Here is a 60,948-nt window from a genome sequence, read left to right on the forward strand (position 1 = left end):
TGATACACCTCTGCATATTTTAATGGTCTGACTAGTTGCTAAACTGATCTCTTGAACAAATGCCTCGTTGAAAATAACAAATGTTTTGGTTTTTGCTTGTTATATAAATAAACTACGTTTAATGAACTTTGTTGTTATTTATTATTAGCGGAGTTTACCGAAAGTTACGTGCGGACCGCAACAGCCACTTGTTTATGTTGTTAATGCAGAAACCGTCTATATATAACTTTGTCTGAATGTTTTGATATTTGATTTTATTCTTATTTTTGTTTTCTATTCCTTTCTGTTTCTGTTATTTTTTAACTGTTTTACTGTACAGCACTTTGGATCAACTATAGTTAAATCTGTGCTGTAAAAATAAACTTTGACTTGACTTGATTAGATACAGTGGTGTGAAAAAGTGTTGGCCCTTTCCTAATTATTATTATTATTTGCATTTATTTGTCATTTTTGGACTTTAATGTTTCAGATCATTTGTTTGAAACAATTATATTGTGGGGTTTTATTGTGATTGCATTTTTTTTATTTTGTAAAGGTTTTTACACTCAAAAAAAATTTTTGCACACTGTCTATACTCAAATGAATTTAATACAACACAATTTATGTATTTTTTTGTCTCAACCTAATTTTATCATGTTCAATCCACTTCAGTTTAAAAAAAATTACATTAACTTAATAATTTTATGTTGGGACCACATGAATGATTTTTGTTGATATTACTAACTGGGCTATGTTGAAGTACTTGAATTTATTATATTATGTAATTCCAGTGCCCCAACTCCCCTTTGCACTAAAAGTGAAGTTGTGCATTACTTCAAGGAATGAAAATAAGTTATTTTGTAACTTTATTGTGTCATCCTTGACAAATGTGTTTATTTTTTCCAATAAAATCAATTAATAAAATGTACAGTGCATGGGTTGAGAGAGAAAGTTGATAATCAAAGTCAAACAGATGAACCCAAATTATCCCGGGTTGGATTTGTCAGGTTTTGTCAATTTTACGAGGTGGTTTCTTGGATAGGTCTTAAATATAATCCCTGACTAAAATGCATGTTTCAGATGTCCTGTGTGTAAAAACATACTAAAATGTCCTACAACTGGATTAATCTAAACCATGTCTGGAAAACAGCCCATACAAGTCTAAGGCCCAGCTGCACAGACAAGGCTTAGCTGAAGCCAGGACTAGGTCTTAGTTAAATAAATTAAAATTTTTTATAAACATGCCTTTAAAAATATGTGACTGGTGTGTATCTTGAGACAAAACAATTGTGCTTGCATATTTTATGATTTGTACATGCGAGTTATTTAGATATCAAACACATGTTTTAGTCTCGGACTAGCCTTGAGCCTTATCTGTGAAACTGAGGGTAAGTTTGTTGAACTACTGTAGCATTAGATGACTTATTAGCTCCCCCTTGTGTCTGTTTATAAATTGAATTTAAATAATGGGTGCTTTCCGATTTCCAATATTTTAGTAAGGTTAATTTTGTGTTAAGAAATCTTTGTACACAAATTCAGTGCATTGTGTATATTTTTGCTTCTTAAAAATAGGCATAATTTATATAAAACAAAGTAAAAATATGTGTCTCTCACTGTGATGCCTGCAGTTGCAAATTGAGCATAGCTGCAGTGTTAAAATATTCAAGTCATTGCAAACAATTTGGCAGAGAGTGTGTAAACAGGGGAAGCCAAAAGAGGCTGCTGTTTCCTTTGAGGAAGAGAAAAAGATCAAAATAAGGAAGCATGTGATTTAGACAGAAGCTTTAGGCTTAGTTGTACATAAAGGTTACTGTGCTATAGCCCCTAAAGCACTTTAAAATCAATAGTGCACATATATGGTATATAAAAAATGTTATATGTGTCTTCTAACTCCAGATTGTACAATCAGCATTTTGTCTCTGATAAGCCCTCATTTAAACTAATAACTGTGATCATTTAGCACATTAGATATGCTGTGTTCACTGCCAAGACGGACACAAATATGTCTTTTGTACCTATAGGAAATATTTATTAAATTTGTCACATTTTGTATATCGATGTGAATTTTTGTTTAAATCTGTTTTATATGCTACTCATGCTGTATCTTATCACCTCCAAATCTGATGGGAGGGGGTTTAACGGTCTGGATGATTTGCTTTAAAAAATTACCTTTGTGTAATGCACACAATTAAAACAAACAGTCAACCAATAATTAAACATAAATCCAAAACATGGGGTCAATAAAGTCAAAATTTAATAAGTCAAATATCAGATAAGGACAAGGCAAGACGAAGCAATGAAATGACAAATTTTAAAATGGCTTCATCACGTTTAAAGGAACACAGCTGTTGTTCACTTGAAGCCAAAACAATCACTGTCAGTCTCCATCACTGGCTTACAGCACTGTCATCTAAAGCCTCACTGCAACAACCGTACTGCACCTGAGCCAATGGCAATGCTGCAGTCTGAACACACCCCACTATGGTCACAGCTGGCATACAAAGGCAAGGTCAGTAGCGGCTGATGAACCGTGATTGAGCGCTTCGCAGTACAATTGCATCAGTCAGTCATGGGGACATCAGCACTGGGTTATTAGGGTCGTATATCCGTATATATCATATATGCTGATGGGGTGCTTTCAGTTATGCTTACTGGTGCAATAATGCAGAGGTGCAAAAAATAGCTGCCGGGCAATTCCACACATATCAATATCTGCATGTTATAATTTGTCAAAATTAAAAAGTTCATTTTTATCTTTTTTTAACACTAAATCTAATAACACACATATTTACTTTTTTTAAATGAGTATTGGTCAATCTCAGGTAACTATTTTATTTTTAACATGGTTTCTTAATGGAGGATGGAGGCATTTTGGTAACAGGACTGAAAGTAACAGGACTAAGGTTTTAGCATAGATATAGCAAATAAATGAAATATAGCTGCATTAAATATAAGCTAATAGACACTGAGAAAATTCTAGTTATTTTCAAAATGTTTTATTTTAAAATAAACTGATCACAACAAATTAATAAAATAGGTAGGAACTGATCATTAAAATTGACATATATATTAATATGATAAAATATACAGAAAGAAAATGAGAAAATAAACTTTTGATCATCACATGGCCTTCAGAAGTCTCACCTTGAGATTGTATTGAAAATGAAATGTCAAATTTTCAATTGCATTTTATTTTTCAATTCGGCAGGAAAGATGCACATTGAAAATAATTAATTTCATGTTTTCATTTTTATTTTAGCATTTAATTTAAAAAATTTGGACACATTTTGCAATTTTTATTTTATTTTATCATTTCATTAATTAATTTAAAATTTGCTGAAATTAACTTACAAAGGGGACATGCATGTGCATTTTATCTAAAATATTATGCCTTTAAAAATTTAAATTTATAGCACATCAGGGTTTAGCCGATTTAGTATAAGAACATTTTAAATAGTAAAGGCGAGTTCATATGGCCTCCTTAATATAAACAAACCTCTATACATGTAGAAAATCAAAGCATGGTTAATTTTCTCAGCAGGTGAAATCATACACTGGGTCTGTTGCTCTGTCAGTTCAGAGAGTACACTGTCGATCCATTCATGCAGACTAATGTTATTTCGAGCATTATGGAAATAAAAGCACGCAGGTCGTCCGGTTGAGTTTGTGTATGTGATGGAGAAAGTGAGCGAGTATGTGCAGTAAAGACTGACAGGTGGCAAACACACTCGCCCCACTTCCACAACTTAATTATAGCAGACAGGTCAGCTCATAGCCCATGGGCTCCAAGATATTGCAGATCTTTGACTGCATATTTTTAATATTTAAAAAGTTGCATTGTGCTTACGTTGTTGTAATTCATTTGTGGTGTAGTGATATAACTGTAAAGCAGTCAACCGAATTGAAACTACTTTATAGGTGTGCATTGACTGAAAAATAATGCATACCCATACATCAAAGGTCTTCAACCTTTTTCAGGCCACCTTGGGACCCAAAGACGTGAAATGTGAACTGCCCCTTAGCAATCACAGTTAGCAACATAAACATATGTGAAAAACATTCTGTTGTTGTTCACAATCAATCAAGGACTGTTTTTCTAGTGAAAGGATTTTTGTGATTTTACTTCATAATTGTTGAGTTGATGTATTTTTTTACTTTAATATCTGTATTGTGTGGTAACCTGTTTTTTAAAGCTATAAGTAACATCGGTTTTTATTTATGTGTCGTCACCCGCGTCGACGTGAAAACACACGTGCAGACCGCTGGTAGGCAGTATCCACATGTGTAACTACACTAGCAGCAAACTGTTGTGTATTATTTGAGAAGACCAGCAATGATGGAAGTAAATAAACCGCGACTTTGAGTTAAATCAGTTCTCAACTTGGCCCATCTTTGTTTTCACAATAGACTGTAAAAAAAAGATGGACGACACCCGTTCGCTCTGTTCCATTGGTGAAAAGCTGCCAGTGTCCTGATATGGCGCTGACATGTTGGGTCTAGAGTCTGCGCAGTAGCGATTTCGGGACCAGTCCTGCGCAGTAGTCGCATTCACATGGTGCTTACATATACAGTATTGTGCTCATAAGTTGACATACCCCTTGCAAAATCTGCAGAAAACTACATGCATAACACAGATGTCAAGAATGCCTGGCTGTCTTTTTCCCCTGCTTTGCTCTCCAGCAATCTTTATCATTAGACAGGCCAGCTCTACTTCAGATACTGAGAAAATGATACCTATTCAGATCATTTGGCAGCATGGAAACTGCCGAATGTATCTCGTTGGGTCTTGAATACTATAATAGAAAGGTTATAGGATTCAGTTTGCCACTTGCAGACTTCATTTCAACACTTTACGCCTATGGCAGTACACATGGAACATATGCTTTTTTAACACAAAAGTAAACAAATGCCTATTTTAGGCCACGGTACAGATGTGGCCGAGGCTTCGCCTTCCATGGCTCTGCTCCAAGGACTGTTGTGAGGGTTTGCCTGAGTTTGCTTATTATTAATGGCCCTGTTATAGCCAACCTAAGTATGCTTCTCAGATTGGTGCCTCTCCTGGACAGTCCACACTGAAAGCTTCCCATTTGGTCTCAAGTTCAGGGTGGGAATCGGGTCATACTTCAAGCATTTTTGCCTCTGTTACGATTCAACCGGATTTGCATTTGTGTCCATCTAGACCCTCTTGATTGTTGTCCACCGCTCAGGCCAATAACCTTACGTCATCTAAACTTTTGGCCTGCTTTGGTGGCAGTAACAGAGGTCAATAGCATCAATGACATGATGCAGCGTTGAGTTCCCTCGAAAGGGAGTTGCCGAGTTAATGTACAGTATGGCCCTTTTCACACAGACATTCCAGAAAAAACATGGAAAATGCATCCTGAATTTGTCCGGGATTGTTTGATTTTTTGTTCATTCACACTGCCAAATGATTTGCCTGCATCTGCAAGGTCCCGGAAAGACACGTGGCCTGTTTAAAGTCCTGCACATCTTCTACGCAGCGTGTGAAGTATTATTTATTATTTCTCTCTCTAGAAATCACTCACTTGCATTTTTGTTTATGATAAGACTGTAAAGGAGCGCGTGACGCGCCATTCTATGCTGGTGAATGATCTCAGCTTCTGAGTGGATATTTGACGGGCTCCCTGATCTCTGCTTTAATACAGTTTTCAGACATTTTTATCATGATTGTTTATATGCATTTAAAACCCCCGTTTTGAGGAGCTGAAAGATATATCTTGTTAGGATGAGCACGGGCATTTTTGTTTATTATAAGCTCAAATGAGCCTGTGACGCGATATTCTTCTATGCTGCTGAATGATCTCCACTTCAGCGCAGTAAGTGATGAGCTAACTTACCTGATATCTGCGTCAGTCCAGTTTGCTGACATTTCTTGCGTGAATGTCGTATTGCAAGTAAATCCCTCATTTTAAAGAGTTGAACCAATTTCATATTGCCATGACACGTGCGTCCTCACTACGGCACACACATCATTGTTAATGCGTCTCATTTACCATTTCCTGATTACTCCTTCAAACTAGTTTGTGACATTTCTCGTCATGAATGTTGATATGCATGTGTCACAGGTGACGGTTTGTAAGGGCGGAACCAAAAGCGTGGAAGACGATGGCCCGGACGCTTTATTCTGAACACCGGAATTCCGGGGTTTCCCCGAAGACGAAATCAAGCCTGATTTCGCCCAGGTGGGGATAATTTACACAGCGGTTGCTGATAGGCTGATGAGGAGAAGAGGTAGAGAATAAAAAGACCTTTGAAGACATCAAACGGGGTGCTTGTGGTGTACTTTGTATACGCTGTGTTGCTGCTTTGCAGACGGACTATGCTGGCTTGATCGTTCCCCTGGGGAAGAGAGAAAGGCACAGTCAGCTAGCGAAGGAATACTGGGAGACTTCATTTGTGAGAGAGCGGACACAGAGCATTCAACAGTGCAGATATTAGAGATCATTGACAACGAAGAGTGAGTCACAGCTGTAATACTTATCTGTATATTACTTGGAAGAGGAGTTGCGGGTGTGTGTTTTCCTTGTGTTTGAGGTCCCTGGCCCCACTGGAGAGGGGAGCGTGGGCGAGCCGCGGGGTGGCCGGAAACACGGACGAAGCAATTGGTAGGAAGCACCGTTCTCCAATCGAGCAGTGGCCCTGTGGAAAAAGGAAGCGCAGGTGAGCCAGAGGAGTGATAAACAACACGCCGGGCCTGTGAATAACGCACATCTCACTCTCATCGGTGGTCTAGCTATCGCCCAACTATCCTCTCGAGGGAGTCGTAGCCAGGTGGCGAGGGTGATCTAAAAACCACGTGAAGTTGTATAAGAGTGCTGTGGGTGAGTTTCACTGATTGATGGTGTTTACGTTTTACTTGCTGTGTGTATGCTGTGCTTGTAGCGCCCAAACTGCCCTAGCCTCGGACGAGTCGCGAGACGACGACATCTGTTGTGGCCTGGGTCCTACGGAGAGTGAGAAGATTAAGCCCTGTGCCCCGGGCGTGTCAACGAGAGCGTCGCTCCTCCAAAGAGCAGACAGTGGTGAAACCCAGTGAGTATCGTAGGAAGTGTACCGTGCGGATTGAGGGTCATAGCTGTGTGTGCACTGACCTTTCCAACAGAAGCTCGTGGTGTGCGGGGCCCCGACGAAAGTTCGCCCCAACTCGTGACCCCGGCCGTGGAAGTAGGAGGGGGAGTTCGGGAAGCGTTCGGCTCCGTGCCACTGAGCCACTAGTCCCTACAACGCCCGGACAGCTTGAGTGGATGGGCGAAGGATCACGGTGCACTGACGCTGTAGCGAAAGTCCACTGTCTGCGAGCGAACGAAGACCCTTAGTACTGTGAGTAACATACTTTGTGAAGTGAAGTTAATCTGTGCTTATAGCAAATACTTACCTGTGTTCTAACGAAGACTCTGTGTGAACGAAGATCCCCAGTGCTGTGAGTAGTATATCCTGTGAAGTGAAATTAACCTGTGCTTATAGCAAACGCTTATCTGTGTGCTAACGAAGGCTCTGTGTGAACGAAGATCCCCAGTGCTGTGAGTAATACATCTTGTGAAGTGAAATTAATCTGTGCTTGTAGCAAACGCTTGCCTGTGTGCTAACGAAGGCTCTGTGTGAACGAAGATCCCCAGTGCTGTGAGTAATATATCCTGTGAAGTGAAATTAACCTGTGCTTATAGCAAATGCTTACCTGTGTTCTAACGAAGGCTCTGTGTGAACGAAGATCCCCAGTGCTGTGAGTAATATATCCTGTGAAGTGAAATTAACCTGTGCTTATAGCAAACGCTTACCTGTGTGCTAACGAAGGCTCTGTGTGAACGAAGATCCCCAGTGCTGTGAGTAATATATCCTGTGAAGTGAAATTAACCTGTGCTTATAGCAAATGCTTACCTGTGTTCTAACGAAGGCTCTGTGTGAACGAAGATCCCCAGTGCTGTGAGTAATATATCCTGTGAAGTGAAGTTAACCTGTGCTTATAGCAAATACTTACCTGTGTTCCAACGAAGGCTCTGTGTGAACGAAGACCCTCAGTACTGTGGATAGCATACTCTGTGAAGTGAAGTTAACCTGTGCTCATAGCAAAAACTACCTGTGTTTCAACGAAGGCTCGGTGGGAACGAAGGTCTCCAGTACTGTGAGTGACATATTCCGTGGAGTGAAAACAATCTGTACTTAAAGTGATTGCTTACCATTTTTCGAAGACCCTCTGTGAGCGAAGAACCCCGGGGTTGATCCAAGGAGCCACGCAACTAAGACCCGAGGGAAAGAAAGAGAAAGAAGGGTGAGGAGAGTAACGACCTAGAACAACGTACTACTGCATAACTGTTATTTGATTCTGCCTCCAGGAAGAAGCGGAGCGCGCCACGGATTCTCGGACCAGAACCCCAAAGGAGCCCCTGTCCCCAGTCTTTGTCCCAAGTGGCCCTGGAGGCGAGAAGAAGACTCATTAGTTTTAAATTGCCCTTTTCCCATTCCCCCTTTTCTTTTAAATATTTAATAAAGTTTATTTTAACTGTAGTTACTCGTCTGTCTGGTCATTGGGGTGGTCTTGGGAAACTCCTCGAGGTGGAAGAGTTGAGAGGGGCGTGACCTTTAGTTATTCGGGTACGCCCCCGGCCGTGACACATGTAAATCTGTCGTTTTAAAGAGCTGAACGCCCACGTCCTCCTCACTACGACACACACCCATTACGGCAGTGTTTCGGCATCTTGTTTACTGTGTATCTTACTAGGTCCCTTTTCCGGCAACGATCCCAGAAGATATACGGGGCGTTTGCGTTCACACAGAAGCTTGTCTGGCCTTTTTACGGGTATTTTCTGGGACCAAATGTCTATGGGGTTTCAGTAACTTTGATCACTGAGAAGTGAACTAGACGCTGCACTGCCATACCATACCATACATAATGCACGCCTGTGCCAACTATTTTCAAAAGTAATAGAAAGTAGTTAAAGAAGAAATGCTAAATGTTACGGAAATTATGACATCATCACATCATATTTGCCCTCACTTATATGGAAAAATATAACCATACTAAGTATACTAATAAGTATACTAAACCTTTTAATAAAAATCATAAAATGGAAAAGTACTTGGCGCTAGCATTACACAATAGAATTTATGATTATAGTTATGTAAAACACCAGGTCAATGGAAAGTTCCCATCATGAGAGAAAAACAAGTGTTTTTGTATCGTTGCCAACATGTGCAGGTGCACAAGGCCGTGTGTGTGTGTGCGTGTGTGTGTTTATTTCTTTGTGTACTTTTAATCAAATGAAGTCATTTAATTAGGTGTATAATAAAGACAGTCTAACCATAGCAGTATGTGTGTTTATCTTGATTACGCAGTGTGGGACATCTGCAAATTCTCTTTGGCCTGTCTGTGGTGTGGAGATTAAAAGCACAATGCAATGCATGCAGCGGCCGCGCCGCCTCGCTGGGGATGGCCTAATGAATTGCACCCCATTGAGCACCATCCTATTACTGAGGGTCCCTTTTCAAGGCAGAGCTGTGATGCAACAGAGAGCTTTGAGGCTAATGGGCGTCTTTAAGAAGCCATCGCCGCTTTGCGTTACAGCACAGTCACTGTGCTGCCAAATATCTGCTCTGAATGTTTACACCAGCCCACTCATCTGTCTGTCCATATTATCCTGGACACAAGTACATCTGAGCATCCAGCCAGATAGCCCACAGCCTGCCTCCAGTCACCATCATCATTTCCTACTGACAGAGCGGATATGTGCTTGTATGTATGTGTGCGTGTGTGCTTGCGTGCGTGTGTGTAAAGGTTTGACTAATATAATTTATTTAATTCCTTTATTCATGTATTTCCTGTTAAGACAGTAAATGAGGTATGGATGTATCAAAGGCCTGGTTGTAATTAATTTCATAATTGCCAATAGATTTTAGTTTATGTCACAGCCTGGTTAATCTCAGTTTGAGACAGCACACCTACAGACAACACTCAACTGTTAACCACTTTGTCAATGTGGCAAACTCTAATTTAATTGACAACATCCGGGAGTTGTTTTTCACTAGTCACCCAGGAAACTAAATCATATTGATTCAATGACTAGTCATACTTTTTGAGAAGGAACAGATCACTGTATTGTTTAAACGTTTTTAAAGTTAGTGCCTTTAAATTAAAACTTTTTTAGGGACTTCACTGTGGATATACCTCACTTCTTTCTTTTTACATTTGGATGAGCAATACTTCTGATCCCAGAGTCTAACAATTTTCTTGTCTGTTCTCCTGCAAGTTTTCCCAATTCGCACCCCCCCAGACTACATTTCCCATCATCCTCCTCACTCCCTCACCTGTATCGTGTTAATCATCATCCACCTGCCAACTATTACTTATCATCTCCAGCCAATCGCTGCATCCAAAAACCTTAAATTGTTGCATTTCAAGGCAGGAAGGCATCGGCCCTGTCCCAAATGGCACACCTCATGTGGACTTTCAGTTTCGTGGCCTTAAATTGTGCGCGCTCACTTAGTCTACAAGTCCTTAGGGTGTCCCATCTGTCATTTTTAAGCTTCGAAGTGTGCTCATCAGCGCCCCCTTTGAACCCTTGATGCGGTCTTCGGCGAAACCCACACTACAGCAGGCTTTGCGCACTCTACCAACCCAGAAGTCCTTGCGAAAAAGAAATCAGACCAATCAGATAACGGAAGGGAGGAGTTTACACTGATGGGCAATTACTCCTCCTATTTCTGGCGTGACGCTCGAGTATGTCCCAAAATACAACTTCGGTGCACCCTCTTGGACTCATGTCAATGGTCCCTAGGGTCTGCAATACATGATGTCATTAAAGTGTGGACTCTGAGGAGGTACACAAGTCCGGAGTGTGCCATTTGGGACAGGGCCATCAAGGCATGTCCGAATCCAATGTTACGTGTACTTCCTGACTCCTGAGATCTTGTCCCACAATTCTATGCGTGTGCACGCATAGGGAATGTGATTGGTCGAGCCTGGTCGAGTTCGATAAAATAAAATCGGCTGGAGCACAAATTTAGTCTAAATAAATGTTTATTTTCACTTTTTACACCTTTTAATTGCATTTCTAGCGAGAATTTTTTTTTATTTAAACATGCTGACTTTGAAGTGTGTCGGAAAGCATTTCTCTTAGCTGCCTTCATGCCTCCAAAGTCATTGCCTCATGAGCTGCCTAAGTTTTCGGACGCAGCCTATATAGACTCTTTTATCATTCATTGTCTAATCTCGTCATTTTATAGTATATGGTACTGTAAGTGTGATCAATAACTGCTGCCTCAGCGTCCTATTTTTCTTATTTATATTAAAGTTTATTTGTGTTAATTAATGCTCCTTGTAGGGATTAGTGATGCAAAGTCCGATTCATTTCCGCAAACCATCTCTTTTTGGACAGTTCGGCTCATTAAACGAGTTAAAAAAGCAGATTCATCGGTTCCTGACATCATCAAGAAATGACATCATTACGCATTTATTTTCTAACTACTTGTATCAATAAAACATTCAAATAAAGTTGTTTGTGTCATACATTGAAACAATCAAATAAAATGTTATTTTTCTGAAGGCATAGCTGATTTATTGCCTTTCATTCACAAGTTAATAATGTTTGTGGTCACAGTTTCAATCACAGATCGTAAATGCCAGATACGACTGACCAGTTTTGACTAGCCTACAACTTGTATAAGATTCCTAAAAGTTTGAAACTAATGCTCCGTTCCAGGCAATTGAAGTGGAATGTAAACAGAAAACATGGACGACCGCCACGCTAAGCTTCATGCTAACAGATAATAACGACAATTTCACGCCATAATATAAAAAAAGTAAAAAAAAAAAGTTGTGTTCAAATTACAGTGTCTAAAAAAACCCAACAAGCAGAGAAGTAGTTTAGTCTATTCGTTGAAGCTTTACCTCTTATGACGCAAGACTCCATGGGTGCCACCATTATCCTCCGACTTTTGTTTTGCGAAGTCGGGGTAGGTCGAACTTCCCTGAGTTCACCAGTAGGAGGTTCCACTTCGACAGGCATTCCAGTGCACTTTTTCTAGTTGGAGGTAGGATAAGTCCCACTGGTTTGTATGGGCTCTGGAACGCAGCACTAAAACACACATTACAGACACTGATGCACAATTGCAGATGTGTTCTACATATCCTAAGTATAAAGAAAAGAATGAATAAACTTGTCTTTTAAACTCATTTGTTTCCTTGAACAACATAAATATGATTTGCATGCACACTAAATCATACTAAAACTAAAGCTTTATAATAAAACAAGCATATCAAGAAACGAATAAAACAAGAAACTTCACGCATCAGGCTCATTCATATCCTCTGTGATACACACGCAGTGTCAGCAACTCATTCATCTCGGCAATCCTCGACTCTGCAATCTTTAACAACCTTCAACAGTTGGTTGAACCAGCTCATTCGGTTCTTTTTAAGTCCGACATGCTATTTTGGCTGTGTGTCCTGCGTCATCAACCTGGAACCTATGCCTGGAAATAAAGTTCCATTGAGTTTGATTTGTGAACTGGCTCAACCATCCTGAGAACCGGCTGAAAAGAACGATTCGTTCAAGAACCTAACATTGCTAGTAGGGATGGGCAATACCACTTTCTTGCAAGCGATACGATGCCAATACTTTTTATACACTTTAAACAATAATGATACCAATACTGAAAAATATATATATTAACCTACCCAACACAGAAAACTTTTTCAAAAATCCATTATTCTGTATGATTTATATACTACTTCCCTCATGGAGCCCATAAAAAGTTGTTATTTGATGGCATTACAATATTTATTTGTGGAGACATTTGGTTCCTAACATGAATACTAGGACACATGCACACACATTTTTATATTTATTCTATTCATCTAATGCTAACACCAAATAGAGGGAGTACAGTTATTAAGTTTACTATGTACTCTTTGTACCTGGATAGGGTTTTCCTTCCTGAAAACTCTCCTGTAACCGACAGAGGGACATTTGGCAGTTTGTTTTTGTTCAGCCTCTTTGGTTGTGTTGTTTGTAAATGTTTAAAAAGATTGCTTGCATTGCATTTTTTTAAGAAGAGGGCCACACCACGTTGCTTTTCAGCCATGGTGCTGGAAGTGTTTTCAGTGTGCATGCGCAAATGCGCGTGTTGAATGGCACGTCACTCGCGCTGCGCAGTCGCAGACTGATCGATGTGTGTGTTGTCAAACATGAGAACACTTACTTACATTATGAAATTATAAAAATAATTTAGGTATTGATCCTTCTTAAACATCGATACCAAATTATTAGCTTCTAGGCATTGATTTAACTGCAGCATCGATGTGCACATCCCAAGTCACTTCCAGTCACACACCGTGATGCTTGTTATGGTTTTACATACACTCTTAGAAAGGATGTGTTAATTTTTTACACATATTTTTGTGTTAAACTTAAAACACATGTTAATTTTAACACATATGTGTCATTTTAAAAGTAACACAAAATGTGTTGTTTCAATAATAACACAAATATAGGTGGATTCTGGGACAACGCATTTAGTGTGTTGTCCCAGAATCAACACTAAAGTGTTGTTTTTAACACATCTGTTCTAAGAGATTTCCCTGTGCTGATCTATAATTGTGTTATAATCCATTTCAGACAAGCTCCCCCCAAAATAAAAATAAACAAACAAATAACTGAAAATATAATTTAATCATGTTTCATGTTTTTGTGGATTACACGTCGGTCTTCTGCAGTGGGTGTTTTACTCAGGTGGTTGAAGTGGTTAGATTTTTTTGGGAAAGGTGAGGCAGTCTTCTGGGCAAAGTCTTAATTCATAGCTTATTTCATACAGTAAATTATTTTTAAACTTAAAGTTCACCTTTGCATGCCTGCCAGATTTGAAGAGTTCTAGTACAAAAAGAATGAAGGCCATATCTGTTTGAACCACAAACCGAAGGTTTGGACCATCTGGTCCTAGAAGGCATATTTATTTATTGATGTTAGTCTTTGAAAATTTCATGTTGTATATTGCAAGCAACATACTGTATATATACCTTTTATTTTATTTCAGCATAAATGTTTTACCATTGACCTTTTTTTGGTCGATTAAATGATTATTATGAACTTTTCCACACTGTAAGAATATTACTTTCAAAAACGTGATCAAAAAAGCTCATAGTACCTCAGAGGAACATATTGTACTTGTACCAAAGAGTTCAGTCTAGTATCTTAAAGGTGCAAATATAGGTACCAAATGTATACATATCTGTACCTAAATGGTACGTATTTTAAATGATACTGCTGGGGGCCTTTTTACCGTTTTTTTTTATGACAATGCAGTACTCTTGACATTTTAATCAAAAATTATACAAAAAGATTTAAGTTGGAGGAAATGCAAAGGACAGAAATGGGCAGCTAAACAGATGGCAGAAGAGACATGATGTTTAGTGTAATCATGTATGAGGGAGATGTGTGTGTGCGTGAGAGAGAGAAAGAGAGAGAGAGAGAGAGAGAGAGAGAGAGAGAGAGAGAGAGAGAGAGAGAGAGAGAGAGAGAGAGAGAGAGAGTGATGGAGGGAGGGAGGGTGAGAGGGTAAGGGATCATATTTAATTGATTCAAAAATCATATTTCTTTAAATCTTCAGGCTTTGACTGTTTTTTCTGATCTTTATGTCAATCATAGCTGACTAATTTGAGCACAAAGCGGGGGTTTAATCAGCTGAACGTAATAATTGGACATATTTCTGACAGATAGGGCTGCCCTGTGTGTGTGTGTGTGTGTGTGTGTGTGTGTGTGTGTGTGTGTGTGTGTTGGTTTTTGTGGTATACAAGGACTTTTGACCTGAATACGCACCAGCACTATGAGGACATTTTTGGTTTATAAGGACAGGGACCATGTCCTTATAATTCCAGCCATGTAGATGTCATTATCTAAGTCCCAGAAGCACTCTCCTGCTTTTTCGCGCCATGTCCTTATAGACCACAAAACCCTGTAATTTTACCATACACTGTGTATCCTCTGACCCTGATGGTGCGCCCCTGTAGTCTGGTCACAGTACTGCATCTACGTCATTCAAAATTAGCATAGAACACACAAGTGTAGATTTTGAGGCCTCTGATTGGCTGGTAACAAGATTTCTCGTCGGTGATTGGCCATCAGCGGTGGAATCGAGCGCGAACAAGATGGCGCCGGTGGGAGGGACTTCATCAAGAAGGCAAAGTTGCAGGACGGATATTTAATTGATACAGCAGCTGCATTATCAAACGACTAAAGTAAGTGATGTGATTAAATAATGAAATACTTAGTTTTTAAGTGCTTATAAAGGGGTCTAACTCCATCCATAGCTAAAATGTTATACCTTATATTTTGTATCTACTATACTTTTTTTTTACGATTATTATCTTTATTAAGCACATGTCCATCACCCATAGGAATAACGTTACATTGCTACCTTGAAATTAAACTTATTTTCTAAACATTATAAAATAAAGTATAATGTAACATAACTAAAAGTGTTTTTAAGTTGTTCGAGGAATTTTTAAAGAAACTTTAAAGTATATTTACAGATTGTTAACACACTATAGCTAACTTGCTAATGTAAAGTACACAGATAACTAATTAAGTATCAGAGATCGTTATTTAAACGTATACATTTATTGTGTGTTTCTATTCAGCTCTCTATATTTTTTTAATAAGTCAATATCTGATATTTTAATATTTTAATATCGCATAATATCTGACTTGTCATTGTTAATGTCTTGTTTGGAAACTCAGCACCTGGATACGAAGTCATATGTTTTTGAGAGGTGAGTTATAAAGTTGTTTAATCATGTGTTTAGCTTGTTTGTGCCATTTAAATTAAACGGGCTTTTTGAACAGTCATAAAGCGGTTAGCGCGATGCTAACACGCTAACGGATCAATATAAGTTATCAATCTGTCAGTCTTTGGTTTTAAACAGTTTTCTTTTTAATATAATCGTACGAAAAACAGCTATATGTCCTGATACTGCGTTGCTATGACTACAGCCTGTGGGGGAGGGCAGCGTTCTGAACTGTAATAATAAATTACTGTTCTGCTTGGTTTTAAGAGATTAATAAACACAGATGAATATATGCTCTTATTGATCCTGAATGTAATGATAAATCTCATGTGGAGTTTTATTTCTAATGAAAACTAACAAACAATATGATTATGTGATATTTTAAACATATTGTAAATTATGTTTAGCATTATGACAGTGTTTTCTTTTGTGGAGCAGTGAGCCTGATGAAAACATGATGAGGAGAAGAAGAAAAACCAATCCAATAGAAGAGGCTATACAGTTCTCCCTGAACAATAAAGATAAAAATGGATTCGAGATCAGATTTATTAATGACTTTAAAGGTGAGTGAAATGTTTTGGGTGAAATTGTTTAATAAAGCTGTCTCGGGTACATTACTTGTATAATTTTGTCCTTGTCCTCTTTAGGGAGAGGTGTATTCAGTTGTACTGAGTTTGAGAAGGGAGATTTTCTGATGGAATACAGAGGAGATCTCATTAGCAAAGAAGAATGTGAGCGGAGGCAAAAAATATATCATAATGCCCTCAAAGTATTCATGTTTGAATTTCGCTTCAATGGAAAATTTCTTTGGTATGTAGTACAAATATTTTATCTTTATATATGCTATAATACAGTAAAATGTGGCTATTTTAGTTGAGTGTTTTATTGTGCTAATGATTTAAGACCGGTGTTTACCGTTTAATGCCTGGTGAACTAAGGGGCTAATCACACCAAAAGCGCTTTAAACGCTTGGAAACGCAAGGCGCGTTCTTAAAAAAAAAGAGCAGTGCGACGTGGCTTTTTATATTGCTAAGCAACCAGGGAGTCAGCTGTCTTGTCAATCAAATATTAAAGCATGAGCGCTCTTTTGCTGTTTACTGTCATATTAGCAGAAACTTTAAAAAGAGAGTGCATGCTTTGACCTTGTTTGAGGGTGAGAGGTGCACAAACACGCAGGAGAGAGTGAGCGAGTGGAGTCTGGTTCTTCAAAGCAACTGTAAACTTCACTCACCACAACGTAAGGCCCGCCTCTCCCCTCATTCGATTGGACAATGGAATGACGTCGGGCGCTTCTCCGCTCTCACACTCCTTCAAAAGCGTGCTGCGGCTGGCGGCAAAAACCGCAAGGCGTTCGGCGCCCATAAACAACGCGCAAACGCTCCCTGTCCATAGAATATCATTCATAAAAGGCGCCTGCAACTGCCATAAACGCTTTTGGTGTGATCATCCCCTAATAGGGGTGGTTTCCTGTACAAGGTTTAGTCCAGAACTAGACTAAAATGTTAGAGCTGTTTAAACCGAATATGTAAATAACTAATATTATTTACAGAAACAGTGACCTTAACAGAGAAGTCTTGAGCACTAAAACTAGATATGAGGGTTTTGCTGTGTAGATGCAGCAAGTCTAGAAACAACAAAAAAATACGAAGCTAATACAATTCAAATGATGAAGAAATGTAATTTAAATGTAACAGTAAGTGCAGATCAAGGACAGTTGATGCAGCAGATACTGTAGATCACCCTTGTTTTCTTAGGATTTACAATAATTCCGGTTATCTGAAATAATTTTAATGAGATAACTATTTCATATTTGTGACAGACCTACACACAGATTAGGGGTGGATGATAGGACCAAAATCTTATATCATGACTTTTAATAAGATCTTTAATGCCATAGAATTTCATAATTCTCACAAAAAACTTATATGCTCAACACACAATCATATTCATTAAGTAATAAATGTTTTTAGCATTTTATACTTTATTGAGGTGTTTGTTCTTTTCATATATTTTGAAGTAGGCTAAAAATAATATTTGGACAATTATTAAACAGGTAGTTCACCCAATTTAGAAAATTCTGTCATTTATTACTCTCCATCATGTTGTTCTAAACCCTTAAGATTTTTACTCATCTTCGGAACACAAATGAAGAACATTTTGATGAAATTGAAAGATTTCTTTGCCTCAATTGACAGCCTACACAACTACCACTTTGATGCTTCGAAAAAAGTTCATGAAAAGATCATAAAACTAATCCATATGATTTAAGCAGTTTAATCAACTTTTTTCACTGTGCTCCTATATTTCTTTGTGTGCTCCTAATATGTATAAACAATAACGTACAGAACACAATGCCTCAGAAAATCAGATCTGCCTGTTTACACGACAGTTGCTTAGGCACATATTTGATTTATATCTGATTTATTTCCACATATGAATGAGGCCTGAAACCTATCTCAAAATATCCGAATGTATGCGTTTTTTTCCCTGTTTACACAGCCTTAGAAAACATCCGATCTGTGTCACATATAAGCAAAAAATCGGAATTGGGTCACATTTCACTGAAGGTGTAAAAGAGGCCTTAAGCCTGATTTATAGTCGTGCGTAAATTCTATGCCGTAGCTACGGCGTAGGCTATCCGTAGCCTGACGTGCACCTCGCAAAAATGTTAACAGCACGTCAGTTCTACGCGGACCGCAAGCGCTGTGATTGGTCCACCAGAACCCCTCCCGTCAGGTAAAAAAACTGTGTCATATGTATTTCAATTTGCGACGGTAATAACAAAGAATGGCCAAGTTGAACTCAAACTGCAACAAAAGTCGCTTTTTATTTACTTCCATCACTGCTGGTCTTCCCAAAACATACACAACAAGTTGCTGTTTCTTCATTTGTGGGTTAATTTGCCAAGCTTCTTCTTCTTTGACGGTCTCGCTGCTACTGTGGTTACACGCGTGGTTACTGCCTATCAGGGGTCTGCGCGCGTGTTTGCACGTCGACGCGGACAACGACGCAAAAGTATAAATGAAAACCGACGCGGAACCTACGTTGTCGCGGCTACACCATAGGACCTACGCACAACTATAACGAGCCCTTTACACATGCATTTTCTTTTTCAGCTGTTTACTATCTCTTAAGACCTAAATGGTTGTGTTTATGAGGATACTTGCAAAGGGAATTTTGACACATATGTGTATTTAAGAGCAATAAAGTAGTAAAAATGCTCACGAGGTCAATGAGCAGCGGATGCACAGTGCTTAAATACATGTACAAACGTTACATTTTTTTTGACCACACGCACAGCAACATGTTGTGTTTGCATAACCTTGATAGAGATGATTGTCCAAAATCTGAACTAATAAACTAAAATTTCTACTTTAGCTAAGGTCTAGTCCAAATTCTGTGTCCAGGACACTGCCCCTTAAGGAATATTCGGTCTCATTCACTAAGCATGCGTGCGTGAGATATGCGTACAGATGTTTTCACGAACAAATTATGATTCAGCCAAAACGTTCATATAAAAATTTATTCTAAATGTAAGAAAAAAATCAAGAACAACTAAAACCACACGTACACCATAATCACATACACTATAATCAAATACTAGTCTATAATTATAATGTTCATTATAATGTTGATATATAAAATTTATATTATTATGTTTTATATTTTCTGTATTATATATTATTATAGACATTTTCTGTACCGTATTATTATTATTATTATTATTATTATTATGGGGATATTAAACATTATTATAGCCTACTTATTTTTTCTACACATATAAAGAAGATGTCCATAATGCCAAGCCTTTACACTTCCCTTTTTACTTTTTAGATCTCTTAATGCCTAGTATAAACGTTATGTAAATGTAAGGAGAATTCCAAACGTCAATCACTTGTTCTCCTGTCCATTTTATTTGAGATACAAATGCGTGTCTGTTATATTAATGAAATGTCATATTTGTTAATGTATCCAATACTTCTTTAATGTTACTCGGATGGACAAACAACACTGGATTCCTCTAGCAAAACCTCCCAAATAAAAAATGCAAAGCAAAACAGAATATTATCGGTAATAAATATGATCATGAATTTCTTTTCAAGCTCTTTTGCTTTGGTGACAAACTGCGCTGTGGAAAGCCCTTATATGGAGCTGGTTTGGGCATGTTTTATGCAAATTGTCAACCTCTTGCATGTGGCTTCACATGTAGAACCCTCCAAAATCACTAACGTAAGAACAAGTATAAGAACAAATTCATGTGCGTACGCATGTGTTGTAAATTAGGTGAGAAGTTCAAGTATATTCCTTTAAATACGAAAAACATACGCAGGTATTAGTGAATGAGACCAAGTTATTGTTGGTACTTATATTTACAATTTTTTTATTTCTGTTTGGAATTAGCAATAATCCATGATCTGTTAATGAGAGTTGAACTGTGGTTTGTTTAGTGTTGATGCAGCTCGAGATGATGGCTCCCTTGGGAGACTTGTGAACGATGACCATATTAACCCGAACTGCAGGATGAAGACTATCCATGTGGATGGGAAACCTCATCTCTGTTTATTTGCCATAAGAAGCATTTGTCCGGGTGAAGAGGTCACATACAATTATGGCGATTCAGAGTGGCCATGGCGATGCAAGGTATTTAAATCTTTATGATAATAATTATTGCATTATTTTAAAGTTTTATGTGATAAATCAAAGTGTCTACAAGAGAAGGTTGCTTACCTGGCCATGTTAATGCAGGAGCATAATTATTGTATATTTTTTGAAGAATGAATGTGCCTGTCTAGTTGTTATATATGTATACTCTGTGTTGTGTCCTCATAGACAAGGCTTTTTTAATAATAACTAGTTATTACTGGGACAGTGTTGTGTACTAGTGTTTAAACATGTGTATGACTAAATGCTGTTTTAAGAGAACACTGTTTTATGAGGACATCATCAGATCAGATCATGCTCTTGATGCCTGTTCTCTTGACTGCCAGTGTATAACTAGTTTTACAAAAGCCTTGTCTATGAGGACACTAGTTATTACTGGGACAGTGTTGTGTACTAGTATTAAATAAACATGTGTATGACTAAATGCTGTTTTAAGAGAGCACTGTTTTATGAGGACATCATCAGATCATGCTCTTGATGCATGTCCTCTTGACTGCCAGTGTAGCTATTACTATTTTTACAAAAGCCTTGTCTATGAGGACACTAGTTATTATTAGGATATAGAGATGGGAGATGTTTTGTGCCGGCAAGCTCATACAAAATTGAATTTGTATTAAAATGAAGTTAAAATGAGTTAAAGTTAAAGTTAAAGAGTTAAAATGAAGCTGTAATAGAAGGCCTTTTCTGTATAAAAATTACAGGAAGGGAGGCAAATATAGTATACTAAAACCAGTGGCCGGTTGCATAAAACTTTAAGACTAGTCTTAAAAGTTAGTCATGAATTTTTTTCCTTCAAGACATTTTAAGAATGTTACATAGAAAGATAGATTGGTCTAATTTAAATCCAAATAATAAGACTGATTAGCCCTAACTAACTGCTAGTTAGTCAGAATCATTCTTAAGACGCAGTCTTAATGTCACGGCTATGTTTATGCAACCGGCCACAGGGTCTAATACTGTGCTCATGTATTCACTTAATGTGTACAGAGTTTGTTTAACAGATATTACCATAGAGAAACAAATACAAGAAAAACTGTAAGCTAAATGAAGATATCAAAGATTAAAAAAACTATTACTTTTGATAGATACAGTAGTCAAGTCTGGATACTGTAATATGCGACCAACTGGGTAAGCACATACCAGAGTAGATGGAGTTCGTGAAACAGCACAAACATCGGAGCTATACTGTTTTCAGAGATTGTAAAATATTTTATACCTTCACTTCTTGTTTATTTTTAGATGACAGTAAAGAAGCAGTTGAAACAACAACCACAAGACACTGCCACTAAAAATGTATCCAGAGAGGTAAAGATTGCACACTTTTTTCAGTTATTACTGAAAATGGAAATTGACAGTGTACCCCATCCCAGAATGTTTAAAGGGCGTGTTGCAGGTTAACCACCACTGTCGATTAATGGGTACATAAATCACTCAAGATATGTATATCATTTTTAAAATGTCTCAAAAATGGTCTTAAAGACCACTTTTTTTACGTTTTTGGTATTAACACTTTTTTTACGCAATTCGGCGATGACGTCACGTTGGGGATAAGTGGAGAAAGCCTCAGCCAGAGCCATAGAGATAGATGAGACATTTATTGCTGTTTAATACTTACGTATATAATTTGGAAATCATATATACATCGTAGGAAATATATAATGTGTTATACTGCAAAGTTACCATGCTAATTATTATTTATGATATATGTGGAGATAAATAAAACTTCGCAAATCTGCTGATTTGATCCATTCATGTCCTGACCACCAGGCTAGAGATTTTTAAACATCCTTAATCCACACTTACTAGTCTATCAAATAATATCTCAAATATATTGTTTTGTGAAATAAAAGGATGCTTTGTTATATTGTTTATGTGATCATAACGAATCACACGATCATTTTATACAAATCACACGCTCATTTTATACGCAGAAGCAGCAGCTGCAGCACACTCGGATCCGACCGCCTATACTGTAATAAACAGGCGTTCGGCGGCTTTTTACATCAAATAATGTCAAAGGCTATGCCATTTGAGGAGAAACCGCTCATTGATCACCGTATTTTTATAAATCCTTTACATGGTTGGACCTGCCGAACAGGTTGAGCACTTTTATATACTTTGTTGAGCAGAGAGGCTGCACAGTTTGACCAGCGGGCTGCGGGAACAGCCGCACATCACGCCGCCAGACGGTGTTGCTAATATAACTCGAAATGTATAACTATTAACAATCGGCCCACCGGGAAAGTCCCGACTCTCCCGATTGCCACTCCGCTACTGGCTGTAAGGAAGTGAGTGCGTTTTAGTCGCTGGTCGACCCCGCGAACAGATGTGCCTCACTCAGTTTCCAGGATTTGACATGCTGCCTAAATCTGTTTGTGCTGAAGATCGCATAAAGTTACACCCATTTCAGGCAGGATCATGGACCCCCTCAAGCCAGCACGCACGAGTATGTTATTTTTTTGTTTACTTTCTACACGAAGTGCTAACGTTATGCTATCTGTCTGCCTATCTCTCTATACTAGCCTATCCATCTGTCTGTCTGTCTGTCTGTCTATAATCTGCGTTATCAGAACTGTACTTTACTCGTCTCTCTCTAGTCACTCTCAGTGCTCGCAATGCAGCTTTGGTAAATTCTCTCCCCAGCGTGACATCATACAGTGCGTTGTGGGGGAAAGGAGAATCATTGCAAACCGCTGTAAATTGCACACATTCGTTGAAAAATTTAACCTGCAACTTTAAAATGTCTTCTTATTTAACACACCTGATTTAATTCGTCAGCTTTTTAGGGAGACATGTTAACCATTCTGGAAGGAGGTTAATGAATTTAAATGAGGAGACATCTAAAACTTTCTGGGTGGGGGTACTTGAGGAATAGGATTGGGAAGCAATGCCCTAGAACAGTGGTGCTCTAACTCAGACCTGGAGGGCTGGTGTCCTCTAGAGTTTAGCTTTAACCCTAATAAAAACACCTAAACATCTAGATCAGGGATGGGCAACTTTGGTCCTGGAGGGCCAGTGTCCTGCAGAGTTTAGCTCAAACCATAATTAAACAAACCTGAATCAGCTAATTAGGGTCAGGCATACTAAAAACTTTTAGGCAGGTGTGCTGAGGCAAGTTGGAGCTAAACTCTGCAGCACACCGGCCCTCCAGGACCAAAGTTGCCCATCCCTGATCTAGATCAAGGTTTCACTAGCCATAGGAGAAATTTGGAGGCTGTGGTGTTGTGGCAAGTTGGAGCTTAACTGAGTCTGGGCACCCTGCCCTAGAAACTTTGAATTGATTTTCTGTACATTTTTATATGAAAAGTTATATTACATTTTCTTTTTATCAGATGGGGCAGGTGCTATTAGACAGTGCTGACTGTGATGGTCGTACAGTGGCTCTTGATCAGGTAAATAAGAGATGTGCATGAAGAGAATAAAGTCAAATTTGAGACAACTGAGCTGTTGATATAGATCCCGGTGCTGCAAATGTCTATGGGGCGGTTTCCCGGACAGGGATTAGCTTAATCCAGGACTAGGCCTTAGTTTAATTAGGAAATATAACTAGTTTTAACAAACATATCTTACTAAAAACATTACTTGTGTGCATTGTGAGGCAAAACAAAGGGCCCTGATGTATTTTAAGATATGTCAGTGCAAGATGTTTTCAGTTTGGACAGCACTTAAAAATGTTTTAGTCTAGGACTAGTCTAATCCCTGTCCGGGAAACCGCCCCTAAATGTTTGTCTTTTAGACTTATAGTGAAGCTCAACACACTATGGATGCATTGAACACATTATCCCAGTCAGAAGTCAGAGATGAAATCGATGAATCAATGGATTTGACTGTTTGTACTCCTGCTAAAGAACTGGAAAAGGTATTTCAGATGTGCTGCTTTTATTTTTTTTAATTTTTAAAGCTTTTGTCTGTAGTAGAACCGTTTTCTCTGTCCTGAATTTCAGGTTACCCTTGAGAAGAGCCAGTTGGCGTTAGGGAATCAAGATTGTGTTGAGAAGAATGGTGGTGAGAAGGTAATATTGTTTTAAAGAGATTTGCATGATTTAAGAAAATGAGAACCTGTATTATATCTGTATCTGTTGACCTATCAGTCTCAATATTTGCTCCTTGTTTTCTATTCCTAGAATTCTCAATTGTCCCCAGTGCAATTGTTAAATGAGGACCAGAGTTTTCGTGCACCTACCGAAGGACTCAAGCAGGTGATGAAAATGTTTTGGTGTGTTGATTGAAACTGGATCCTAGAATATGCTTTGGTGCTGTGAGAATATTACTCTCATTAAGGAAATAGTTGAACATTTTGTCATTTACTTATCCTCTTGTTTTAAACCTGTATGACTTTCCTTCTTCTGCAGAACACCACACAAAAGGAGATATTTTGAAGAATGTTGGTAATTGAACAACATTGACACTCCTTCAGTTCTATTGTATGAATACAAAACCAATAGAAGTGAATGGGTGCCACTTTTGTTCAGTTCCCAACATTCTTCATAATATCTCCTTTTGTGTTCTTCAGAAGCTCTAAACCCATACAGGTTTGAAATAACAAAATGGTTATTGATGACATAATTTTAATTTTGGGTTAAACTATTCCTTTAAATGCTATCAATTCAAAAACAATACATTGCGATGTTATACAAGCAACTTTTAGGCCACATTGGTGAAATACATGTTGCTTTTGACAAGTACTTAAGATGTGTCTAATTCATTTATGTGCATTTTGCATTCAAAATTTCCTTTCATGTGTCTCTTAAAAAAAGTTTACACACGTTTTTGAATTAATAAGGTCTTTTAAGTCATTTAGTCATTAAAATGTTTTCTTTAATGATTGTTAATAGTTTGGATGACGTGAGGTTATAATATAGTTCTACATGTATGTACTGAAATACTCTTTATCTTTGCAGGTCTGTAGACATGATGTGACCTCTACAACAATATCGAGCATGGACAAGTGTGCAGCATGTGTGGGACCTGTTGTGGCATTTAAGTGGATTGGACTGAGATGTAAATGTTAGTATGTCTTTTTTGCAGCTTGATACTTGCCATATGACACAACGGTTGATGACTTTCTCCTACATGATTTCTTTTATAGTGTGCTCCAGCTTTTGGCACAAGTCCTGCTACTTCAAATTGTATGACAAACAGTCATCAATGGTAAGACATCATTTCATTTTATGCTTGCCCAGTGAATTGCTTTAAAAGTAATCATAAATATCTTGACAACAGGATACAAGTTCAGAAGAAGAGCTGTCAGATGAGGAATACATACCACAGTCAGAGAGTCAGTCAGACAGTTCAGAAGATCTGACAACAAGAACAGAAACTCAGGATCAAGCTAATCACCCCTCACTATTAAAGAAGGTTGTCCCCTCACAATTTAGTTTACCTGTACCCCCCCTGGATTCATATCAAGGCAAAGGAAAACAAATCTCAATGGCAAGGGAAGCTGAGTTTGACTTACTTTGTCATGAAGAGGATGTTGAACTAGATAGTAACTCAGATTCAGATTTGCGCAGGGAAATAGATGTGGTGATGTCATCCCCCTCATTAATCAGTGAAGAGGCTTGTAGTGGAAAGCTCATGAATGCAGCAGACGGAAGTAAGGTGCAAGAGAAAGGGCAAATAACCAGCATGCTTGAATCAGATCAATGTGTGCAGTCATCACAGATCTCATGTTCAGCAAATAGTAAGAACTACTGTTACATCTGTGGGAAACCCCAGTCCAAGTTAGCACGCCATCTGAAAACTCATATGTCTGAATTTGAAGTAGGACAGGCACTGTCACTCCCAGTCCACTCAAAGGAACGCAAAGCGATGCTACAAAAACTCAGAAACAAAGGCAATTATCAGCACAACACAGATGTTTTACAGTGTGGAGAAGGGGCTCTTAAAATGAAAAGGGCACCAAAAAAAGAAAAGGATGCAAAAGACTTTGTGCATTGCATGTACTGTAAGGGGATGTTTGTACGGAGAGATTTGTGGCGTCATTTGCGAAAATGTCCCTCAAAACCAAGGGATGCTGGTGAAGAGCAAGGGAGGACTAGGGTTTTGGGTCTTGCAACTATGGCAGAGTCGACACACAGTCAGCAGATCTCTCAAGGAGTTTGGAAGCTTTTGGGTGCGATGAAGCACGATGACATTTCTGTTGTTGTTAAAAATGACTGGAGTATTCTTCAGCTTGCACAGTCGTTCTTTAACAAACATGGACATGACTCTACTAAATTTGAGTACATCCGTCAGAAACTCCGCGAAATTGGAAGATTGTTGTTGACGTTGCGTAAAGAGTTTTCTATTTACAGTCTTGAAGAAGCTGTGAAACCTGCTAATTTCTATCGACTTATTCAAGCAGTCCAGAGGGTGTCTGGCTATGATGAAGAGAGTCACTGCTACAAAAGCCCAAGTCTTGCACTCAAACTGGGTCATTCATTAAACAAGATCTGTGAAATCATTCATTGCAGAGCACTCATGTCTGAAGACAAAGAACTGATTTCCTCAACAGATACATTCAAAAAGCTGTATTCCTCAAAGTGGTCCGAGTTGATCTCCCACTCTGCACTTGTCACAATGAATGAGGCCAGATTCAACAAGCCATCGACCCTGCCTTTCACCAAAAACGTACAGTGTCTTCATCAGTTCCTTGAGAAGAGCGCACATGCTGCCTTTGAGAAACTAAAAGAGACTGCGTCACCTCAGAGCTATGCAGCACTAGCCAAAGCAACTCTGGCAAGAATGATTGTTTTTAATCGCCGGCGTGCAGGAGAGGTGTCAAAAATGCAGCTTAAAAGCTTTCAAGAAAGGGACAGCACTTCTCTTCACGATGATGTTGCCTTGGGTCTTAGCAGGTTTGAACAAAAACTCTGCAGCCATTTCAGTAGAGTTGAGATCAGGGGTAAAAGAGGAAGGAAGGTGGCCGTTCTTCTTTCACCTGATATGGTGGATGCATTGACGCTGCTGGTCAGAAGGAGAAGTGAGTGTGAGGTGCAGGACACCAACAGTTTCTTGTTTGCTAGACCTAACTGCCTAAGTCATTACAGAGGCCAGGACTGTATTAGGGTCTTTGCCAGTGAATGTGGAGCTCAACATCCAGAGTTTCTGCGATCAACACACCTAAGGAAACATGTGGCTACTCTCTCTCAAGTCCTCAACCTGAAAAACAATGAATTGGATCAGGTTGCCGATTTCTTAGGGCATGATATCCGTGTACATCGCGACTATTACAGGCTGCCAGAAGCCACAACTCAACTGGCTAAGATATCGAAATTACTGCTAGCTATGGAAAAGGGCTGTCTTCCTGATCTTCAGGGAAAGTCCCTTGACGACATTGAGCTTGAAGGTATGTCCATGCTAGCGTATGTGGTTTAGTTAGTCTTATTACATTTATAAGGAGGGTTTGAAGAATGATGTGAAGTCTTATTCAACAGTTGAGTAAAGAGTGGGTGTCATGTTTTGTATTGTTGAACTGTATACAAAATGAACAGATTCTTCTCATGTTGTAAATGTCACTTTTACTTTAAGATGAGATCAGTGTAAATGATTCTGAAGACAGTGGTCCCGATGAAAGTGATGCTGAAGATGATGTCCCTGCTCCTGCCTCCAGTCGTGATGTTTCTGCTGCTGCCTCCAGTCGTGTTGTTTCTGCTGCTGGCTCCAGTCGTGTTGTTTCTGCTGCTGGCTCCAGTCATGCTGGTATGTTAACTCAACTCTGTTATGTATATTTGTTTATTAAAGGTGCTCTGAGCGAATTCACGGGTTTTAGGCCATAAAATATTTTTTGTTTTAATACAGTAAACATCTCCTCACTATCTGCTAGCTGCCTGTCCCCTGAACACACGATAAAAAAACGTGGTCTCTGTAGACAGCACAGTGGACGGAACTTAACTTCTGGTCTCTGTTTGTTCAATGGTCTGGATAGTGGCTAAACTGAACTCTGGAACAAAAATCTTGTTAAAAAAACTCCTTTCATAAAATGTGCAGCACACAATCGAACATTTGGACTGTAATGTTCTGAAACGTTGTAAATAAAATCTTACCGCCGTTTTTTTAATGTTTACTCTATTGGAAGGCCAAACAAAGTAGTTTGTCTTTCGCAAAGAAACACCGCGTACTCGATATGGCGGAAACAACAATACTACAGCGTGATTGAAAGTAACACCCTCTATCTTTGCATATACATTAGGGTGGTGTTATGCAAATGTTCAAACCAGTATGACGTCTAATTGACCTATGGCTAAGCCACGCCCCCAAATGCAATGAGCCAGTCACAGTGCGCATAGCAATCCAATACATTCTTTCCCTCCACGTCCATTGAAATCCATTGCAGTTACAGGGTTCGTACGGGTGCTGGAAATCCTTGAAAATACTTAAATTTGAATGTTGTGTTTTTAAGGTTAGAAAAATGCTTGGATTTTATATAAAGGCCTTGAAACTGCTGATTTTATTATACATTGCTTTTATAATATTTTAATGTCTTACTGAATAGTTTTCTTTTAAAATAAAATAATCGTAATTTTGCAAAAAAAACAACAACAACAAAAAAACTGGTCGAGTCTGCGCATGTGGCTAGACTATGCCAGGCATTTTGAATGTGCGCCCCCTGACGGAGCAGAAAGGGAGATGAAAACATGCCTGGAGGTTGCCGCTTCAATCTTCGTTGGCTGGACGACGAAAAATACAAATTATGGCTGAAAAACGGACCAAATCCTCGTGTTGCCACTTGCAAAATATGCAAAAAGGACCTGCAGCTCTTCACCATGGGAGAGTCTGCACTTTCAAGCCATATGAAAGGTAAGATTTGAGGGGTTTCAACTTTTTGCCACAATCGCGAGCCAACCAATTTCTCGGAGAAATGTAAAATGTGATTATTCAATTTTCATCAGATTGGGTTGGAAATGAACAGGGACTTGAGGCAAAACTGCCACAAAATTAACAAAAGATTTTTCCAAATTCAAGTTAAGTATGCATAAATGCCCCCACACAATCTGTTAAGAATGTTAAAATGAAATGTGGACGGATTACAGTTTAGTTGCTTTAAAATACTTTTGTTCGGTGTATGGAGCGAGGGAACTGATTCAGACGCACACAGTACTGAATTCTGCAGTCTCGTCAGACATCAAAGTGTTAAAAACGATATTTGCCATTAATTTTGCAGTTTATACAAGCAGATTCTGTGTTTACCGGGAAATTCGCGAGTGCTTAATGAGCTAGTGTTGTAGTCTACGGCCGTGTACACCAATGCATTTATGCCTGCAACAGTTTTGTCCGCGCTTTGCGTTTTTTTTTTTCATGATCAGCGCTTAACTGAGCTTGTCACGCTTAGCTCGTCAATAGGCATGTTTGTCTACATGCGGCCCTGTAAGAACTGACGTCAAAGTAACACGAGAACGATTAGAGAAATCAGACGAAGTCTGTTTTCGTCCCGCGCTCGCGGTACTTTGACGTCATCCGGCTGTCGAACTAATGCCTAAAATGGTTGCGTTCCACTCCAGTTTTTCGACCATTTGAACCCACTTCAAGTGTTCTAGCAGTAGTGGGCACTGGTACAACGTAAGCAATGACTTACATTCGAGTGAATGAGACGGAGGGAAGTTAGTGAGGGAAGGTCATAAAAAACGAACTGGAACGCAGGGCCTGTCATGTTTCACTCAGTCGTCCAATCACAGTGGAGAAAGGCGGGACAAAGACTGATAAACAAAACAGAAGTAGCTAGGGAATGTCTATTGCTGGCTTTCTGTATATGATTCAATCCCAATTTAATAATTTGGTTTTTGATGCTAGTAAAATAACCAGTTTGAAGAATGTCAGCAATATGACATGCCTTTTCCCCACAAACAAAAATTTATTTAATGTTAAAATTTATCAACATTATGAACTGACATAAACCGTACTTCTGCAGCATTTAATAATCTTTGTTAATGTTAATTTTTAAAATGAAAAGATAGTCAATTAGTTAATTCATTGTGAACTAACATTACCAATAATTTAACAGCTAAATTCTTATTAAGTAACATTAACAGAGATTTATAAATACCGTAACAAATGCATTGGTTATAGTTAGTTATTTAATACATTAGCTAGTGGTAAGAAATTAAACCTCATTGTAAAGTATAAGCATAATCTTTACAATATCAAGAGCCTTAAGCAACAATAATACATTTCTTGTAATACTGTGGCACTACCCTGTAATTAATTCCTTGTTCATTCTTGTTTTTGATTTATATACTTAAAAAGCTATGCTACATTAACAGTATTTTTATCTTCATACTAAGTTATATTCATGCATCATTATATTAAGGTCTCATATTTTTTGGTGTTTTTATTTAGGAAAAAAACATCAAGATCTAAGTAGAAGACTCCTTCATCCAGGCCCTGCAATGGGGGATTTTTTTCAGCACACAAGCAATTCATCAAGCAGCACAGCTACATCTACACATCCAAGCAGCAGTGTAGGGAGAGCCAGTGCAGTGGAAGCAGCCAGTGGGGTACCAATAGGAATTGCACATCTACCACCCACAGGTTCATCTAATCCACTGCAGTCAACCAGCAACTCCCAAGGAATCATAAAAACATTTGTTAGCTCTAATCCAGCACTGAAAGCAGAAATATGCTGGGCAACAAAAGTAGTAACAAGCCACTATTCATACAAGTCATGTGAGAACATAGGGGATATTTTCCAAACCATGTTTCCCGACAGTACCATAGCAAAACAGTTCAAATGTGGGGGAAATAAAGCAGCATACCTCACAGTGTTTGGGATAGCTCCTCATTTCTCGTCCCTGATGAAGACCAATGCCAAGAAAGAGTCTGGTTATGTTCTTCTATTTGATGAAAGTTTAAATCGGGAAATGAAAAAAAATCAGCTTGATGTTCACTTGAGATTCTGGAATGATAATCGGGTAACCTCAAGGTATCTGACATCTTTTTTCTTGGGCCACCACACTGCAGAACAAATGTATGACCAGCTTGAGACAGTATGTTCAGATATTGGCTTCCACACCCTGATTCAGCTGTCGATGGATGGCCCAAATGTAAACTGGAAGCTCTTCTCCATGGCCCAGCAAAACATAGAAGAACAAACAGGCAGGAAAATGGTTAATGTTGGAAGCTGTGGTTTGCATGTACTAAACAATTCCTTCAGAGCAGGGTGTGCATCCACAAACTGGGAGCTGGGAAATGCTCTTTTAAGCCTTAAATGGCTATTCAAAGATGTACCAGCTCGTAGGGAGGACTATACAGAAATGACTGGTTCCATATACTTCCCTCTTGATTTCTGTAATCATAGATGGCTGGAAAATGTGGAGGTGGCTGAGCGTGCCCTTCAGATTTTGCCTTCTCTGAAAATGTATATCCAAGCTGCTAAAGCAAGAACTGTAACAGAACCAACTTCTAAATCATTTAGGACTGCTCAGAAGATTGTTCAAGATGACCTCTTCCCAGCAAAGCTCAACTTCTTTCTAATGGTGGCTAAGGAAATCAAACCATTTTTGACGTTATACCAGACAGACAAACCCATGTTGCCATTCATGAGTGGTGATCTCACCAATATGCTTAGGAGTCTAATGGAGAAGTTTATCAAGCCGAGTGTAATGAAGAATGCAACTACTCCAGTAAAGCTTCTACAAGTTGAATATGCTGACCCAGTCAACCACATGGATGTTACCAAACTAAAAGTAGGATTTGTCACAGAGCGAGCCCTGGAGGAGCACATCAAGAAGAACCCAGATGCTGGGAGGCTTAGGCTGGAGTTTAGGCAAAACTGCAAGCTGTTTTTGCTAAAGATGGTCTCCATGCTTTTTGAAAAGGCTCCACTCAAATATCCTCTTGTAAGAAGCCTGTCAGTTCTGGATCCAAGGGTGTTCATCAAGAGCAAAGAGGTAAGCACCCGGAAACTCACCACTGTTCTGCGTCTCCTTGTGGATACAAGACGCATTGAAGAGAAATGCTGTGATGAGATTCTGAGGGAGTTTGGTAATTTCTATGACTACAGCCTGATGACAGCATCAGATTCCTTTAGAAAGTTCAACCCAGAAAGTGGAAGTTTGGATGTATTCTACCATGAACAATTATCAAACAATGCAGAGTTTCACCATCTATGGGAGGTAGTAAAACAACTTCTGATCCTTTCACATGGCCAAGCCTCTGTTGAGAGAGGGTTTTCCGTCAACAAGGAGGTGATGGTGGAGAACCTCAAAGAACATTCATTGATTTCCCAGAGAGTTATTTATGACCATGTGCGGAGTGTTGGAGGGCTTCTCAACATAGCCTACACAAAGGAACTACTCCTCTCTGCAGCTGCTGCCAGACAGAAATATCACATGTATCTTGATGACCAAAGACGTCTAAAGCAAGATAACCAGAAGGCACAAAAGAGAAAAGGACTAATGGCAGAGATAACAGAAATAAAATCCAAAAAGAAGAGACTAGAGGAGGATATGAGGGTCCTCTTGAAGTCTGCTGATGACAATGCAGAAAAAGCTGAATCACATGGAAAACTAAGCTTCATTTCGAAGTCCAATGGTCTTCGAAGAGCAGCAAAGGACAAGGAAAAAAGTCTGGAGACTTTAGAAGAACAGCTAACCGAAAAACTGAAAGAACTGAAGGACACTCCTTAATACTGCAGGTCTTACCCTGTTTGGCATAACCTTGGTTAAGCCAACTATATATTTTTTGCTCTACTGATTTTGTTGTTCATTGCAGTTTCGTTTTGAAATGTCTTTATTGCAGTTTCATTTTTGCACAATTTTCATTGTAGTTTTTTGTACTTGTGTTGTTCATTGCAGTTTATTCCCAACTCAACACCTTAAAGGGCACTTACAATGCCAATTTTAAGTTATTGATAGTTTTATGGCAGAAACAGCTAAACGAAAAACTGCAGGACAGTCCTTAATAGGTCTTACCCTGTTTGGCCTAACCTTGGCAAAGCCAACTATGTATTTTTTGCACTACTAATTTTGTTGTTCATTGCAGTCATATTTTGAACTGTCTGTATTACAGTATAATTTTTGCACTATTTTCATAGCTGTTTTGCACTTATGTTGTTCATTGCAATTTTTCTCCAACTCAGCACCTCAAAGGGCACTTACAATGCAAATTTACGTTATTGATAGTGTTATGGCATTTGTTTAAAGTAAAAAAAACAGAAGACAGAAAACGGATGTTCAATAAAGCATTTATTGAAATTGAAGTTATTTGTCTAGTAATTATTTGTAATTTGTTATCAACTAATCTAGGTTATATAGGATGCCATGTGAACTTACAGACAGGTGATGCATTTTAAACATCTTTTCCTTAAAGTTGTAATTTCATTTTAGGTCTTATTATAGCAAAATAGATTTAATGTAACAAAGTACATAAATGTGTCAACATGTAATTTACCACAGTTTTAAAGTGCTGAAAAATCATGAGTATGCACTTTGAAAAATGCTGGAAAAGTGCTGGAATTTGATGTTGGAAAAGGTGTACGAACCCTGAGTTAGTCAGTTTTCATTCATTTACTCAAGTTATTTCTTGTCATTTTAAGTTGAAAATGGTCAAACGGTGTGCAATGGGGTACATGCAACTCCGACACAGGTGTCCCGAAAGGCACTAGGTGTATTTTTAACCCTTTCCCAAGCCACATCTCAACCGAGATAAGTGTCTGCTGAATCCAGATTAAGTTATGCGGTAGACCACAACACCAACTAAATGTGTATAAATTAAACAAGGATGTCTACATCTGTTCTAAGCTAAGTCAACAACGTATTTGAAGGTTATCTTTAATATCTCTAAAGTAACGTTACCCTAACATTAGAAAATGTTAATGTTAGCTTCTAGCTGCCGTTCGGTAACTTCGAGATGATATATAGTCTTTCTGTCTCCAAAAATCATCAATTGCCTCCTGTAAAATGTCTCCTCCTGTGATAGCTGCCATAGCGCCTGTCATCGAATGTTGATTGATTGTCCGAGTGAGTGGAGGGGCGTGGCTTAACCATAAGTTAATTGCATTGGCGTGTTTGAAAAAGAAAGATTTAAAACTTTAATTTTTGCAACTTTACAGATCTTTTATATGCACAGACATCTTTTAACGCGGATACAATGAAAAGCAAGACCGCACATAAACCTGATTCGACCCCCGTTATATTTTTTATGATTGACGGAAGTGCGTCTATGAAAGAGTGACGTATTATTTGCGACTGTAATGTGGTATACTGAGGTGCAGCAGTACTCCATGTAAGTGTTCAATATTTAAAGCAAAGACGTTAGTCTGTAATTCTCATTATGTCAATTATAATAATGTTAAATAAACTTTAATGTTTACTTAAAGGTGTAGCAAAGGATTTTCTCGAATTTTACAAAAGAACCGCCTTCTCCACTTTTTTAAACAATGCAATTGCACAACACTCCTGATTGACTAGGAGGACCAATAGTCTTGATGATCCACCCGGAAAAATAAAATCCTCTGCAATACCTTTAATGGATGATTATATAAGTTAAATTAGTTAAAATATGTAAAGAGAAAAAGATTTAGTAAAAAGAAGCATACAGTAAGTTTTACTGTTTACATAAGATGTACTAACTAGGAGTATGGTAAAGATGCTAATAAAGAGGTTTACCATAAACAAGAATTTATCTGTATTGGTTATAAACATATAATTATGCATGAAACACACTTGGATGTAGTTTCTGTGTTTCTTTCTTTCTTGCCCCAATTCATGACTCTGAAGCTACCAGATTAAGTCCTGGTGCACCAGTGCCCTCTCAAATGTTAGTCTAGAGCCCTGTGAGATCAGATATCTATGTGGAGCATATCCATTGTTGTCAGAACTGTCCATACAAAAATCTCACTGGAGTATTACAAATGATGGCAAAGGAATGTTTAGAACTGTAAACTGATGTTACCAACTGACATACTACAGCAAATTATAAATAACTGGGTTAAAACATTTTGTGGGGGTGAAAATACTATAAATGTGCTTAAGACTTTTGAATTGTACTTTATGTGTGTTAAGGATGGTTGAGCTGTTTTCTTATCAGTGTATCAATGTTGTCACAGCAGATATGCAGATGCCCATTGAAACGGCTGCTGAAGTTTGTCCAGGTACCTGAGGTTTTACATTAGAACACAGCCATCAATGTAAGTACATGAACTATAAAATGAAAGCTTACTAAGGTATGCATTCTTGTGCACAGAGAGTGAGACTGAAATTGGGAACCCACGGAAAGGTCAAAAAGTGTGCTGGTCAACCGCTGAGGTTACGGCTGTGATGAAACACTTCAAATCACACATAACTAAAGGAAAACTGGCCACATTGACTGAATGCCAGCAGTGTAAGACTGCTGAGGATCCCATTTTGGCAAGGCGCACTGCACAAAACATTCGAGATTTCGTACGAAATCGCGGCATTAGTTTGAAAAGAAAAACCCAAATTAAGTGATCGATCCTTGTTAGTCGATCAGTATGCCAATTATTTGAAAGTGTATTCTTGATTTCTTTGTTGCTTTTCTTGACAGCTTCTAGAGTTTATCTTCGTGATAGTTCACCCAAAAGGGGAAAATCTGTCATTTACTCACCCTGTTGTCATTTACCCTGTATGGCTTCCTTCCTTCTGGAGAAGGCAAAGGAAGATATTTAGAAGAATATTTAAACAACGGAGGTACTTGTTGACTTGCATTGGTTTGTGTTCATTCAATAGAGGTAAAGAGATTCATTTTCCATTTTTTCTTCAGTTACTAACATTCTTCAGAATATATTCCTTTGTGTTCTGCAGAAGAAAGTCTGACATACAGAGTTAAAATGGTGACAGAATTTCCATTTTTGGGTGAACTGTCCTTTTACAGTTTTTTGAAACTATGGTGAATTTAAGTTTAGTGAGGGCATCTTATGTTTCAGTGCTTTGTCATCTTCTCAGCGTGCCTTGTTTTCAATGGGCAATTTTGTTTAGATTACAGTTTACTCTATATGGCTTTTGTTGCAACCTTGAGCCGGTTACTGGGCCCTAACACTTTCAATGTTCAAATACTTTACAAGTAAAAATATGTTATATGTGCATTTTTTACTCAGTAAATTGGCACATCATGCTTAAAGGGATAGTTCCCCCAAAAATGAAAATTCTGTCATAATTATCCTTGGTTACAAACATTTCTCAAAACATCTTCATTTTGTGTTCATCAGAACAAAAAAAAATTAATACAGGTTTGTAACATAATGAGAGTTAGATAATTATGACAGAATTTTAATTTTTGGGTGAACTATCCCTTTAAATCTCTTGGTTTACCAGTTTGTATGGTAATGTGCTATTAAAACACTTTTGTCCTTAAAATGTTGTTTGGTCTTTCATTGTGTATTGTAGGGGTGATCCAGTTCTCTCAAGTCACCTTAGTCTTGATTATACACAGTAGTGATGGGAAGATTCCCTGATGTGCTTGGTGCATTGTGCAAAATGTGTTGTTCCAATAATAACACAGATATGTGTCTAGTTAGGGACAACACATTAAATGTTTTATATACTGTTTTAAGAGTGTACCATATTAAATTGCAAAGCTTATACCACGGGTCTGTTGAATGCTGTATTCTGATTGGCTGAGAAATGTTCCGTGGGTATGCATTCATTTCTGATAACCGCACACCTAAGTTGTCAAATGTCTTAATAGGCACCAGAGCAATGTTTGTGGTAACCGTGGTATAAGAGGAATAATTGACTCCGGTACTTTGAATTATTTGAAAATAATGTCACCTGGGTGTGCATTATTTTCTTATAATTCAATGGCCCGTCGTCAATTATTCCTTACATATATTATATATTTTAAATGTATCGCATCGTAGGCTATGCATCGAGATGCGTATCACATCAGACTTAGTTTTGGAAATGCACATCCCTATTACACAGTGTTGTCATGTTTGTGTTGTGTATGGTAACGTGCCAGTAAAACACATTTGTCCTTATAATGTTGCCAAATCATATTGTGTATAGTATGGGTGATCGAGTTCTCTTTAATCACATTGGTCTTCACAATACACCGTTATCACACGTGTGTGTTGTGTATGGTAACGTGCCATTAAAACACATTTGTCCTTATAATGTTGTAAAATCTTTAATTGTGTATAGTATGGGTGATCGAGTTCTCTTTAATCACATTGGTCTTCACAATACACAGTTATCACACGTGTGTGTTGTGTATGGTAACGTGCCAGTAAAACACATTTGTCCTTATAATGTTGTAAAATCTTTAATTGTGTATAGTATGGGTGATCGAGTTCTCTTTAATCACATTTGTCTTCACAATACACCGTTATCACACGTGTGTGTTGTGTATGGTAACGTGCCAGTAAAACATATTTGTCCCTTTAAGCCAGCAAACTTACATCTTTTGTGTATTGTAAAATTGATGTCCTCATAAATCAGTCAGGACTTTACAAACACCAAATTTGTCTAGGGCGGGAACTTTTTGGAGGGGGCGGGAATGGCCTTCTGTACCACCAAAATATCATGTTGTTATATTATCAGTTCTGTTGTGTGTATAATAAATTTGAGGCCAGATATTTCATCTGCAGATCAAAATAATTTTTTTGATATTGTTAACATCTCTGTAGGGCATTGGGAAAGGTGGGTCCCTTTAAACCACCACCCTACTGGTTTGGTGATCAAAGTCTTTATAAACCACAAAAACCAGTGCGTGCGTGCGTGCGTGCGTGCGTGCGTGCGTGCGTGCGTGCGTGCGTGCGTGCGTGCGTGCGTGCGTGCGTGCGTGCGTGCGTGCGTGCGTGCGTGCGTGCGTGCCTGTGCGTGCCTGTGCGTGCCTGTGCGTGCCTGTGCGTGCCTGTGCGTGCCTGTGCGTGCCTGTGCGTGCCTGTGCGTGCCTGTGCGTGCCTGTGTGTGCGTGTGCCTGTGTGTGCCTGTGTGTGCGTGTGCCTGTGTGTGTGTGTGTGTGTGTGTGTGTGTGTGTGTGTGTGTGTGTGCCCTCTGTGGGCTCTGCCAGGGATAAATTAGGTGGAAATTGCTGTATGTCTTTAGTGGCAATTATATCTCCTCCTCTGAAGTGAAAGCATGCATTAACTAATAAAGCACGCATTTCTCTTACAAATGAACATCTCAGTTTCTCCTCCTCAAGCTGATCAATAACTTCATAAATATCAATTAAATCATAAATAGCATCTGAATATTCTGTAGGTTGGATATTTGATGGATCTCCAGCCTAGGATGGTGAAAGAAATGGGTGCGAACAGGCTGTTTTTGACGTTCGATTTTGTATATGAGGTGCACTGTAACGTTTTCATGCAAAATTGCATTACTTTTCACATACTAATCCATACGGCTGTTTCCATTCTCCTAAAAATGAACAGCTGAGTTCCTGGTTCTTTGGAGCCCATCGCTCAGAAATACACAATATGTTCAGATTGGTAAACTGGCCCAGTGTGTTGCGATTCACTAACCACCTCCCACACGTTTTCCGGAAACACCATGTCCCTTTCTATTATAGGTAGTTGCATGTGCTCCGGTGTATTGTAAACAGTGGCATCATGCCTTATCTATCTCTATTTATCCCAAACCAAACCCGGGGAATATTAAAGGATTGAGCATGTTAGTTTCTTGATCCCATGTACAAAAATGCACTTGACTTTTAAATAATGTCAAGTACAAATTTCAGAGAAATGAGGCATGTATGTGTAGATATACCGCTGGTGTCCTCTGCTCTCGCTGCAGGGGCCGATTCGACCCTTTCGGTTATGAGAAGGAATCATGGTTATCAGAGGATGATTTGAACGCAGTATAATCATTGCTCTCTTATATGCACTTCTCTGATTCTCAGGGCTCCTCATGCATTACAGAGGACAAACCAATGATGCTACGGTCTCCTCAGCTCCATAAGCCTATTTACAAATAATACGAGTGTGCCATGACTAACAGTGTCAGTCTGCATTATTAAGCATGCGAATATGAAAATTGAAAGACAAAATAAATAAAATATTTGGGTTTTATGTGCTTTCATAAATAAAACGCTTAAAGCCACAATATGTAAGATTTTTAAAATAAAATATACTAAAAACACTTCCATGATATATGTCTTATTATTACAAAGGTTTTTTACATCCAAAAGATTACAAATTCCTTTTTTTAATTAAAGCTCATCCCTTGTCAGTGTCACCTGTCAATGAAGTAATATCCGTGTTATCCCAGTTGTTGCTAGTAGAAACTATGGCAACATGAGTGGACAAATGTGGAAGTGTTTTACTGTACACAGTCCAGACAGGATAGACATTGCAGCACATTGTGACAAATGCCTCTATTTGTTTATTTTTATTACGTACAGTATCTGTACTATCTTCACAATATATGCAGCCATATTGCTCCATTAACTACAGCAATAAACATTTTTATGGCTTGTAAAATCTACAGTACATTTCAGCCTGGTTGAGCCTAGCTGATCATCTTTTTATATTAATAATATTTATGGACTTGTTTGCAGAATTAAAGTTAAATCTTTTATTTTACTGGCATGAGCTATTTATTTCCTTTTTGACTGACAATCAAGAAGTAATGCTATTGTTTAGTTCCACTGAAAAATCTGTGATGATGCACAACATTCATTATACCGTAGTAATTAAGGTCAAATTTTAATCTATGATTTATTTAATTTGAAGACCCCCTGTGGTGAAAATCAAGTTGTATTGTTGCTTATATGTCTATGTTGTGTTTTAATAAGCTTTAAGACAAACCATATGCAAATACATTATTTAACACTTTTGCTGTAAGTAAAAAATTTACAATTTTAATTTCTGGCCACTAATCTGACCCCTAATCTAACCTGTTAACATCAGCGCTAAAAAAAATGCATGCATTGTGTGAAACCAGACATCAGGGGCGTCGCTAGACCCCTTTTACTGGGGCACGTGTCCCAGTGTAAATCTTTTGTGCCCCGGTGTAAATCTCAAGTTATAATTTTACCAGTTAACTAGTGTATTCCTTTACAAAGACAATCGCGGAAAAAACGGATCTTTATGCAAAGTAGTTACCCAATTTAGGCTTGTAAAAGCGACGAAGCAGTCGCATTGACGCGTGCACGCACGTATCCATGGCCGCGCGCGTTTGCTTTCACCGCGCACAACCGCATTCAAAAGGTGACGCCACGCGAGTGCTTATGAAAGCATAACGAAACTAAAGTAAGTTTCTAAATAATAATGCTAATCTTATTTTGACTCGATCATTATTGGCTTCTGTAGATGGACATCAGAAATGTTTTGTGCAAAGCAGGGAAAGGGAAGAAGAAAGGAGAGATGATGAGTTTAAGGGAGGTAAGACAAACTACATCCTCACCCTGTCAGGTCTCAAACAGAGGAAAAATCTCAGGAAAACCTCTTGTCAAGTCTAAAGAATTGCATTGTTGCTGAGAAAATCAACAGATGTATGTGTTATACTGTTCTGTATTTTCAGATATGAAATTAATATTTAGTTTACTAATATTTAACTCTAGGACACCAACTTACACCACAGATAGCAGTAACTATGACTGAGATTATTTACTATAGCAGTCATAAAATGACTGGTTTCTTAAAATATTCTTGTAAAAATAAGTTAATAATCATTGCTATCATTGTATAATGTAGAAAATATTTCTCTGCTATCATTATTTCCAAACATGTTAATAATGTTAGGTATGATGAAGATTACACTTGTATATATGTATCTTTCGCAGTAACTGTTGCACTAGAATAGTGGGTTAAGCAAATGACATTGTATAGAAGTGTTACACACTTGCACACAGCAGCCTTTCAAAAAAAAAAGTCAGCAAAAAATTGGGGGCCTGTGCCCCAGTAGAGCTTTATGTCTAGCAACGCCCCTGCCAGACATAGCAGTTATATGTTTAAAACTGCCAAATTTAGCACCTATTTAAATTTTTAAAGCATGAAGAAATTTCTGTCACAAGAACATTTTTTACTATTATGATGCTTTTTATGAGTTTTAACCATAGACTGTAAAAAAATATGCAGTTTCGTGACGTAACCAATAGGTTTGTGAAGAGCTTTTTTAAAGCCAACAGTTGGCGGGGCTTGCCGTCTCCATCTTGGCATCACGTCACCGCGCACCACTCACGGATAACCGAAAATGGTAAAGAGGCGGTACGTGGGTGAAGCTGAAGTGGCTGGTTGCTGAAACCACGCCCACCTAGTTCGATTCTAGTGACAGCAGTGGCAGTTCACTCGTCACTCAAGTGGCCACGCCCTTAATTATGCAAAATGTTAAGGATTAATATAATTCAAAAGGTTGAGTTACAAAAAAAAATTCACTCTCTCACAATTTTCATGAAGGGCAAAATAAGCTATAGACCAAAAACACTTTTTGTACCAGGCTGTAAACACATTATTTCCTGCTGTAAAGTTGGGCATTTTAACATTGGGGTCTATGGGGATTAACTCCCTTTTGGAGCCAACCAATAGTGGCCCGTCGATGAATTGCAGTTTAAGTCACTTCTGTGTTGGCTTTATTATAGAAGGTTGCCCCTTGGTATTAGCTGATAAAATTATCAACTACAGGGGGAGTTTTAAATTGAATATAACACTTCGAAATAACATTAAAATGGAATAAAAAAAAATTTTGGTGGTGCAACCTTGTTGGCTTTGAAAAATCTGTTGGCAGCATGTATGCCCAAGAGCTTGCTGGTTTGCATAACTTGCGGATTACATTGTTGCATTGGGAGATCTAAATTTTGTACACATCTGTTAATTCAACTAATTACGCTGCCAGCCTGCAGCCTTTCTTATATGAAAGGACACTCACAAGAAAACACAAAATATCTCTTTATTATCTCCAGGCATCAATAAGATCAAATAGAGAGTACATTAAAAGTGTTAATTCTCCTATTGCAGACTTTGTCCTCAGAAAAATGTTCATGGTGGCGATTTTGTGTGAATTCCTATGGTGTGTAAATCATAAATAAACATGCGGTTGCAAGATTGTGTTTAACATTGTACGTAGGCATCTCCTTTAATGTTTCAGATTTCACAGTGTATCTATTTAAGTTTTATACCCTTTTAAAAAACAACTCTAAGCAATAAAATTTCTCCTTGGTTCTTTAAACCACTTGGAAATTATATTAACTTATACATTTATATAAAAGCTTATATTTAGTGAAGATGTAGGCCATATACTGTTACCTGCTTGGGTCTTGAGATGTTTTAACAAGGTGGTTATTGTACAGTAAAGCTGCTACTTTTTCAATCCTGCCACAGCTTGTAATTACCTAACACAAACATTGACTAGCTCGAGCAAATCACTAGCATTACATGTAGCTCTGACAAAAGAGTGCCACACGCTACACTACTATATATATATTTACATGTGACTGCACTGCACACATGCTGCTTTAAAGTGTCATAATAAGGTGTTTTGCAAGAATGAACTTTCCATTTAGCCCTGCTGTACTGTAGTACATGGACGTCTAGTGGCAAGCGCACACAGCACAGATGCATTCTGGGTATACACCATTATACCACTTTGTCAGCTATATGTGCTCAAACTGGGCCCTGTATTAATGAGTAGTGATGAAAGCAATCAGACCGATGCTTCTACGGCAATGATAGGGAGGGTGAAAAACAGCTCTGGCTTACTGCCTCATTTGCAAGGAGATGTGATCTGGATTGACCCTTATACTCCTGGAGCTATCGATCGGGTTTGTAGTATCACCCATGGGTCACCATTGCGGGTATGCAGGAGCCTGAGGCGATGTATGTATGCGTGTGTGCGCAGCGTTTGAAAACAGTCAATATAAAGGAATGGATTTCAGGGCAAGACCCTAGTGTCGAGTGTCTGGTGAGTTGAGGGTCTAAAATGAAGCTCATGTCAGAGGAAGAAACGTTTGTACAAGACAGAGATTTTCTCTGTGAAACTCACCTCTGCTTTGACCTAGCTAGCGCTATCGGCAAGCTAGCAGAGCTATCTGATGGTATTTGGGTGCCATTTGTTTTTGCATCAGCCTACCTATCCGAAGGTTGCTGAACATAACAAAAATCAAGGCACCAGGGTCTGAAATTGGTATATAGTTTTTCACAGTTTTTTTATTATTACTTTATTTCTCACACTTTATCATGTTTCATTTTTTTCACTTTCATTTCCCTTCACCTATCCCTTTTTCCCTTGGCATGACACTCGATCTCTTTCTCATGCCTTTTAAGCAGCGGGACACTACATTTTGAGCACAATCTGCTTGCTTTGTACTTCTCTGTGCAAGATTTCACCCAGTAAAGGCATGACCCCGGTAATATTACTTAAATCCATTTCAGATAGAAGTTCAAACTGTAAGGTCATCGTTAGTTTAGAATTAAACTTATCAAAACTGTTCTCTTTCTGTCATTAGTCGAAGCTACACCACAAAATCACGCCATTTATTTGACTCAAACGTCCAGTTGGCCAAAAGGAAAAGATTACAATTCTGAGCTCCTATATAGCTCAATGATAGAGCATTGCATTAGTAGCTCAAATGGTCATGAGTTTAAACCCAGGGAACACACAGAATCATAAAATGTAAACCTTGTAAAACAGGGCTCAACACAAATAATTTTCAGATTTTCAGTTGCTCTGCCAAAACTTTCACCGACCCCAATAAAAACATTTCAGTGTCAAATATTAAAGGTGACATAGAATGATTGAACGGGGTATTTATCCTTGTTCTGTGATGTGACATGTAGACAAAAATATTTTTTTTGGGGTCTGTAATGCCTTAGAAGCTTCCTAAAAACCTATCTCAGATAGCTCTATTAGGGTGGGGGATTTTAAACAATTGGTTTTGCATCTATTTGGCTTCCCCTACTGGCTTAACTTGCAATCTCATTACTGATTGGCTGACTTTGCTGCCACTCAAAAAAATGTAGCCAATTATTTTAAAGTGGAGGGGCAGGGAGATGCCTGTGATGTCATAAGCATCGGTTTTTCAGATTGGGCCGTTTTCTGGCTGACATTTCTAAAAGAGGAATTTCTATGAGACTGAGATGTTTAGCATGTCTAGCACTTTTTGTATGTTTGTGAATGCGGGTAGACTACCATTATTCAACAAAGACAAGGTAAAAATGTTTTTTCATTCTCTGTCCCCTTTAAAAAATAATAATTCAAAAGTCAAATATAATTGTATACATACAACAGACATGTTCCAACAAAAAAGGCCTCTAAACTGACAGAAAACTGTGCGAAATATCTCATTGTGTTTTACCAAAGTAAATGTCTGCTTCCAAGATGTTAAATAATAATAATGAAAATATATTTTAGTGACTGAGGGTTTAGCACTGGCCCGATCGCTCTCACGCTTGCCTTGGGCCACCGGGCAGTCCTTTATGTTGAGCCCTGTAAAGTCCTGCAAGTCACTTTGGATAAAAGGCAGCTGGCAAATGCTTAAAGAGTAACTAAACCCCTGGTCAGAGCCTGACTCCACCCACTGGCAATATTTGAAAAATGCAAGAAAAGTGGGCAGATCCCAACGGAGATAGAGGGGACGAACTAAGCTCATACCAAGTGTGTGGTGAGATCGTAACAAGGGCGTGGCGAGCTTGAACCTGCTTACATCACGAGTCATTTTTTGGACCCACCACCCAATAGGAAAATTAAACTGCAGTAGCCACCGTTCAACCTGAAGAGGGCAGCACTCAGACGTTTTTACACCATATATTGCAGTATTGAAACACTTTATATCCAAATGTCAAAAAAGTTACTAAAATCAATGAACAGCACTAATAAAGCCCCATTCTTACAGTTCATTAACTAAAAAAAGATGGTTTATGGTTTAGTTACTCTTTAAATGTAAATATAAAACAAAATCTATTTATTACGAGTGGAGAAGCAGAAGATACACACTTCTACTATGGCAGAAAGTACACACTTCTAGTATAAATGGTTTCTGAGCTAACATTACTGTGTAAATGTGTACTATAGTATATAATGTATACAATCTTAACTACAGATTGGCTGCCAAACCTTCCATCACATAGCGGTGATCTATGATTGCCGTTTCTCCTCGTCTTTAGGAGACCAAAACATATTTGTCCCAGAGTTCACTTTAGTCACCAAGCCATACAAACCCAGAAGCGTACCCACGACAAAAGACATGTGTCTGATGAAACCATTTATAGCAGAAAGACACAATTCTACTATGGCAGAAAGAGAATTGACAAAAAGTATGCACTTCTATTATGGTAGACGGGAACATACAGCACTAACAGTAGTATATGTTTTCTAAACAAATGCACAGTGCTGTTAGCCCCCTATGTTTTTCATGCAAGGCCTTTGTCTTTTTTTGTTTTTGATCAGTCTAAAACCATTGTATTTGTTACCCTGAAAACAAATGAAATCAAAAAGCCAGTGTCTTGTTTATGGCAGTGAGTTAGATAGAGCAATCATCACACATTTAATTCTAGTATGGGTCAAAACATCACGTTCCTAACAAAGTCCCTTAAGGCAAATCTGTTCAGTGAGCAACTATCTTTGCAATGTCTTCAAAAAGCTATTTTCAATCTAGGCAATAGGGAAGTACGGGTGCTATCTTTAGAAAATGATTGAGAAAAGAACTGAATCTCCAGAAATTTAATGGCTAAGTTTATAGCCAATTACATATCTCAAATTACCAATTAAATCTGACAAGAACAACATGAAATCTTTTACTACAGGGCTCTGTCTCCTTCTGGTTAATCTGTGTGTGGCTCCTAAGAGAAATCTATTAGCACCAGTATTAATCCAGAGGGACTGATCCTGCAGTTGGTACACTGCGAGTCACCTTATACGATGAGGAATGTGTAATGGGTAAAACACATGTTTATTGTAAGTCCAAGCATTTTTGTGTTTATTGATTTAAAGTGGTAATACGCACAAAAAATTGTCTCAGTATTATTCTTGACATATCAAGGGATTAAATGGAGAGCAAACGGAGTGCTTCTCAGTTTCTTACTTAGAAACCCCCATCTCCTCACCAGAATAAAAGCAAAACATTTATAGGCTTATAATAGAAACTATAGGTACATTTTCTGAAGAAAATGTAAAGTGGTGCTTGCCGTGGCAAAATACGGGAAACAAATTGGTATAATAATGTTAACATGTTTTAGAAGAGCCCACCCCGGCCCGATGTATCTACGATACTATGCTGCAGAGATGCAGTATAGATCTTGCTAGGGTACCTCTGTTTGGTTGCTAGGATGACATCCACCAGTGAAACAATTCAAGCCCCACATATTTACAATGTTTTGATGCAGAGATACAGGTCTTGCTAAACAGTTACCATGGTATCTTTGTTTGGTTGCTAGCCTCTTCAACCCTGAGGACCCTGTCCCGGGTCCAGAATTTCGTATTTTGACTTAATATAAAATATTCTTTTAATCTTTGATGCTCCGTCATGGACCCCAGTAACACATATGAGATACTGTTTGAAAGCTTAGAGTCTCTACTTTCTGCAGATATGCATCACTTTGACATATCTTTTACTGTAAGAAAGTTATTTACACTTAATTTACACTATCACCCCCCCAATATTTTATTATATCATTTAATATTTACATATTTCATATTTTTCAAAAATGACAAACATGGGCAAGTCTTATATCAAATGAAAGCTCTCACTCTCAGGAATAAGGCTACAGCATTATTTTTGTTCTAATATCAACACATATCCAACAATCATCGAATGAATAATAAGGTAAAAAATGGTCTTTTGTAAACATATGTGAAACTTGAGTGTGGACTGCCTCAGATAGCACATATAGCCACAAATGATACACCATCTTTTATTTTAGGTCCTACTCTAAACAATGAGTCCATTCACAGCATTTTCTTTGGTTGTGTGCATATATAATCCCTTGCTATTTATTATATGTGCAAAACAAAAAATTTATATTTATATGAAAAATGTATTTTCACACCCTTTAGTAAAATGAGAATAGCTTTTGAATGCGACATGCTAAAGAGTTCATTCTTTTTTTGATTGTTTACTGTCTGCTGCTGCTAACAACCAGAACTGTCTGCAGTCTGCTAGAGCACACAGAACCAGAGTTATACACTATCAAAGACAGTATTTACAACATAAAAAAGAAAATTAGGTGTTTCATCATATGAAAAACAACATAAATAACCGTATTTGTCACAAACAGCAGCTTTTTATGTAACTTCAAAGGGTTTTCTTTAAAATGATATAAAGAAATTGCATTTATTCCACTGTATGTGGTTATGGGTGCACTTCAAATGTTCCTAGGCAGAAATTGTATACAAAAAGGGTATTATTCCTCTCTTCAGTTGGAGTAAAATAACTTTTGCATAGATTATGATAGAGAAAAAATTCCTTTTTCCTCTGTAAGCTGACAATTGCTGGAATCAAACAAAACTGTCTGCAGGGACCTGAGATACCCAGGGCCAGAGTTATATACTTTCAAATAAAAACTTAAGAAAAAAACATCAAAAAGCGCCTATTTATTTTTGTGTTTATTAGAGGACTGATATCACATACAACCATGTTGAGCACTTTTAACAGTGTTTTATGTAATTTCAAAGGGTTTCCTGTAAAATGATACCAAACTTTTGTATGTAAACCTCTGCATGTGGGTATGGGATGCTTTTGAAATTGGGTAGGCCAAATCCAGGCAAAAATCCCCAAAATAGCTTCAGGGTGTAAGAAGCTAGGGAGTAAATTGACATCCACCAGTGATTAAAAGACATTTTAATAAGACAATACCCTTTGCTTGGGTATTGTCTTTGCTTGCTACAGAGTGCAGAGATGTATAGTAACGAAGTAGAACTACTTCACTACTGTACTTAAGTACTAAAAGACAGTATCTGTAGTCTACTGAAGTATTATTTTTTTCTCCTACTTCCACTTTTACTTTAGTACATTTTTTCTTTGAGTTTAATACTTTTACTCCAATACATTTTTTATGTGCTGCATAGTTACTCGTTACTCTCAAATGTTACGAATCATGGTCACATGGTGGTCTGAACCAATTGGAGGTAGTAAAGGGCGACCCCTCCCAACCTCTCACTCACAAATATGAGCCAGGGTTGTTGACAAATGTGAAGCGAAGAGAGAACCAAATTGCGCGAGAAAGACAGAGAGAGAGAGAATGCGCAAGAAAGGGCGAGTGTGCGCGAAAGAAGGAAACCTAAATTCAATGAAACACCTTACCTTTACCTATTACCATTTTATCGACTAATATTTCATTAATTCTGAATTCTCTATCGCCATATCAGTTAAATTAATCTGAATTATCTGAACATTCATGTCCTTGTACTCCTGCTACAGCCAAAGGAATTGTAAGTGTCCTTTAGCTTAAACATTTGAAATAATATAAACAATATTATATTCAAACTTTTGACTGTTTTCTTTAATAACTACATTACACAATACTTGTACTTTTACTTTCAGTACTTGAGTAGTATAGAGTCTCAAGATCGAGTCCAGAGAGGGTTGAGTCCGAGTCAAGAACGAGTCCAGAGAGGGTTGAGTCCGAGTCAAGACCGAGTCCAGAGAGGGTTGAGTCCGAGTCAAGATCGAGTCCAGAGAGGGTTGAGTCCGAGTCAAGATCGAGTCCAGAGAGGGTTGAGTCCGAGTCAAGACAGAGTCCAGAGAGGGTTGAGTCCGAGTCAAGAACGAGTCCAGAGAGGGTTGAGTCCGAGTCAAGACCGAGTCCAGAGAGGGTTGAGTCCGAGTCAAGATCGAGTCCAGAGAGGGTTGAGTCCGAGTCAAGATCGAGTCCAGAGAGGGTTGAGTCCGAGTCAAGATCGAGTCCAGAGAGGGTTGAGTCCGAGTCAAGACCGAGTCCAGAGAGGGTTGAGTCCGAGTCAAGACCGAGTCCAGAGAGGGTTGAGTCCGAGTCAAGACCGAGTCCAGAGAGGGTTGAGTCCGAGTCAAGACCGAGTCCAGAGAGGGTTGAGTCCGAGTCAAGAACGAGTCCAGAGAGGGTTGAGTACGAGTCAAGACCGAGTCCAGAGAGGGTTGAGTCCGAGTCAAGATCGAGTCCAGAGAGGGTTGAGTCCGAGTCAAGATCGAGTCCAGAGAGGGTTGAGTCCGAGTCAAGATCGAGTCCAGAGAGGGTTGAGTCCGAGTCAAGACAGAGTCCAGAGAGGGTTGAGTCCGAGTCAAGAACGAGTCCAGAGAGGGTTGAGTCCGAGTCAAGACCGAGTCCAGAGAGGGTTGAGTCCGAGTCAAGATCGAGTCCAGAGAGGGTTGAGTCCGAGTCAAGATCGAGTCCAGAGAGGGTTGAGTCCGAGTCAAGATCGAGTCCAGAGAGGGTTGAGTCCGAGTCAAGATCGAGTCCAGAGAGGGTTGAGTCCGAGTCAAGATCGAGTCCAGAGAGGGTTGAGTCCGAGTCAAAACCGAGTCCAGAGAGGGTTGAGTCCGAGTCAAGACCGAGTCCAGAGAGGGTTGAGTCAAAATGTTCACGAGTCCATGACAAGACCAAGACCATTGAAATATGGTCTCGAGATCGAGTTTAAGACCAAGTCCGAGTCTCGAGTACTACAACACTGCTTGATAGCTCTTTGAGGATAATGAGAGACTGATTAGATGTCTAAGTAGAATAGGCCCACTCCCATGTCTCTATGACTCGATGGTGCAAAGATATCCATCTGGTGTTTTATCATAGCATGGGGTTGGTTGCTAAGGTGCCCAAAATGGTTGGCATGGCACGGCTTGATGATGACTTTGAGATGAATGATTGGAATGCCGGGGTTAAATGAGCCCACCCACTTGTCTATGTGACACTGTGATGCAATGTTCAATAAAAAGCCCTGTATGTCCAAGATACCATAGTAGAAAAAACACATTCTTTTTCTTTCCTTCACCATGTATTTCTATTGGGGCAATTTTGGACAGCATTTGCTCCACACAGGTGCAACCAACACCCCATTTCGAGATATGTCCTTACAAAGCCTGCTCGCCTCCTTTAATGTAGTAACCCACATGTTTCTCCGAAATCTTCGCTCAGAGCTATGACCCGTCAAAGTTCGGCGCAATGTTAAGTCTATAGGATTTTTCTGGTGTCTCCCCCATTTGGAAATCCTGCATTCGATCACTTATAAAAGTCATAGCAACCTCTCCTCAATAAGCCGGTCGTTTTGAACCCTAATTTATGGGTCTCTGACAAACCGTGTGGGATGAGTTACATAACGCGCCGAAATACTTGTCCAGATGTAAGAAGAAGAATATCCCTGAGCAATAACAAAAGTGATGCTTTGCATAAATGCAAGCACCACTAATTACAAAATACTTGATTGAAATTAAGGTCCCCATGTTTTTATTGATATAAATAGGGTTTAAATAGACAGAGGGGGTAGCAAAGTGGCTCAGGTAGCACTGTAGCCTCACAGCAGGAAGGTCCCCTGTTCGAGCCCCGGCAAGTTCGGGTGGCCTTCTTTGTGGAGTTAGCATGTTCTCCATGTCAGTGTGGGTTTACTCTCGATACTTTCAAGTTTCCTCCCACAGGCCAAAAACATGCAAGTTAGGTGAATTGAAGATGCCAAATTGCCCTTCCCCCAACCTGTTTTAATTAACTTGTGTGGATCAACTTGTGTATGGATTAACTCATTCCATGAATATAGCCAGATGATGGAATAGCGTAATGCATAAAGAAAGAAAGAAGGAACGAAGTAGATAGAGGTTGTGTGATCACTGGATTGAGCACTGTGGATGTGAATGTCATATGTGTCTCAGAAGATGTTGATAGCCAAACCATTAAAACCAGCAACTATTTTCAAAGATCAACAGAGAAAACATTCCTTCACTCTCTTTCCCTCACCTAATCTGTCTTCCCACCACATACTGTATCAACTCCTTACCCACCCTAACCTCTGTGTTTTTCATCTCACCCATTGCAAAACTTCTCATTCTCACCCATTACTGACACTCTCGCTCCCACTGCCGCCTTTTCTCACACCACTTTTCGCTTCACCAGAAGGCCTACTCTGCAAAAAATGTTCTCCTAATCAGTATTTTGTTCTGTTGAGTAGTAAAATTGTCTTAACCTTCTTTTAACCAGCTCAGTTTGTTGTTTCGAACTTGTTTTATGCAGAAATCTAAATGTGGTTGTGTGAGCCTACAGTAGTCCTACTGTTTATGTTGTGACACTCTGCGTGAAATCCAGGATAAAGTCTAATGCTGCGTTCAGACCAGCTACGGAAGAGGCTTCAAGCATGAGTGATTTCAATTTTAAGTCAATGTGAAGATGCGTTGACACGCGTTTGGAGCTCTCATAGCACGAATAAGGCGTTTTGAGGCGCGGTAGACACAACTCCGCCTCAATGACGCGAATTAAGCGCTGCACGGGAAACGCGCGAGTTGAAAAGTTTTAACTTTTGCGGCAAAACTTGCCGCGTTAACCAATCAGGAGCTTGCTCTAGTAGTGACGTGATTACAGAAAGCAAGTGGAGTCGCAGAAGCCCCTCCCATGACCCAAATTATTAATATTAATAATTATTATTATTATTATTTTTACTGTTGCTGTTTTTTTTTACAAAATATTAATATCATCACCATCCTTTTTATACAATATTATGTTGGTTGTTGTTAGTATTATTACTATTAATTATTATTATTATTATTATTATTATTATTATGGGCATTAAAAATATTCCTGTAATCATAACAATCCTTAGAATTATTTTTGCTATTACTACCATTATTGAACATACTATTATTACATAATATACATATTATAATTATAACATAAATATGTATTATTATCCGTTTAATTTATTATTATTATTTTATTTTATTATTATTATTTTACTATTATTTTGCTTATTATCATTGCTTCACAACAATATCATAATTTGTATTATTATCAGTTTAATTTATTAGTATTATTATTTTGCTTATTATCATTGCTTCATAACAATACCATCATCACAATTGCTGTTTTGTTTTTGTTGGCTGTTTTGTTTTGTTGTTTAGTGTTCTGTTTAACTGTATGTTGTATGTTTTGCACTTATAAATAAATAAAAAATGCATGTTTGAGCTTAATTTAAAAACATCTTGCCCTGACGTATTTAAACATATATCAGTGCCACTGTTTTGTCTTAAGATGCACACCAGTATTGTTTTTTGTAAGGTATGTTTGTAAAAACTCCTTAAATCTCCTTATATAACTAAGGCCTAGTCCTGGATTAATCTAAACCCTGTCTGGATTACCACCCCTAAAGGCTACACTTTTACATATCAGGTCACATATTGTTTTTAGTATACTGTAATTTGATGGTATATAAATTTAGTTGTATAGTATGGTGATATGTGGAAGTGTTTCTGCAGCTCAACTGAAAAAATAATTATGTTAGCAACACAAAGGTCATGGTTTTTTTTCTATATTTCTAGCATTTCTGTTTTCTCAGCTGTAGAAATGCTATTTGTCTCTTTTGACCTTTCTTCAAACTTGACTCTTTTTGGGCAGAGTATTTACGTGTGAGAGAGGCAGAGTACTTGTGTTTAGAGAGAGAGAGGGATGAGCTGCTGTCCTATCGCACAGCGATTTTCATTTTTACCTGTACGGTGAAATATATCCTAAAAAAGCTCTACACCAACGGTTATACACACACACAAACTAAATCCTATGTCCAAAAAGTGCAATTTTTGCGATAACAACCAGCTGCCTGTACATTATTCCAGTTATTAGGCTATTTACCTCAAGTAAGGTAACGAACATCAAATATTGATTTAAAATATTTTATTAGCTTTTTTAAAACAAATGCAGAACTTTTGCAAAGAAAACAAGTTTACTTTCTAGACAGAAAGTATAGCATCGAGTAAAATAGTATTAGATTAAAGATTAAGATTCAGTTAGATTAAAATTTATAAACAACATTTCTTTCATTTCATGAATCATCTTTTGTGCATTCTGGGATTGCTGTACGAAATGGGACCCCCAGCCTTTGCTGTCAACACAATACTACTGTACTACTCTGTATATAGTATGAGACATTTGTAATAGATATAATTTTATATGCAGGCATAGATGTGTGTCATCACACATTGTGTGCATGTAAGAGGTTTATGAGCAATGCATTACGAATCAAAGCCACTGGCTTTGTTTGGGTTCCAATTACTGTAAACTCCTCAGGTTCCTCTAGTTAAGGTTAAAAGCATCTGCACAGTGAGTGGTTGACAGCTTAGTCATTTGGCCACAGTGGGAGACCGCGCCGTGTCACAGCGTCCCCCTATACACATTAAGTAAATTCTTGATTTTTCACAACTCCGCTTCAGTGATCAGAACCTTCGTTAAATTACTGTCTTCCCTCCACGCAGGTAATTATGCTTAAGGCCATATTTATGACTGACTTCAGACTGTCAGCTGTTGGCATTCATATTTATTAGAAAATGAGCAACCGTGTGCAAGGCATTGTGGGTATTGACAAGGACAACTGTATATTACTGTGAGAGGGAATTGTTGGATGATTCCGAGGGAATGAAAGGAGGATAGGGACAGTTAAGCCAAGCTCACTGCTAGAATATTCTTTTAATAAGAAATTCGTTCTCATAAAATCCTGAGCACAAACCAACAGAACAACCTACCTTGCATTCAATTGATTAGTTGCAAAGTACGACAACTATCTGAGCTTAAGTCTATGGATGTAAGGTTATCTGGATCTTCTCCAATACAATTTTCTCCTTCTCCTTACAATTTCCCCACTGAAAAGATCAGCTAAACCTAGCCAAAGCTGGTCTCCCAGCCTGGTTTTAGTTGGTTAAGCTGATGTAGCAGGCTGGTTTTGAATGGGGTTTTAGTCACTTTTTAGCTGTTCAAGCTTGTTTTAGCTGGACCCACAGCTGGTCCAGGATGGAAGACCTGCTTAACCAGATTTGCCATACTGAAAAGACCAGCTAAAACCAGCCAACCAGCGTAGGCATTTATTGTTGCAAGCCCTTAAATGAACAGACTGGAGTGATGAAATTACCAGGAATATTAATAATTGGAATAAAAATAATTAGAGAAGATGTCCTGCTGTTGAAATCTGTTCCCTCTACTGTATGGGTTTTTTATAGCACAGTTTATCGCTAACACTTCACATCGCTACTGCAGAGCTGTCACTTTCTGCCACCAGTTGGGATCAGCCCACAAAATATGTCATCTCTGTTTACAAACATGACTAAGGGATTATTAGGAACACCTGTTCAATTTCTCATTAATGCAATTATCTAATCAACCAATCATATGGCAGTTGCTTCAATGCATTTAGGGGTGTGGTCCTGGCCAAGACAATCTCCTGAACTCCAAACTGAATGTCAGAATGGTAAAGAAAGGTGATTTAAGCCATTTTGAGCATGGCATTGTTGTTGGTGCCAAACAGGCCGTCTGAGTATTTCACATTCTGCTCAGTTACTGGAATTTTCACGCATAACCATTTTTAGGGTTTACAAAGAATGGTGTGAAAAGGGAAAAACATCCAATATGCGGCAGTCCTGTGGGCGAAAATGCCTTGTTGATGCGAGAGGTCAGAGGAGAATGGGCCGACTGATTCAAGCTGATAGAAGAGCAAGTTTAACTGAAATAACCACTCGTTACAACCAAGGTATGCAGCAAAGCATTTGTGAAGCCACAACACACACAACCTTGAGGCAGATGGGCTACAACAACAGAAGACCCCACCGGGTACCACTCATCTCCACTACAAATATGAAAAAGCGTCTACAATTTGCACAAGCTCACCAAAATTGGACAGATTGAAAGACTGGAAAAATGTTGCCTGGTCTGATGAGTCTTGATTTCTGTTGAGACATAATTTGGCATAAACAGAATGAGAACATGGATCCATCATGCCTTGTTACCACTGTGCAGGCTGGTGGTGTAATGGTGTGGGGGATGTTTTCTTGGCACACTTTAGGCCCCTTAGTGCCAACTGGGCATTGTTTAAATGCCAAGGCCTACCTGAGCATTGTTTCTGACCATGTTCATCCCTTTATGACCACCATGTAAAGCTTGAATCATTTCAAATTGGTTTCTTGAACATGACAATGAGTTCACTGTACTAAAATGGCCCCCACAGTCACCAGATCTCAACCCAATAGAGCATCTTTGGGATGTGGTGGAACGGGAGCTTCGTGCCTTGGATGTGCATCCCACAAATCTCCATCAACTGCAAGATGCTATCCTATCAATATGGGCCAACATTTCTAAAAAATACTTTCAGCACCTCGTTGAATAAATGCCACGTAGAATTAAGGCAGTTCTGAAGGCGAAAGGGGGTCCAACACCAGTGATGGGAATAACTGCGTTATAAGTAATTGGCGTTAGTAACTGTGTTATTTTTTTCAGTAACGAGTAATCAAATAAATTACTGTTTCCCCCGTTATAACGCCGTTATCCTTACTGACATTAAAATGCTGCGCGTTACTAAAATTGATCTTACTGTAGTGATTTTCAGCCGCGTATGCTCACTCTCTCAGCCAAACACTGTTTTTCTCTTGTGTGTGTTGTGAGAAACATAACGGATGATGATTGGCTTAATTTCCATCGGTAGCCAACCAGAGGCAGAGTTCACAAAAAGGCCCGCGGAGCGAGCAGCAGTGTTAAAAAGTCTGAGCAACTTGGTCACTTTGTCGCTAGATTTAGCAACTTTCTATCACTTTAGCGACTTTATAGGACAAATCTAGCTATCATTTCTGGTGTGGTTGGAGACTTTTGTAGACTGACATGAAAATACGCGTCGTTTTCTCTTCTCAACGAGCAGCGGTGCTGTTGCTGACTGTGCCCCATCTCAAAGCACTGACATGCAGCCCGGTCATCGCGCATCAATCACTCCGAAAACACCGGCGACAGGGCGATGGCAAGTACAACAAGCTCAAAGGTAGCGGTCGCAAACACGAAGTATAAAGCACTACTTTTCCATTGTTGAGGTGAAAGGCAAGAATGTTTGTGTAATGTGCAACTTATGCCCATGAAGAAAAAGTCTCTCCACGTCTGTGGCAAGTAATTCTGATCTAAAAAACACCTCACATCGTCACATGTTGCCACAAAATTAGTGATTTCTCTTTAGTATCCATTTTAGTCATTTAACATATTTAATTTTGTAAGGGGAATTCAAGTTATTTGAAATATAAATTTTTTTAAGTAACGCAGTAATTACTTTTCCTGGTAATTAATTACTTTTATAATAATGTAACGCAGTTACTAACTCAGTTCCCTTTCAGTCGGTCACTACGACGTCACGTCGTGACCGACGAATTGGGAACTCGCTTAGAGAGACCAATCTGCTTCGAATACTACTAAAACGCCAATGAACTTGGCATTGAGATATTTGCATAATGCTGGCGCCGCCCCGCCAGGTGCGTATATAAGCAGCAGGTGCAAATAAGGAAATTAGCTTTTTATCGCTTCGAAAGCCGGCAGTATCTGCTACTGAGAAGCTACTTTACTCTGGTGGGATTCGATTGCTGAAGTTGGTTGGACTAGCAGTACCACAGCGGACGCCTTGCTTAATTCCACGGCTCTACACCTGTTTTGTTGTTTTGAGTAGTGTGTGCGTTGCCTTCCCTGTGCGCATCATCAACTGAGCATCTGAGTGAATTTCCCTAAAAGAGTGATACGAGAGAGCTTTGTGCCTTGTTAAAGGCAGCCACTCTCTCGTATATCCGGACATCAGCGTCCTTTTCAGGATGGCTTTTCGTCCATGCGATCTTGGGTGCGGCAAATACATGGGTCCGAAGGACGGTCACGAGCGTTGTCTTTCGTGTTTGGGCATCGAGCACGCAGAGGCAGCGTTCGCTGGGGGTAAGCAGGGACGGATTGGCAATCTGTGCGTTCTGGAAAAGTCCAGAACGGCCGTTCAACGGAGGGCCGTCGCCCGGCCGATGGCAAAAAAGTATAATAAATATGAACAGCCAACAGCAGAGGCACTAATACGATCACTTATATGCTGCTACGTGTAAAAAAAACGAGGGAGAAGAGTCGGCCTACTAGTCGTGATTGGTCCACGCACGGATTCCCGGAATTCGCGAGCGTCTATGTTTGCGAACCTGAGCATCCACAGCCTGGTCATGATGAGGGACAGACCGAGTTAACTTCACATCAGCAAGAGCTAAGTGCCAGTAGTAGCAGGACACGTGACATTATAATATAATATACACGATATAAAAATAAATAAAACTCGCGTGAAAATTAACGTAATGCGCAACTAGTGTTAGAAAAGACGTGATGTGAGTGTGTGCGCACGCGCGCGTGTGTGTGTGAGAGAGAGAGAGGCGCGGGCGCGATTGAACAGTGGAAACATAAAAACAATACATACTCTGTCATTTTGTTCATATGGGACATAATTCAAACGGCAAAGTGTTTGCTTAAATTTGTATACAGTCGCAATAAAACAAAACATTTTGCTTTTGTCAAACTGTAAACTCTTGTCAAACTGTAACTTACTGTACAACCAACTGTCATCTAACCAAAATCACACACATCAAAGCAAAAAATATTTATCCAACCCCGTTTAAAAACAGTCTGTGGGTGGACATTAATCGTATTGCATTGGTTTTCATTTCTTTCATTGACTTTATTGTATATGAGAGGTTGTAGTGAGCTCACATTTTCTGCTACAATGAAGACTAAGGTATTGAATTAAACGGGTAAATATCAGGCATGCATTGCAACCACTCTAAACGTGCTAATAAGAAAGGGGGCTAAATAATTGACCAAATATTAGTTTAACCAAAAATCTTGCACTTTCTGTCTGTCTTCCATCAGAGTACAGTTTTTCTTGTCTTTCATATGTGTTTAGTATTGTGGAATTGGCAAAGACCTGGTGGTTGTTTGTGAAAGCTGTACAGACAAAATTAATAGGCCTAGCTATTTTCATTATTTCACAGCCTTATTATACATCAAAGTTTAATATGACATGGACAAAATATTAAATATCCTTGTCTAATAGTCTGACAGTATTGTGGCATAGTATCAGGACATCCTTGTGTCTGTTGTGCACGGCTAGGGGCGAATGGCCGGATGATGGGCCTATTTGGGAAAAAGTCCAGGGCTGTTTTTTAGCCCCAGTCCGTCCATGGGGGTAAGTGTTCTCACTGCGAGAACATGTCCCTTGTGGATTTGCGCAGACGGTTGTCTTTCCTCCGGGAAAAACGCAACCCTCGTCATGCGAGTGCTGAACGCCGCCACGGTGCGGCTGTGAAGCTCTCGAAGGACGACCTGCGCATCACTGTGCTGAGCCGAGCGGGGGATTCGTCCTCAGGCTCTCAGCCTCCTCATCCACAGCCGGTTGATGTGCCGATGGAGACTTCAGCGTCGTGTTCTACGATGTCTCTAGAATCCATCGTGCCGCCCTCCGGGTCCACCGACGCCGCAGCATCCGAGGGTGGGCCTCCTCCCCCTGACGTGGACCCCGACGCCCTTCCTCCCTCTGGTCGGGTTGGGACGCCGGAGTTCGATCCAGAGATGGTGGCCGTGCTCGCTCGAGCGGCGGAGACCGTAGGGTTAGAGTGGGTTCCCCCCCCTCAGCCCGAACCGTCCCGCCTGGATGATTGGTTCTTTGGAGCTGCCCGGGTTTCACAACCCTCTCCACCGGTGCCTTTCTTCCCCGAGGTGCACGAGGAGCTGACTAGAACCTGGAAGTCGCCGTTTTCCACGAGATTACGGCCGTTTCAGCCCTCCCCCCTCACCTCCCTCACCAGCGGAGCCGCTAAGGGTTATACGGGGATCCCTCCCGTGGAGCGTGCTGTCGCAATGCAGCTGTGTCCGGCACACGCTCCCTCTTGGAAGGACCGCCCAACCCTCCCCTCTCGTGCCTGCAGACAGTCCTCCGGTTTAACGGGCGCTGCCCACCAGGCATGTGGAGAGGCGGCCTCAGCCCTGCACGCAATGGCGTTGCTGCAGGTTCACCAAGCCAAAGCCTTGAGGGATCTGCACGAGGGAGGACACGACTCGCCTGTCCTTTCGGAGCTCCGGGCTGCCACTGACCTGGCTCTTCGCGCTACGAAGGTGACAGCGCAGGCGATTGGTCGTGCCATGTCCACGATGGTGGTCCAGGAACGCCACTTATGGCTATGTCTGGCCGACATGTCGGATGCGGAGAAGAACAAGTTCTTGGACGCTACAGTGTCGCAGGCTGGCCTTTTCGGTGAGTCGGTGGAGTCCTTCGCCCAGCAGTTCTCCGCCGCCCAGAAGCAGACAGAGGCGATCGCTCAGATCATGCCCCGGCGCAAGCGACCTGCATCTCGCCCTCCAGCGCCGGCGGGCCCGTCTGCTCCTCGCCGAGGGCGCCCTGCGGCGGCTGCCTCCACCCCCCCCACTAGAACATCTTCCAGGCCACGGAGGGGGAACAGCCGTCGGCAGCCCGCCCCGCCCGCCCCACCCGCTTCCCGTGGTAAACGGAAATCGAAGCGGCCCTGAGACGGGCGACCTGGAATCGGATGGGATCACTCTTCGGGAGACGGTGACGGCATCGCTCCCTCCACCGGTAGAGGGCCGGATGGAGAATCCTTGGTTTCGTTTTGTTTTTGTTCCGCCGGCTTCTCAGCCGGCACCCACAAAACCACAAAAAGAGTGCATTCCTATTCCTTCTCCAGGTCTTCAGAGGATCGAGAGAGATGTGAGCGGGCATTCACATGCTCTTCCTCCCTCTCCTCTATCGCCAGCGGGTGTTCTGAGGAGTTCCAGCTCTCCGCTGAGGAGGCGGGACCACCAGCACCCTCATCGGAGTCTGTGCTCTCCGCTGAGGAGACCAGACGACCGTCACCCTCAGCGGGCTCAGGTCAGTGTCACACACACACATACTGTAGATACTTATGCTGTCCCAGCAGACGTACCGGCAGTACCACCTGTCCCGCTCCGCCGCCCCCCCGCGGGTACCCCGGTAGTGCCGTTAATTCCCCTCGTACGGTCCCTGGGGGCTTGGCTTCAGCTTCCCAGCCCGTCTCGTTGGGTTTTACGCACTGTCCGCCTCGGTTACGAAATACAATTCAACCGGCACACACCCAAATTCTCGGGCGTTCGTTTCACCACGGTGAAAGCGTCCGATGCACATGTACTGCGTGCAGAGGTCGAAGTCCTGCTGGCGAAGGACGCGATCGAGCCGGTCCCTCCAACCGAGATGAGATCGGGCTTCTACAGCCCGTATTTTATAGTACCCAAAAAGGGCGGGGGGTTACGACCGATCTTGGATTTGCGCGTTCTGAACAAATCTCTGCAGAGGAGGTCTTTCAGGATGATAACACCGAAGCAAATATTCAATTCAATTCGCCCCCAAGATTGGTTTGCGGCTATAGACCTGAAAGACGCGTACTTTCATGTGTCCATTCTCCCTCGTCACAGACCGTTTCTCCGGTTTGCATTCGAGGGACGGGCATACCAGTACAAAGTTTTACCGTTCGGGCTATCCCTCTCTCCCCGTGTGTTCACGAAAGTAGTGGAGGCGGCGTTAAAACCCCTCAGAGAGAGCGGCGTTCGCATATTGGCTTACCTCGACGATTAGCTTATAATAGCGCATTCTCGACGGACGCTTTGCGAACACAGAGATTTAACGCTTCGGCATCTCGCCCGTTTGGGTCTTCGGGTCAACTGGGAAAAGAGCAAACTCTGCCCCACGCAGAGGATCTCTTTT

The 60,948-nt window shown here is 39.7% G+C and overlaps 1 protein-coding gene across 1 annotated transcript; it reads left to right on the forward strand.

Moving 5' to 3' along the window:
- The first annotated feature begins 15,707 nt into the window (after positions 1–15,707).
- LOC135782901 (uncharacterized) lies at positions 15,708–36,698 on the forward strand. The gene is made up of 15 exons (XM_065293389.2): positions 15,708–15,760; positions 16,214–16,338; positions 16,423–16,585; positions 20,224–20,416; positions 21,677–21,742; positions 23,770–23,829; positions 24,174–24,296; positions 24,382–24,450; positions 24,562–24,636; positions 25,339–25,444; positions 25,527–25,588; positions 25,661–27,767; positions 27,950–28,120; positions 35,463–35,507; positions 35,600–36,698. Exons 1-15 carry the CDS (start codon positions 15,708–15,710, stop codon positions 35,842–35,844), a joined length of 3,663 nt encoding a protein of 1,220 aa, XP_065149461.2. The 3' UTR covers positions 35,845–36,698.
- The last annotated feature ends 24,250 nt before the right edge of the window (positions 36,699–60,948 follow it).

Source organism: Paramisgurnus dabryanus, chromosome 15 (genome assembly GCF_030506205.2).
Source record: "Paramisgurnus dabryanus chromosome 15, PD_genome_1.1, whole genome shotgun sequence".
NCBI classification, from domain to species: Eukaryota; Metazoa; Chordata; class Actinopteri; order Cypriniformes; family Cobitidae; genus Paramisgurnus; species Paramisgurnus dabryanus.

Coding starts and splice junctions, on each gene's coding strand:
- LOC135782901 (XM_065293389.2), top strand. CDS start 15,708: ATGTCTTGTTTGGAAACTCAGCACCTGGATACGAAGTCATATGTTTTT. Junction 25,445..25,526: donor GATTGGACTGAGATGTAAAT/GTTAGTATGTCT, acceptor TTTCTTTTATAG/TGTGCTCCAGCTTTTGGCAC. Junction 28,121..35,462: donor TGCTGGCTCCAGTCATGCTG/GTATGTTAACTC, acceptor ATGTTGTCACAG/CAGATATGCAGATGCCCATT.